Here is a 72,089-nt window from a genome sequence, read left to right as displayed (position 1 = left end):
GCCTTCCAAACTCTGGTGTTCTGCATGATGGGCATAGACACAATCCTGGTCTTGATCTGCTATGTGATCATCCATTGCCAACTCCCCTCTTCCTTTCCTGCCTGCCTAATGCATGCCTTCAATCAGAATGATGGAGTGCTAGATGGGAAGGCTTGAAAGTGTTGACCACTGAAAACCCATTTGACTGTTACAGCTCCAGGCCTGCATTTTAGCCTCTTGCTGGACTTGCTAGGGTTGTTTCCTTCTTCCTTCTTCATTCCTGCTTCCCTCATTAGCATTCCTTCATCTTGTTGACATAATTTAGAAAATACTTTCATTTGACTGATCCTATAGATGGGAAAACCAATCTATATGGGCAACCTCCCATTGGTAATATCCTGGCTCTTTGTCTCAAATATATAAAAAGGGTCCTAAGCATCCATGGGCCCTTGACTAGAATGTGGATACCCAACCTACACTATCTCTGTGTGGGGAATGACACTTTTCATCTAGATTCCTCTATATTACAATATATAGGTCTGATCATGTCTCCTCCCTATTCAATAAACTCCACTGGTTTCCTATTGCCTCTAGGAACAAATACAAAATGTTGTTTGGCATTCAAAGCCCTTAATAACATAGCCCCTCCTTTCCATTCTTCTCATACCTTATTTCCCAATGTCCTCTTCAATCCAGTGACACTGGCCTCCTCGCTGTTCCACAAGCAAGACACTCCATCACTTGGCTCCCAGGCATTTTCTCTGGCTGAGCAGCATGCCTGGAATACTTTCCTTCCTCTCTTCCTAGCTTCTTTTAGTCCCACTTAAAATCTCGTCTTATACAGAAAGCCTTCCCCAGTCCCTATTCATTCCAGTATGTTCCTTCTGTAATCATCCCCTGTTTATCCTGTGGGGCGTGTGAGTGTTCAAGGAAGACCAGTACCAGTGGTATGGAGGGCTTGCCGAGCCCTTTTCAGGGTTGCTCATCCACCTTCGGTGCCCACCTGACACTCAGCACTCACCTGTGGCTCCAAGAAGTTGCTGCATGCTCAGCAGTCACGCCCTGGTAAACCATCTGGCAGATGGGCTAAACCAGGCTGAGGGTAGCCAATGGACCAGAGTTGTCGGGGGGGGGGGGGGGGGTGTCTACCATAAGCATGTGAAGACTGTCCCTGATAACAAGGGCAGATGAGAACAATGTGTTACAACTGCCATGACGTCAGCCGATTGGTCAGCCAGCAGAGATGCCAAAGTCATCCAGATCATCACCAGTTGTCTTAACTTTGGCTTGCCAATAGACTTGAATGACTGACTCTGGAAGAGAGACTCAGACTGACAACCTTGTGCCCCTCTGCCCCACTGAAACTGAGCTCGTGAACAAGTCAAGACCTCATCCCATGATGCCACTGGCCCTCTACTAAAGAAAAGGACTTATCTATCGTGAGCCTGCTTTGCGTATATCTGCCTGTTTGTGTAAACTCCTTAAGGGCAGAGACTGGCTTTATGACAGTCTCTTTTTGTATCCACAGGTTAGCACAATAGCAGGAGCTTAATAGATGTCTGTTGATTGACAGGTTAAAAGGTTTCAAGTTTTTGTTTATTAATTAATTTGTTTGGGAGGGTAGGACAGGAGGAAAAGGTTGATTAAAAATAAGAAAGTCAAATGTTAAGCAAACATTTCAATTTATTCTCGAGCCATATGAGTTATAGAAGCATCATAACACCTCAAAGAGGGCACTTCTCTATCCAAATTTTAGCTTTTATACATAACCGTGTTTGCATACACAGGAAACATGAGCATCAACCCTTTCTAAAATGGTCTGGTAGAACTCTGGGCTGAGACAGAAGAGTTGCCTATGCAGAAACACTCCTTTACCAGTTCCACATGATAAATAGCATCTTGACCAATTGTGGTGCTTGATCACATAGGATATGTTCACTCCATAGTCGCACAACTAGGTGTTCACATACTTTATATCACCCCAAAGGCAAAGCAACGGAGAAAACTGGTCAAGTTCGAACTCGGGATTCCTCGGTGTAAAAATTCTCTTGCTCTCTTTTCAGGACCAAAACTAGCTTGACAGTTTAGGTGTCCCTAAATGCAGACCCTCCCTTTCACTTGTTTGTCACGATAACGGATCAAAGCCAAGTTCTTCTATAAGTGAGATGATGTGGCTTGCTTCCATTTCCCGTCTTCCTCATCACCTGTCAGAGTGCTTTAAATTGTTGAAGGCAGATCTTCTACTTTGCAGCGATGTATCCATCACTCAGACTTTGTTCTCATTTATTAATCCCGAATAGCTGTATAATTCTCCTATTAAGGATTATAAACACGGGGTTCCCATTTCTCAGAAGTTTACAAAGGTCTTGCTCTTTTCAAGCTTGGGACAGTGGAAAGGAGCCCAAAATGGTACCCCCAAACCCTCAAAGAGGACGTAGCCAACTGGCAGAAATGCTGAACGGGATTCAATGCATTTGAAAGGCCTAGAATGAAAGGACATCAACAGCAGTCGTTGCTAGGGGGGCCCATAATGGCAACTATGAGAATGGAAACCTATAAGCTAAATAGACAGCAAACTGCAGTGGAGTCTGAGGAGTGATAAACGATTCTTTTGAGTAAAAAAAATTCGCCACATTATCATGTATTAATGGCGGCCCACTAACACTAGCGTTTAATTCATTTTCTTTTTTTCTTTTTCTTTTTTTTTTTAGCTGCATCAATTCCAAGGCAGAAGAGCAGCAAGGGCTAGGTAATTGGGGTTAAGTGACTTGCCCAGATTTTGGATTTGAACCCAGGTACTCCTGACTTCCAGCCTGGCACTTTCTCCACTGTGCTCCCCAGCTTCCCCTCAGTTCATTTTCAATGTTGAAACAAGCCATTCCATGGTTAACAAAGGGGATTTTCTTTGCCCTGACCCAGTAAAGAGATGCTACAAGAATCCAGCGGCACCTAGCTGGATGCACTCCCCTGTGACTGGCAGCAACCAATCAAGTCTCAAAGATGGTTTTGGTGCCATTAAAGGAAAACTAATCTCTGCAAAAGAAGAAAGGAGGAAGGATGGAACTGACCCATAGTATTAAGGAAAACACTCGTAGATATTCATCTAGGATACATAAAATTCCACCATAAAGGAATTCTCCTCATTATTTAGTTTAAGGCATCCCCTTTTTAAAAATACTCATTGGGAACATTGTGTGTGTGTGTGTGTGTGTGTGTGTGTACACTAATAGCAATACTTTATGATGATGCTGTGAATGACAGCTATTTTCCACAATATAATGGTCCAAAGCCATTTGCAAAGAACTTAGGATGAAAACTACGGTCTACTCCCAGAGGGAAGTAACTGAGTCAGAATACAAACTGAAGGGTACTTCTTAAACTTGATTTTTCTTGGTTGGGGTGGAGGCTTTCCCGTTTTCTTTTGTAAGCACTAAAAGAAATACGTCTTCCATGACTGCACATATATAGCATGTACCGAGTTGCTTGACTTCTCGGAGAGGCAGGGAAGGCGAGAATATGGAGAACTGTTTTTTAAATTAGTATTTTAAATTGTTTTGACTTGGGATTGAGGAGAAATTGTTTAAAAAGACTAAATTTGTGATGGAAATGTAATTTTGAGCTGGGAATTTCCTAACTGTGGTTTGATTGCTTAGGTACATCCTGAGATATCTTCGTTTGGCAACTACCACTCTCACATGTTTTTAAGGAAAGGTAAGAATAAAATTGGGTTAAAATGGGGGAAAAATACCCAATGGAAGATGGTAGGGAAGTTCTCAACCAGAGTTCCTCAGAAGCCCAGGCAGAATTTTACCCGCCAGCAAGTCTGCATGACTAGAAGTCCAAAAAGGGTGAGCAGTCAAACTGAAGGGGCAGCGAGGTGGTACAGTGGATAGAATGCCAGGCTTGGAGTCAGGAAGAATCATCTTCTGGAGTTCAAATCCAAGCCTCAGATACTTACTAGTTGTGTGACCCTGAGCAAGTAACTGAACCCTTTCTGCCTCGATTTCCTCGTCTTTAAAATAAGCTGGAGAGGAAAAAGGCCAACCAGTCTGGCATCTTTAGCAAGAAAACCCCAACTAGGGCCAGGAGGAGTCTGGCATGTTTAAACTACAACAAAGCCAAAATGAAAGGAAAAGAGATTAAGTAGCGTGCTAATGAAGCTTCAGGGTTCTCAACCCCCAGCAGCCTAGGCATGTGAGTAGACCAAAGGCATACAGTCTGTCCCTACAGGAAAGCTGGTCTGGCAAGTCCCCAAGCGCTGTCCCTAGGTGCTTTCTAGGTACAAATCAAGGGGTCATGGGCAGCACTACGTGTCACATTTGAGGCTCTTCTGCCGCTAGAGTGGAGTCAGAGCAGGCAGTCAACCTAACTGGGGTGAAGCTTTATTAGTCAGTCTACTGCAGAATGGAAACAATCCCATGAAGTTTAATGTATTTAATCAAGACCAGAATTGGGGAAGAGAGGAGCAAGGGAAGGGACATTTTAGTACAATGGCAAGGACAGCAGAAGAAATATTTTTGATTAGATGGATTATCCATAAGCATAAAACACTGAGGTCTAATGCCATTTGGAGAAAAATAACCCTATGTTAACAGGAGAAATAAGGCCATAGTCCTCTGATTGCCTTATTTTCAGAGAAAATAATTCTAATATTAGATGTAATTTCTAACTAACTTTTAGACTAAATGTTAAAATAATTCTAATATTAGATGTAATTTCTAACTAACTTTTAGACTAAACGTTAAAATAATTCTAATATTAGTCATAATTTCTAACTAACTTTTAGACTAAACGTTAAAATAATTCTAATATTAGACGTAATTTCTAACTAACTTTTAGACTAAACGTTAAAATAATCCTAATATTAGACGTAATTTCTAACTAACTTTTAGACTAAACGTTAAAATAATTCTAATATTAGACGTGATTTCTAACTAACTTTTAGACTAAACGTTAAAATAATTCTAATATTAGACGTGATTTCTAAATAACTTTTAGACTAAACGTTAAAATAATTCTAATATTAGACGTGATTTCTAAATAACTTTTAGACTAAACGTTAAAATAATTCTAATATTAGACGTAATTTCTAAATAACTTTTAGACTAAACGTTAAAATAATTCTAATATTAGACGTAATTTCTAAATAACTTTTAGACTAAACGTTAAAATAATTCTAATATTAGACGTAATTTCTAAATAACTTTTAGACTAAACGTTAAAATAATCCTAATATTAGACGTAATGTCTAAATAACTTTTAGACTAAACGTTAAAATAATCCTAATATTAGACGTAATGTCTAAATAACTTTTAGACTAAACGTTAAAATAATCCTAATATTAGACGTAATTTCTAAATAACTTTTAGACTAAACGTTAAAATAATCCTAATATTAGACGTAATTTCTAAATAACTTTTAGACTAAACGTTAAAATAATTCTAATATTAGACGTAATTTCTAAATAACTTTTAGACTAAACGTTAAAATAATTCTAATATTAGACGTAATTTCTAAATAACTTTTAGACTAAACGTTAAAATAATTCTAATATTAGACGTAATTTCTAAATAACTTTTAGACTAAACGTTAAAATAATTCTAATATTAGACGTAATTTCTAAATAACTTTTAGACTAAACGTTAAAATAATTCTAATATTAGACGTAATTTCTAAATAACTTTTAGACTAAACGTTAAAATAATTCTAATATTAGACGTAATTTCTAAATAACTTTTAGACTAAACGTTAAAATAATTCTAATATTAGATGTAATTTCTAAATAACTTTTAGACTAAACGTTAAAATAATTCTAATATTAGATGTAATTTCTAAATAACTTTTAGACTAAACGTTAAAATAATTCTTATCAATTATTATAAATATGAAAACAAATTTGTTTTCTAAGAGACAGATGTATATCAGTTTAAACTTGTGCCAAATGACAATGTTTTCTACATATTTCATTAGTCAATAAATGTAATGCTGAAATTTCACAAGAGAATATCTGCTCATAAAATTGATAACACCAGGATGTTCTCTTTCTGGTTCTAAATACAGAAACATTTCAAAGTTAAGAAATGACTGGGAGGGGGCAGCTGGATAGCTCAGTGGATGGAGAGCCAGGCCTAGAGATGGAAGGTCCTGGGTTCAAATCTGGCTTCAGATACTTCCCAGCTGGGTGACCCTGGGCAAGTCACTTGACCCCCGTTGCCTAGCCCTTACCACTCTTTTGCCTTGGAGCCAATACACAGTATTGACTCCAAGACGGAAAGTGAGGGTTTAAAAAAAAGAAAAGAAAAGAAATGACTGTGAAAGATTTTAAATCTAAAATCAGGTAGAGAATTTCCACATACAGTAGTACCTTCGGCAATGGAAACTTGGTTTGTTCACAAAAATCAATTTTAGAATTTTAAAAAAAATTAGTTCTTTGTATATTTTGAATAAAAAAAATTTTTTAAACCCAAAACCATAAACTAGTCAAAAAGCAGAACTCTAGAACTAGCAGTTCGGTCCCAAGGTAGGTAAGTTCAATAATCTGGGGGTTTTATAAGGAGTTTTTACAATTTCCTTGGAGACCCTTTTAAAACATGACATCAAAGTTCAGTTCTTCTGTGCTATGTAAATAGTTGGTCTTGGAGACAGTTTCATTTTCACTTTCTCAAAATGACAGTCTAAAAGAGAAGTGAAAGTCTGAATAATAATATAAATGAGAAACATGAGGCGCTGTTCATTGGTACCTCAGAAAGCCACAGGGTATTTCCGAGCTGATGTCATTCATAGAAAGAATGTCATCTATTAATATGAAGCCAAGAAAATTTACCAGAGTCAAATGGGAAAGTTCGAATGTAGATGGGTTATTCCCAGCTAATGTACGGACCGAGCCATGTTGAAAAGATGAGTCTGAATGGCAGGTAGTTCTCTTGATGCTATCGTTAGCAGCCACTGAAACTTGGCTCATGTTTCTGAATTCTTTTCACCAATTCTTTTCACGTTATACATAGCATGGTGTCAAACTTCAGGCTAATTTTATATGAAGAAACATTAGAGATTTGTGCAGAGCTAAGCTTTGCTTGAAATAGTCACATACAGCAGAAATATATTTATTTATAACTTCTCACCTTTAGAAAATGCCATTTTATTTAAAAAATTGAAATGTACGGTCAAAATTAAAACCAAGCTATCTAAAGGGTCCCCAAAATCTATTCTATTTTGGCCTTTAATTTGAGTTATCTCATATTCAGAGGGAAAAAATCTTGTTAATATTTCCTTCTAAAAATATAATAGGGTTTTTGCTCTAGATTTGGGGGGGGGATTGTTGTTTAATTTTATTTATTTTTTTTAAACCCTTACCTTCTGGCTTAGAGTCAATACTGTGTATTGGCTCCAATGGGGGTCAAGTGACTTGCCCAGGGTCACCCAGCTGGGAAGTGTCTGAGGCCAGATTTGAACCCAGGACCTCCCATCTCTAGGTCTGACTCTCAATCCACTGAGCCACCCAGCTGCCCCCTTCTAGATTTGTTATTTTTGATCCCTGCCTACTTTAAGAACTAAGGGAGGCTCCTCGATTCATTAAATCAAATGTTAATACAGGAAACAAATGGTTTTTTAAAGAAACTTTCAAAGGTTCATGGAGCCAGGATTTACCTTTTAAGATCCTGTGGCCCGCACCATTCCTTTGGTCAGAGAAACCAAGTGATTTGGGCAAATATGCAGGTTGGTCTCTTGACTCCTAAATGCTCTTTTCCACATTCCTTTTTTATTTTATTCCGTTTTCCTCACCTCTACCCTCTTGCCAATAGGTTAAATAAACCCTACCCTTGATACATAACTAGTGAATGGTTTGGCCAGTGGCAATGCATTGTCTATGTTAGGTTTGCCTCACCTTCTTCACCTAGATTCTCATCCTCATTTTTCTTTCTAGGCCAACTATTAACCCATCAAGTTCAAAAGTTATTTTTTCTCTTAATCTATCCATGAATCCTGATAGTTAGTGTTTATTATAAGATGGAAGAAAGGGCAACACAAACCAGTACTCTGAGTCCTGCTCCTTAACTCCAACATTTCCTGATCACTGACTCCAGTTGCAAGTTAGGAAGCTGATCGTGAGCTTGATTTATTGGCAGGAGATTAATTGAAAAATCATCTTGTCTGTCCATCAGAAGAGCCAGATAGCTCTCAAGATCTAAGCAGAGCAGGCGCGTATTTTAAAAGAAATGTAAAGATGCCACATAACACCTCATTGTGCTATTTGGAATGGTAGAAATTCCCCAATTCAACTTTTCTCTCCCCTCTTTCTTCTCCCCACTAAATCCTCATTATTTCTAAGGCTGATCCCTCTATCTATGTTCTTCACTTGATCGCTTCCTACCTCCTTTGAATATTGCTCCATCAAAGAATCTTTCTTTCAGTCAACAAGCCACAAGCATTTATTAAACACTTACTATGTGCTAAATGCTGGAAACACAAATACAAGCCCTCTCTTCCCCCCCCCCCAATAAAGTCACTCCCCTAAAGGAACTTATGCTATAATGAAAAACAATACATATAAGGAGCTAAAAGGTAGGAGGAGCATGGTGGCAAAGTCTGGAGAGTGAAGTTCTGGGCTCTTCCTCAAAATGGAAGTTCTACGAAGAATCACCCTGCCGTCTCCTGATTTTCCTTCTATCTGTCTGGCCTCTTCTTCTCAGTCTCCTTTGCTAGATCTCCATCCAGGTTATTACTATTAATCACAAGTGTCCCCCAAAGTTCTATTCTGGACCCTCTTCTCTTCTCCTTCTATATTGTTTCACTTGGTAATTCCATAGGTTCCCATGGACTCCACTATGCTCTCTATGCAGATAACTCTCAGATTTATTTGTCCCATTCTTACCTCCATTTTCTGTAGGCTCATAACTCCAAATATCTACTGAACAGCTCAAATTGTATATCTCAGGGACGTCTTAAATTGAATATATCCAAAACTAAAATGATTATCTTTCACCAAAGATGCTCCTCCCTTCCTTACTTCTCTGTAACTGTGGAAGGTACCGCCATCTTGTTGGTTCCCCAGGCTCACAGCCTAATTTTCATCCTAGATTCCTTACTTTCTCGAATTTTCTGTATCTAATCAGTCTTGTTGTTCTGACTTTTATAGCATATTTCCTATATCTCCTCTGCTCTCCTCTGCCATTACCAATACCTTAGTTCAGAGCCTCTTCTTCTCACACCTACTGCCAACCAGTAATACTCCTAACCAGCAATACCCTGCTGCTTAATCTGCCTGTCCCAAGTCTCTTTCCTATGAACAGTCCATTCTCCTCCATTCAGATAACAAATTGATCCTCCTAAAAGACAAATTTGACCAGGAACCAATACTCCCTTCCCCAATTCAATCAACGCCAACACCTCTATGGACTCCAGGATCAAATCTATTCATTTGTATGAACCAACAACCGAGATTTATGAAAAAACAGGCATCCAGAGATATTTGGTGATTAGTTGGAAAATGGCCTTAGCCAGCATAACCTGCAGAGATAAACATTTGAGAAATATAATAGATGATCACCATTACTTGGAGTAAATGCTCTCACTGAGACAACTCAGACTTGTATCAAGAAGAGTTGAAGGAAGGGCTAAGTCTAAAGAGCTTAAAGTTTTCTTTAAAACTTTGGGGATGTGGCATGAGTCAAAGCCAAAGGACCATAGGAACAGAATATAGGACATTTCTTCCAGTATTAGAGTAGGGATTCCTGGTTTTCTTTCTTCTTTTTTTTTTAAAGAGCACAGCAGTATCCCAGCAAACACTGCAACTAATTTTGAAACTGGAGGTGGTGGAGATAACAATTGTCCAATGAGCTCAGGTGAGATCAGGCTCGTGGAGGAACACTCTCTCCAACAAAAATATAGAGAAACCACAAATTTAGAAACATAGTCAGAGGCAACCCTCAGGAGGATAAGTACCGGGATTCTTAGAAATTATGTGAGTATATTAGGAACAAGAAGAGGAAGAATATTGGAACAGAGGTTGACTCCAAAGCAATAATTCTTTATCTTTTCCACTTAAGGAAAAAACAAAGATAAAATAGGTAAAGATAGGCTTTCCCCTTTTCCCTTTTGGAAAACTAGTCTTTTTCTTTGGGCAAGGGGAAAAGTTCTTTACCTTTATTTTATATTTATTTTATGAAGTGTTCATCTGCGTGTTCAGTGTTCAGTCTGCGTGAATTTACTGGAAATGAAGTTACTTTCTAAGTCATTAATGAAAATTTTGAACACAAGCCTCAGACATAAATTAGATAGAAGAATGAATTAGAAAACCAGAATCCAACAATTTGTTGTTTATAAGACCCACTTTAAATGAAAAGATATGCACAAAATTAAAATAAAGTGCTGGAGCAGAATCTATTATACTTCAGATAAAGTTAAAAAAAAGGCAGGAGTAACAATTCTGATCTCATACAAAGCAAAATCAAAAATAGACCTAATTATAAGAGATTCTGCACCAGCACTTTATTTTAACTCTGTGTATATCTTTTGTGTCATAAATTTGGTAATACTGCTTTTTTTTCTCTGTTCTTTTCCCCCCAAGTAGTTTAGATAGTATTGGAATCAATCGTATTCTTTATATGTTTGGTAGAATTCACCTTGTAAATCCATTTGCTTCTGAGGTTGGTTGTTTTTCTTTTTTTTCTTATGGAGATCATTTATGGTTTGTCCAATTTCTTTTTCTAAGGCAGGGTTATCTAAGAATTCTATTTCCTGTTCTATTAATCTGGGAAAATTATAATCAAAAAAATTCCAAGTATTCATACATGATACTTGGATTGATTTTTAAAATTTTTTATCTTTATTTGAATAACAAATTTCCACATAAGTTTTCCAAAGTTATATGATTCTTGTTGTCTTCATCCCTTTTTCCCTCCCCACTCCCAGAGTTGACAAGCGATTCAATCTGGGTTATACAGGTATTCTCACTTAAAACATGTTTCTATATTCATTTTTATAAATCTAGTAAAACCCAAATCATATGGACAAACAAACAAATGATAAATCACATGGTTTCATCTGCATTTCTACTCCAAAAATTCTTTCTCTAGAGGTGGACAGCATTCTTTTTCATAATTCCCTCAAAATTCCTGTTAGTAGCAAAGTCTATGACATTTGATCATCCCACAATATTTCAGTTACTGTGTATAATGTTCTCCTAGTTCTGCTTATTTCACTCTGTATCAGTGCATGTTTTTCCAGTTCTTTCTGAAATCATCCTGTTCATCATTCTTTATAGGACAATAATATTCCATCACCATCATATAACACATTTTGTTCAGCCGTTCCTCATTCGAGGGACATCCTTTTAGTTTCCAATTCTTTCCCATCACAAAAAGTACAGCCACAAATAATTTTGTACAAACAAGTCCTTTCCCCTTTTTTTTAATTTCTTTTGGATACAGATCTAGTAGTGGTATTGCTGGATCAAAAGGTATGCATTCTTTTATAGCCCTTGGGCACAATTTGGATTTATGGTTTTATTGACACATAGTTAGACAAAATAGTTTCTAATAATATTTTACCTTCATTGGTTGTGAATTCACTCTTTTTTGTTTCTGATACCAATAATTCTTTGAGGTTGCAAGGATGGTGATATCTTAAACACAGGAAATATAATCTGATATAAGCATAACAGGTTGCATGCACAAAGGCATATAAATAGATGATGTTGGGATTAAATCAAAGAACAGTGTTTTTTTTTTAATTTTACTAAAGCATATAATCCACAATTGGAAGTATCATGTAACAAAGAATGATAAAATGGGTGCAATGCAGAAATTATTGTCATTATTAAATAAGGGAAGAGGGGGAAACTAATTAATCAGTTAGCAAAAAATTTTAAGCACTTTCTGTATATAGGGCATAGACATAATCTCAGAATTACAGTACTCCATCAATTACAGTACTCTGAGTAATGTTGCTCTCCTTACTAAAGCTGTGACCCATCATTTACTGGAAAATGGTGATCTTCTAGCTGATAGAAATTCAAGGTCAAACCATGCTGATGTCTAAATGGAGTTGACCAGTTCATATCAAGAAAATTGATGTTGTAGTACAATGGAAAGAATGTTGGATGTAAAAGAATCTGAGTTTCAATCCTAGATCTGCTCCTTGCAACTTTTGTGATACTAAATTTCACTTCACCACTCTGGGCTTTATTTCATTGCCTGCAAAATGAAGAAATTGGATTAGGTGATTGCTAAAATCCCCTGAAGCTCTTAATCTAGTACCTGTACAGATGGAAATTTAACTTTAACTAAAAGATACTAAGCTCTGTCAAGTCAGTTTATATTAGGAACAGCATGGATGGGCATCAGTTAACTCATTGGAGTCCATGATATCATGGAGGGAATTTTTGTTCTGTTTCATGATATCTCATGAAAATTGAGTTGTGTAAATCCACGGGATATTTGTCTCACCAACATATGCTATGATCTGGAAAGTAGTGATAGCTTTTATATAATACTGAGTATTTAGTTCTTGATCTTCAAGTATATACTTTCATTTGATAAAATATAGTGATCAAGTATCCCCTCTCCTAACCGAGGAGAGTAAGGGAGAATAAATGGAATTAAATTGCAAACCAGATTTTCTCTCTTGGCTAGAAACACATTAAGACTGCAAAAGTTACCAAAAGAAGCTGGGAGCAGAAAATATATAGGTAAGTGGGCTATGGGGTTGATATCCCTCAGTAGGTTATGAAAAGAAATTTCAGGGGTAAAAGGATATGAGCAGTAAAAAGAAATTGAGTTAATCAGGATCTGAAAAACAGTAACTGCATTAATAACTTGATAACATCAGCAGTAAGTAATCTAGCTCATTTTCTGGGATAGAGATATAGAATTAAGGATAAGGTTGAAAGAGCAATCCTGTTCAAATTATTTATAATATTAGCATAAGTGAATGATATTAAGAAAGGCCGTGTATTGGGAAAGGATAAAGAAAAGGTAAATTGTCGTCATTTTTTCATCCATCACAATCATATGCCATACTTATTTAACCATTCCTCACAACTTGTTTAACCATTCCCCAATTGATGGGCATCCCTTCAATTTCTAGTTCTTTGCCACCCCAAAGAGAACTGCTATAAATATTTCAGTAGCTACCTCAATAAAGTACAGAGGAAACATTTTCAATCCTCTTCTTCCCATAAGATAATGAAAATATTGGTATTCCAAAAGTTGTTGGAAGTGCTATGCCATATTTCAGGAAAGGCTCGTTGAAAATCCACTCATCAATCAACATATGGAAGACATCCAGCCTAGTGAAGGTTCTTTACATCATAACAAATGAGGAGCAAATGAAGAAATTGAGAGTGTTCTTCCTGGAGAATGAAAGATTCAGATGTGACATAATAGTCCACTTAAAGGTTATGTTGAAGAGGGATTAAACATTCTACAGGTATCTTTTGCACATCATGACTTTCCCTATCACAAGTCAGTATAAAAAATTAAATGGGAATTTGGGGGGAGTTCTGCCGAAGCTGCAGATGACATGCAAAGACCAGAAGATGATACAGAAACAGTTTAGAAATTCAGAAATGCATAAAATATGTTTAGTATTGTCTAATATCAATATATTTTATCTTTTAATACCATAAATATATGCAATTTTTACTATAAACACCCCATGAAAGAAAAAGAAAAATTCAGACTTCTTCCCTAGTACAAAGACAAAAAAAAAATCTATGAGGATTTTCAAAATCATGGGAGGCAAGGGAGAGGAGGGAAATGCCTAGGACAGGAGGCGCCATGCCCCTAACCCTCGTGATGTGGAAAGGATACATATATGTGGTAGCTAAGATGGCAGAGTAAAGAACACTCAAAGCTCACCAGCCATCCTCCAGACAACCACAAAAAACAATGGCTCAAAATGAATCCTGAAGTTACAGAACCAGTAGAAGACAGGTTGAAGCAGTTCTAGCCCAAAACAACATGGAAGGACAGCAAGGAGGGCCATCCATACTTATTTTAGGAGAGGAGGATGTGGGCTGAGGTGGAACTCAGACAGGACACAGATCAAGGAGAAGAGGAAGGAACAAATCCAGGTTTGCTACAGCATCAGCAGGGAGAGAGCAGAAACCAACATTTTATATGGCCCAAAAGGAAAGGACACAGATCAATGAGTAGACATTTCAAAAAGACAATGCAGACTTGAGATTAGGGGGGAAAAAAACTTGCCAACAAATAGAGCTATCTAAAAACAGAATGGGCTACCAAATACTTCCTTTGTCTTCAAGCAACTTTTTGGAATGGTGCAGAAGGGATTATTGTTCAGTAATGGTTTGAACTGGATGGCCTCTGAGCTCTCCGTTCCTTGGTGATTCTATGTGTAACTAACTAATTAACTAACTAACATACAGTAGATTTACCACTATCTTATTTGAGCGACAGAAAGGGGTTAGAGGGCCAGCATTGAAGCCAGAAAGGCTTTCGTGCAAACCCTGCCTCAAATACATACTGGCTATGTGACAAACTCTCAGTATTCTAAGCAATTCAATACTAACTTGCATGAGGGAGTTTCCTCATCTAGAAATTCTCTGTGTCAGTCAAATTGCAGGTCTAGTTCATATATTAGTTAAACCAGCCAATTCTGAGTGAACTTGTGAAAACTGTTTTGACTGGTGGTGTCATCTTAACCTCGGAGTTTGCATATATGTCAAGGTTAATAACCCAGAGACTAGGCATTGCCCATTCCTCAGCCTCTTGCTGGACTGACACAAAAGTAGACAGTTCTCTACATCCCTGGCCCTCATTACTCACTTCTTATTAGACAATTTTTTAAAAACTACCTCCATTTCACTGGTATCAATTATTATTATCTTCCCCTATGGGGAACAAGACATCCTCCAATTGGCGTCAACCATTCTTTGTTGAAAATTCTATTTGAGTACTCCTGGGTTCTATGTCCAGAAGCCACTCAGTGGAAACTGTCCTTGATCAGAGGCAATGGGGGCTTGACTCTGAGACATCCCTATTGGCATCTGTCCTCCTCCTTCCTTGGGGATAGTAATGAAGTTTCATTAATTACTATTTTTGGATGGCTCTGCCAATCTTCATCTAAATACTCCGACACCACATCTCACCCCCAGAAGTTGGTTAAAGTATGCAGATATCCAGATAGCTTTTTGAAGGGAGGTACCCTTGAGAAAGGAAATGAAGCAGAAGATGGGAATCTTCATGGGGGAGTGGAGTAGAAAGGTGCTGAGGGGTTGAGGGTGTATACTGGACCCCGATGAGTATTTTGAGTAATGAATAAGAATTGAACCCAAAAGCAATGGGAATTTTTCCATGTTCAGTTGTGTCACTCTGTTATCCCATCTGGAATTTTCTTGTCAAAGATATTGGAATGGTTTGCCATTTCCTTGTCCTGATCATTTTACAGATGAGGAAACAAAGGCAAACAGGGGTAAGTCACACAGTTATTAAGTGTCTGAGGTTTGATTTGATTTCAAGTCCTTCTGCCTCTAGGACCAGCACTCTAGCTGTCCACCTCATTGCCCATGGCTAGGCAACCACTAAACTTAAATTACAAAGGTTTCAGTGGCCAAAAGGGGTCTCAGGACCACCTAAGATTCCTGGTAATGGATTGGGAGTTGAGGTTTCTATCTCTGAGCTATTCCTTAAGGTGACAGAAATGTCTGCAGAAAGCCTGGTTGCAAAAGAGAAATGTGAGAACAAAGAAAGAGAACTCTGTACCTGACTCAAGTAATAGCTTTTCTGCTGGTATTAGTGAGATTCAAGAGTTTCTTGATTACAGACTAGCAGGTCTCAGAAATCTTGGAAGTTTCCTTCTTGCTTGCCTTGACAAGAGGCAAGAGCCTAAAGGGTAGGGCTCTTCTTAAGAACTAACACTGGTTAGTAGGAAATTAGGAAGAAGGAAAGGTCCCACCTCCTTTCTCCAATACTCCTTTGGTTTGACAGTCTAGAATAGACAGTAATGAAACAAACCAGGAGATGCTGATGAAGAGGATCCCAGGAATGGAACAGGTTGAAGTAGCACCCCCAAATATCTCTGAGGAGAGAAGAAAGGGACTGGCTGACACCAGTGCTAGCATGAAAATTTCCAACCCCCAACCTTTTCACCCCTTTCCTCTTCCAAGATAGAGGAAGAAGACACACTTCATACATACACCATCTATCTATCCTGATCTCTTTCCCTTAAAATCAAGCTAAAAAGAAAAAGAGTAGGGCATAGCCCAACACTGGCTCCTCTCCCAGTTAACTACAGGTTATATGCTGAGTAATTATCTAATAACTAAATAGGAGAACTAGACTTTTCTTATTCTCCTTGATACTAGAGCCCACCACATGGGACCCACAAGTGACTGTCAGAACTGTAGGGGTACTATTCCAGATCGCCACAAGTACTGTAGTAGCAATTTCCACTAACAAGTGCAAACGAATTAAAAAACAAATCCAATCCAGAATGGGGATATCCCTGTAGGCTCAAGTAGCTGCCAACCTGAGAAATGTATGGCAATGCAGAACAGTGTTGTGGCTAGAGCCAGCTTATATCAGCTTGGGAAAGCCCATTGTTAAGTTTTTTGATTTTTGTTTGTGACTGTTTACACTTTGGAAATAGGTAAATTCTACAAATCAGGCTTGACTTGGTGTTTCATTGATTGTCTAGACTTAAGAAAGTAATGGAGAAAATGTTAATAATGCAGAATAAATTTAAAAGTTGTGTCATATGTACTTTCAGGGGAAGGGGAGAGCCAGTTAGACATATGCCAGCATACCCTTGCTAAACATGACTTTTATATCCGCTCATAGAAAGTTTCCCTTCCCTGAAGAATCCAAATGGAATGATATGGAGGATAAAGCCTGCACCTGGCAAATCCCTTCTGTAGCACAAGGGATCTATACCTGAACCAGTCATGAAAATGAAAACACTTTGCAAGACTGAAGCTCTAAGAGATGACTCCATCCTACCCAAAAAGAAAAAAGGAATTGAGGATAAAGGGACCACAATTCACATCCAATGAAATTCTCCCATGTTGAATCCTACCTCAAATGATCTACAACAACTGGTACAACTGGGCCTTTGATTAGGAAAGTACTATTTAAAGTGTCCTAAGGTCAGAGAAGTTTTATAGATTCTGGGAAACCACTGAATAATATTTAGCCTCAGTGAGGGGCTATTCTGCAAAGCTTTCCTCAGACCTCTGAAAATTCAGAAGAATAAACGAAGTATATATTCCCAACATGTGATATTTTCTAGGTCAAGATAAGAAATATGAAATACTTAACATGTACTATCTCATTTGCTGCTCACAACCAATCTTGGAGGTAGTTACTGCAAGCATTATTATTCTTCAGACATGGAAACTGAGGTTTAGAGAGGTTATGACTGATTGAATCATTACACAGCTAGCAAAAGCCAAAGGCAGGATTTGAACCTCTACGATTCCTGTCTCTAAGGCCAGTGAACTTTCCATTATTCTATACTTTAGAAAGCAACTAAAAGAGAATTACAATATTTCAGGTGTTATTTGTGAGAGCTGGGCTGAAGATGAAGACCAGCAAAGTCACAGAAGGATAGTAGGATTAAACATGGGAGACGTTCATTGGATATTAATGGTGGCACCTTTATTTTAGTGAATACAAAGCTATGAGAGGAGTCTAGACAATCTTCAAATACAGTCTTCAGACCTTATCTTCTTTAATTTCTCTACAATCCTTGCCACTGTGGATTCTTCTTGATACTTTCTCTTCCGTGTCTTAAACTCTTCACTGTCTTATTTAGCTGCTTTTCTCCCTTCTCAAAGAAATAAATATTTCCCCAAAGTTTTACTCAGCTGACTTTCAAGAGATGGTGGCATAGAGCTCTTGACTTCAAGTTAGGAAACCTTGGTTCAAATCTTGCCTCTAATTCCATGACAATGGTCACACACATCACTTAATTTCTTAGAATCTCAATTTCCTCACATGTAAAATGAATAAAATAATATTCTACTTACCTTAAGGGCTGCTATAAGGAAAGCATTTTGGAAACTTATTAGACTAGATGAATGTGAGCTAGTCTCATTCTCTCTTGGCAATCTCATTTACTTCCAAAGCTTCAGCTATTACTTACATGGATGAGCCTTGAAACCTTTTCAAATCTCCACACCCGAATTTTCTTTTTTTTTCTTTGTTAATGTTTTTCCCAGCCTACATGAAGATGCAGTTATAATGTGTTTTCTTTTTTTACATGAATATATCAGTGGCACCTCAAATCCAAATTTCAGGAACAATGATTATCTCCAGCACCCTTCCCCTGAAAGCCCACCATTTCTCATTTTTGCCTCACTATTTTTGTTACTTGCACCAATTATATAGTTCCCCACGGCCTTAAGTCAGTGTGTTATCTTCAACTCTGTTTCCTCTTCCCTCAATTCATGCTATACAAGCTTTAGAGCTGGAAAAAAATTTCCAAGTTAGCTATTTTCTGACTGTAAATTCCCTGCCTCAGTGAAATCACTGGTCTGGTAAAATGAAACTATCAATCAATAAGGAAATCCTAATGAATCCAGAATCAGCTATAAATTCAAGGATACGTCACACTGGCGTATCTGGAGACACTTGGATTCCGGACTAGATGTCCCCTCTTCCTCTCCCAGCTACATTTTTATAGGCCCCAATACCTATTTCTGACACAAATTCTTCTAGAAGGCCTCGGTCATAAGATCCTTCCGTTCTAATGGCCCATTTTCCTCTCCCTGGTCTTGCCATTCTAGTCTAGTGAAAAAGGAAAGCCTTTTTGCTGCCTAAAATAATGCAACTTCCAGGTAAAAAGGAGCTACGAAATCACCTAGTCCAAGTGTCTCGTTTTACAGAAGAAGAAACAAAGCCCAGGGAGGCATTTGTCCAATCCTGCCTTGCAAGGCAGTTCCTTGATTACCTGTCCTGATCTTTGCACACTCTAGCTAGGAGGTGATTCTGAGGACAAATTGCCCTCTCAGGCATTACCATTCAGCGATGGTGAATTGATCTCTTCTCTCTGTTCCTACATCTGTCTATCGTCTCCATCCAGCTTGTTCTAATATCCATCCCTCGCCTGGGAAGACGGGCTCCTACAGCCCAGGTAGTGTTACAAGGGAGTCTCTCCGGAAGAGCGCTGCGCCTCGCTCTTCTCAAAGCCCACTTCCCTTCTAGCCGAGCTAAGCCTCACTGCCTCGTCGGAGTCCGAAACACACTCGCCCGTATTTCCTTCGCATTCAAGACACAAGTGAGAGAGGAGGCCTCTTGCCCACATGGAGTAGGAAAGTACATAATGCTCATTAAAGAAAAGTGACAAAATGCGCTGGGAAAGAGGGGAAACACCAGTCCCCGGGCCGCTGGGCTTTTTCTACATTTCTTTTCAAAACATTTCCCCTCCTCCCCCCCAAACTTTAAGTTACGAGAAAACAGACAGGAAGGGGGAAAGCAGTGGGGTTCACAGAAAAGGCGAACCGTTGGTTATGAGTCACCTTCTGCTGGCTTATAAAAGGGTCTTAAATTAGTAGGAACTGGCTTCCTGAGCACCGCGTAGGCTGCCGCGCTGCTGGCCAGAGGCTGCCCTGCTTGCTTGCTTGCTTGCAGCAGGGACGGCTGGAAATTGCTGTCCCTTACATTTACTTTTAGGTCTCTTCTTTTCTTTAGAAAACACACGCGCACGCGCGCGCGCCCACATACAAACACACGCACACAACGCATGCCATGCCTGCGCGCCAACAGAGGAAGTCTATGGTCTCTGTAAGAACTAGGTCTCGTCCGACTCTGGGAAGGAAGAAACGTTACTTGGGAAGCAGGTAGGTTTTTCATCTTTCTTTCTCTCTTTCTTCTTTCTTTTTTCTCTTCTTTCCTCCTTCTTCTTGGTGAAAATGGGCAATTCAGAAAAGGCGGGGTTCTATTGAGGGAAAGGGGGGTTTCTTAGAGCTGCAGCAAGAGATTTAGCGGCCCTGAAAGCTATGAAGATGCGGAGAGGTATCTCTCCAGCCCAGTGGTGGAGGGCTTTGATGCATGCAGCCAGGTAACCCCAAACAGAAATCATTCTTGCACTTCCGAGCCTAGGCTCAGGCTACCTTTCTCCCCTTTAAAAGCAGTACCGCCGCCCCCCCCCCCAAGCCCCGCACCCCACCACGTGCACTGTCAGCCAAACTCACAGTGGAACTGGCAGCCCCAAACTTCTAGTCCTTGTGCTAAAACTAGGAAGCATCCCTCCGCTCGCTCCAGGAGGACGAGAGGGAGAGGAATCGGTTTCAACCCAGTTGTGCTGCCTTTCTGTGAGTGTGGAGCACTGCCCTTATTAGCAGACTTTTCTATGTGGTCTTCAGTTTTCCCGAACTAATTTTGTCTTTTTCCAACGACTTACATAAGCCCGCTCTCTAGAAATGAGAGGAATAGACTGGAAATACAAGGGGAAATATGGAAATTTACTTTAAAAGGCTTACAGCAGTAAGTCAAGAAGAGCAAAGTTGGATAGAAATGTTTGGGAAGGTTGGATGGGGTTTTTTAGATGTAGTTGATGAGGAAGAGGGGAGGGAAGATAGGGGAGGTCGAAGATCCTGGGTATTAAAGGGCTCTGGCTTGGCTGAGGTTTATTAACTTACTAAGGATAGGATTTATGCACAAGCAGAAACAACACTGAACAGATTGGTTTTGAACTTCATGGACAGTAAAGCTGCACAGCTTAGTGAATAGAGGGATTGTTCTCCCAATCAGAAAGTTGGGACTCACCAATAAAATCACAGCTATAGCAGTCAGATTAGAATGGGCAAGTAAAAGAACCTTACAAATAGTTTGGAGACAAGCAGACCCTGTAAATAAAGCAGTGTCGTGCCCTAGAAAAAAATACTGAATTTGGTTCCAGATGACTGGGGTTCAAATGTGAGTCTTCACTCACCAAGTGTGAATTTGGGCTAGCCAAGACTTCTCTGGGTGTCAGTTTCATCTGTAAACAAGTTTCATTTCTTTAATAAATTATCAACTGGGTGATTCTAGAGAATTTAAAACGTTTTAGCATAGGTGAGCCAGAAAAGATCTTAAGGATCATCTAGTGTGACTCCCCTCGCTTAACCAATGAAGCACCAGAAACATAGAAAGTATAAAGTATAAAAACCAATAACATGGAAATGAGTTTGGACGAAGGGCACAGGTGATACCCAGAGGAACAAGAACTGCACCTTAAAATTAATTTCAAACAGTGTCCTTTGTATCACACTACATTGCCTCTTCTCAAACTGTTTCCTGTATCCCTTTAAACATTACTTATCATTTGTATCAATCAAATCAGCAAGTATTTATTGAATTCCTACTATGTGCCAGGTATTCTGCTAGAAACTAAAAATCAAAGACAAATGAAAGTCCATACTCTTGAGAAGCAACTTGAAGTTGGTAAAAGATAGAATGTTACATAAATAGTTACAGGATATGTGAGTAGATACAAGATAATTTAATATAAGGGCAGCTAAGCAGGAAAGAGGATCAAAAAAGGCTTTGGGTAGAAGAGGTGAATCTTTTTTTTTTTTAAACCCTTACCTTCCTTCTTGGAGTCAATACTGCGTATTGGCTCCAAGGCACAAGAGTGGTAAGGGCTAGCCAAAGGGGGGTCAAGTGACTTGCCCAGGGTCACACAGCTGGGAAGTGTCTGAGGCCAGGATTGAACCTAGGACCTCCTGTCTCTAGGTCTGGCTCTCAATCCACTGAGCTACCCAGCTGCCCCCCAGAAGAGGTGAATCTTGATGCAAGCTAGGTATATTTTGAGAGGAAGAACCGAAATGGGAACATATTTCATGCCTGAAGGATAGCCAGTATAAAAGCTGGGAAAAGAACAAACTGTAGGAAGAAGAGTTTGGCTAGAGTAGAACAATATGTAATAAGTGTAGAAAGATGGGATAAAGGCAAGATAGAAAGGACTTTCAAAGCCAAACTGATATTATATAGGTGCTTCTTTCACTAAAACCTTAGAACTTGTAATAAGCATAAGCCTGATTCAAAGAACAACTTCTCTGTGTAAAACACCACAAGGGGGATACTATCTGGTGTTGTAGAGAAGGGGTAACTGTCAAAAATGGCAGGAAAATAAAAGAGGACTCAGAAAAAGCCTTTGGATTTAGTAGACCAGAAGAGGTTAGCAGGTTAAAAAGCACTGGTCACTTTGGAGGCATGTTTCGATCAAGGGGGGCTCCTTTCGTGACAAGGGATGGAAAGGTGAATAGTAGGGGAGAAGTTACTATAGACCATCATGTTTAAGAACGTGGCTATGAAAAGGAGGGGAGCTATTGGATGGTAGCTTAAAAAGAATGGTAGGGCCATCTGAAAGGCTTTTGTTTGTTTTGTTCACATAGATAGATAGATGTGTCTATAGGGCGACATACATCTATCTATCTATATATATATATATATATATATATATATATATATATATATATATATATATAGCACTTGTGTATTTGTTGTATTCACTCTAGTAAAACTGATGGACTGCCATTTTGTCTTTATACTTCTGCTGTCTAATTTGTTCAGTTGAATTAGCAAGCTCTAGAAAGTTGTGCAATTTTTACTGTTTTGATGATAACAACTAGAATATATTCTAATTTCCACTATTTTAATTTTCCATGCAGACACAAGAAGTTTTAAAGTGTTGCACTTTCATGTCTGTTTTCTCTGCCTCCTAACAAACCAGTATCCTTTAAAGAAAATGATAGAATAAAACTATCTATAAACCTAAACAATTCTTTTCTAGAAAGGCACAAAGAGTCCTGAAAATGAAGTGACATGCTCCAGACTGCACATGTTAAATTAATGGAAAGGCCAGGACTAGAACCTCAAGCCTTCTGATTCCTAATTGAGGGCTTTTCCAATTATAACTCAATCACTGGCCCACACAGATTATAATATTTTAATTTTTAAAAAAGTTTACAAGGTTGAGTTCTTTTTGTAAATTTTCAGTTCCAAATTCTCAAACTTTCCTTTCTTTCTTCTCCAAATCACTGAGAAAAAAGAAAAACAAAACCCATTACAAATATGTATAATCATGTAAACCAAATTCCAACCTTAGCCATTTCAAAAAAAAAGAAAAAGAAAAGCAGAAAGAAAGAGAAGAAAAGGAAGTATGCTTCAGTCTGTGACCTAAGCTCATCAACTCTCTAGTGGGAGAATAGCTTGGATCCAGATACCTTTAGAATTGTGGTTGATCATTGTGTTAATTGTAGTTACTTTCATAGTGTCTTTCAAACTTAATTATCTTTACACTACTGTTTTATTGTAGAAATTATTCTCCTGTGTCTCACCTCACTTTGCATTCATTCATGAGTCTCCTCAGGTTTTCCTGAATAGTAATAGCTATAACAGCTAACATTTACGGAGTGTTTAGTATGTACCAGGCATTGTGCTTAAGTGCTTTTCAATTACTACCTCAATTGATCCTGGCAAAAACCTTTGGAGGTAGGTGCTATTTTTATTCCCATTTTATGGATGAGAAAACTGAGGCAAAGAGAAGTTGACTTACCTGAAGTCACACAAGCTAGTAAGCATCTAAGGCTGTATTTGAACTCACATCTTTCTAACTGTAGGCCTTTTCATTGAGCAAAAATCTCCAGCATTTCTTACAGCACAAGAGTATTCTTGCTTGTTCAAGCATTCCCCAGTTCATAGGTCCCCTTTCAGTTTCCAATTCTTTGTCACCATAAAAAGGCTGCTTTAGTGTTTTTGTACACATTTTTTTGTGTGTGTTTTTGTCCATCTTTTCCTCTTTCTTTGACCTCTTTGGTGGTATAACTGGGTCAGAGGGTCCTAGGAGCCAGGTCACAGTTTAATCGCTCTTTGGCCTCTGTTGCTTTCTAGAATGGTTGGACCTTTTCAAAGTTCCACCATCAATCAGCACGTTAAAGCAGCATGTCACTAAATATATACTAACCAAGTTAAATACAAGATAAATAGGAAACAACAAAGAGAAAGCACTGGGTTTGAGAGGGATTGATTAAGAGGGACAAGAAGGCTTCCCAGAGAAGAAGAGATTTTGGCTGGACTCTAAAGGCAGCCAGAGAAAGGAGAGCTTTCTAGGCTTGGGGAACAGCCCAGGAATGCCTGAAGCTGAGAAATGTAGTATCTTTATTTGTGAAACAGGCCAGAGGCCACTGTCACTGGACTGGAGAATATGTATTGGGGGACAAGGTGTCATACGACTGGAAAGGCAGGAGAGAGCTAGATATGAAGGGCTTGGAATGCCCAACAGAGCATTTTCGATTTGCTCCTGGAGGCAATAGGAAATCACTGTAGCTTATTGAGTAGGGAAAAGAGTGAGGTGATGGATCCGATCTGTGTTTTAGAAAATCATTCCATGGCTGAATGGAGGAAGGCTTGGGGTGAGGTGAGAGGAGGCTAGCTGACTCCCCAGTAGCTTATAATCTAGCTGTGAAGTGATGAAGGGCTCCACTAGGGTGACTGCAGTATCAGAGGAGAGAATAGGGATGTACACAAGAAATGTTGCAAAGGCCTTGGCAGTGGATACAGAGAGTAAAGAATCCAGAATGACTTCTAGGTTGGGAAACTAATTAACTGCGAGGATTGTGTTACTCTCTACAGTAAAAGGGAAGATGGGAGTTGGGAAGGCTTAGAGGGAAAGATAATCAGTTCACTTTGGGGCATATTGAGTTTCAGATGTCTTTTGGACATAGACTTTGAGGTATCTGAGAGGCAGCTGGATAAATACTAGCAAAATCTTTGGTTCTAAAATAGCTTTGGAGTTTGAACTAAAAAGTAATGACACTGTCAGAATTTTCAGTAGAGTTTACAAATGTCAAATATATGTAAACAGTCTATCTATGGACATAATAGTTTATAAAAATTTCAGAAAAGATGAGTTAATCACATACTTTATTTCTTATCTTTTTTATTCTAAACACTTGAACAAAATTCATCTCAGATAACCAAGAGACTAAAAAGTACTATCACTGAGAATAAAATCTTTTCCTTGGTTTGGAAATTTCCAAACCAAGATAGTTTCTGCCCTGTCAAAATAGTCAAAGTATAGAAATTTCCCCAATCAATTCATTTCTGTAGTACTGAATCACATTTCCATGTCGCTAGTTTCAGTATGAAGTGAAAGAAAGAAAATTTCCCTCTTTTTGCTAAATGAGTCACACACTAAGATGGCATTCTAACTTCTAGGTTCTGCCACAACATCACTGAGACATGAAGGTGATGAGAGCAAAGTCACTTGGCATGAAAGGGGATCATCCGCCTTCTTGACAGGAAACAGCTAACTTTATGGTTTTTAAATATTTCCTTCAGGAAGACAATACACAAATGTAATTACATTGGAGGCGAATTTAACAAACAGTTGTTATTGAGTAGCAATACTATCTGCTAGGTGTTGGTATTTATGTAGATAAGCACCCAGAAGAAGAATGCTTGCCCTCAGAAAGGTTAAATCGTATATCCAGGGAATTGGGAGAGGGAAATGAATTAAATTTACTATAGAAATTAAAATTTTACCAGAATTTTACTTTTGCAGAACATATTAATTCAAAGTCTTTCACTTTTTTGAACTTCAATTTACCAGCTTCTAAATATGATTAAAGAAAGAAAAATATATCCAAATATATATCAAACCCCATTGAAAATGTTCTTACAGTTTTGTGGGAATGGTTCTCGACAACACAGATCTATATCAATTACTAAGTGCCATAAATGATCAAATAAATTAAAGATTATCATATTGGTCAACAAGCTTAACTGCAGATTATTAAAGTATCAAAACTATTTTAATCATAATTTAGATAGATTTTAAGCAACTTATTGACCAAAAATAGGATCCTTTCTTTTAAATTTTGAATTAAGATATTTACTAAATTAAACTCCTCCATCTTTTTAAACTTCATCTACATATAACCTATTTTTTTCTTTTTTTTGCAGGAGGTACCGTCTCAAGGAAAAAAACAACAACCTGTGGTTTAAATTTCTTATTCCGTAGCTCTAAATACTGAAATTGAACAGTTGGTGTATATGTTGTTAATGCTAATCGTGATAGGGGTTTTTCTTTTTGACTTCTAACTGACTCCTACATGTTAGCATTAACAGTATATGGCCTATTACAACATTCACATGGAACAAGTGCCGCTGTGAAAGGAGGATAGAAGAATATGAGTCAACTTACCAGAGAAACACGATGTAGTCTGTATTTTTAATCCAAGTTTGTTCATGGAGCTACACTAGTCTGAAGTTACTTTACAGAATTGTCATTTGTAAAGCACTTAATCACAGTTATCAGGGCAATATTATATTTTTATCAACAAGAAAAATAGAAAACTGTAACATAAATCAAGATTTCTGAATCATTTGTAATAATATAACAATCTGTAACAGTTTATTAGTGTATATTATAATGTAGCCAGAAGATAGATGATTTTAAATGCTGTAAAAACTTTTTAGTCACTTACCTTTCCCTTAAAGAATTAGAATATTATGACTTTGTTGCCAGCATTTTTAAAAGTTCAAAAAAGTTTCTCCCTTTATTTTCTAGCTTTGTATTCTGTTTTTTAAAATTCAAAGTGATAATCTTTCCATTTACTAGATTTAAAGAGTGAAGAATGTTAAAGTTAAGTATTTAGCATAATTACTTCAGGTTAAATTAGAAGTACATTTAAAGGCACAAAGGTAAAGCCATAAGTAATGTGTAAATGAGATACTAATGAGTGAAAGAAATAAGTAAAGAAAAGCTTCCCAAGTTGGTTAATCAGCTAGTTTTATGCTATTAGATCTGGTCTCACTATAATCCATTTGCCTCTTATTCCAGTCCTACCTGACCTTTTTTTTAAAATAGCTTTTAAAAGTACACATTGAAAATGTCTTGTTTTTCTTTTTCATATTTAATTTTCATTTACTCAAGATAATCACCGAGGGGAGTGGTTGACAACTGCCTCCAATTCACTAAGAAATAATGAATGAGTAGTCCCTACACACTCTCAAACATTAAAAAAGAGGCTATTTTCATTAGGAAATCTGAAATTATTCGTCTTTGATTTTATATAAATATAAGCTATGTTAATTTTTAGGAATAAATAAGAACATGCTCACATGTTATACACCAAATAGGTAATGCTTTTTTTCTTTTCCCAATAATAAAGAAAATGACAAAAATAATAGGCAATATATAATATAAATATATAATCATGTATATATTTATGTGTATATATACACATATACATATTAGGTGCTATTGTTATTATTTACTCGATTTAATCATATGCCATAAATGTGTAAAATAGATCCAAATATGTGTAAAAGATAATTTAATGAAGCCACTTCAGTTTATATTCATTGTTTTATGCCTCTGTATAGTATATAAAAATATAAAAATAATATTTACATGTTATTTATATATTTTATAATATACATTGACCCTTGGTTATATTATATATATATATATATATATATATATATATATATATATATATATATATATATATATAATATAAATACGTACAGGCACATATGGGTCCACACACTTGTATGTGTAAATTTACCCTGTTAAGGAAATGTCCATTTATTCCTATTTATTTATTCCTATTATTTGATTATTTGTTTTTTACAGAAATGGTAGTTGTATTTCATTAAAAAGCTTTGTTCGCATCTACTAATAAACATAATTTTTGTCCTTTTTTTTGTCAGTCATGTTTATAATTTTGCTAATAAAAAACCAGCTCTGCATTCATGGCATATATACAATCTGGTCATAATATAGAATATTTTTGATGTTGCTATAGCCTTTTTGCTAATATTTTATTTAAAAAATGTTATGTGTTCATTCAGGAATATTGATTTACAGATGCTTTACTCTGTTTTAAGTATTGATATTATATTTGTATCATAAAAGGAACTTTAGAGAGTCCTTTATTTTTCTATTTTTACAAATATTTTGTGTAACATTGGAATTAATTGTTCTTTTAGGAAATTCAGTTGTAAATCCACTTAGTCTGGGTGGTTTTGTTTTGTTTTTTTCCTTTGGGAGTTCATTTATGGCTTGAGCAATTTTTTTCTGAGATTAGGTTGTTTAAATTCTCTTTCTTGTTCTATTTTCTTGAGCATTTTTTAAAAATTCATTTGTCATCTTTATTGCCATAAGTAGCTTCTATTAAAAGCCTTAATTCATAATTTGTTGTGAAATTTTTTATATTGATAATTTTCATTAGAATAACTTTTAAAAAACAGATTATGGTCTAGCTACTTTATTGCATTTTTAATAGCCACTAGTTTTATTTGTTAATTCAATTATTTTTTTAAAACCTCCAATGTTATTCATCTTTTTCTTGATTTCCAAGATTTCTATTTCGGTGTTTAACTGGGTTTTTAAAACATTTACTAGTTTTACAGATCTTTTTAGTTGTATAACCATTTCATTGATCTACTTTTTTCTTTGCTGATGATATTTTTTGAGATATACCCTCAAGACTGCTTTGACTGGAGCCAAAAAGTCTTGGTATATGGTCTCACTTTTGTCATAGTCTTTACCTATAAGTTAGTTTGGATTCTTAGTCTCCAGTTGATTTTTAATCTTTTCTTTGCTGACTCTATGAAAGAAACTAGGCTGAAGCATTGGACCTTGAGGTCAGCATGACCAGAAATCAATTCTGGCTGCAGACTCACTAGCTTGGCCATCAAAAGTCACTTCATCATCAGTCAGCTGCCTCACTTTTCTCATCTATAAAAATGAGAATAACAATACCACCTACCTCCCAGAGTTCCTGTTAAGGATAAAATGTGATGTTTGTAAGTTTCACAGACCTTAAAATGCTATATTATTAGCTATTGTAATTATATAATTATCAGGGGAGCCAGGTAAAAGCAGATGGGATTGGAATCAGGAAGACAGATTCATTTTCATGAGTTCATATCTGGTCTCAGATAATTACTGGCTGTGTGGCCCTGGACTAGTCACTTATTCCTGTTTGCCTTAGTTCTTCATCTGTAAAATTAACTGAAGAAGAAAATAACAATCAACTCTAGTGTCTTTGGCAAGAAAACCCAAATGAGGTTACAGAGTGAGACACAACTGAACAATTATCATTATTATTGCTTCTAGGAATTTTAAATGAATTTGTGGCCCCCTTGTATTTTCCTTTGAGACTCTGCTTGTGTTTTTGAAGTTCTCATCTTCTGAATGTCTTGGGTATCTCTTGCATTTTAATACCTCTTAACTTTTTTCATTTCTAGCTGTATTTTCCATATTGAGACTTTGCATTTAGGGTCAGGGTCTGCACCTTTCTGGTAGAGTTAGTAGAGCTTTTCATCATCCTGATTTGTCCTGCTACTATGTTCTTCCAAAACCCAGCAGCTGCTGGCGTAGCCATTCTTGGCCTGGGACTAAGCCCTCAATGTGCTATGGATGATTCTGCCCCTCTACCTATTAAAAACCTGAGATTTTGAGTCCAGGATCTCACCCTTCCTTGAAGACCAAATGCAGTTCCTTATGGAAACAAGCTTGGCAGGATCTAGAGAAACTCTCATTATGCTTATTGTATACCTTTCTTGAGTTGGGGCAAAGTGAACTTCCTTGTTAAATGCTCGATGGCTTGTATTAGAGCTATGACTCTTGACTGCCTTGTGGCATTTGGACACAATGGAAAAATATCAGTCATTAATAACAAAATGGATAGTTTCAGAGGAAACTGGAAACACTTCTACGAAGTGATGCAATGAAGTAAGTTGAAAGAGTAAAATTTACACGACAAACACATCATAAAGAAAAATAACTCTGAAAGACTTGAAATTTGTTTAAAATTGCAGAAAACCCTAAGATGAAGCTACTTACCTCCTTACAGAATAGTTGGTGATGTGAATGATCTATACATTTTTAGACATGGTAAATGAGAGAATTTGCATCACTTGCCTAGGTTTTAATGAGGCTTTTGTTTTTCTACTCCCCCCCCCCATTGCTTAGTTAGATAAAAACAGAAGCAAAAGAAAATAAATGCATGTTGATTGGGAAAACACTAAAATTAAATTGGAAAAAATATTGCTGGACCAATCAATGTGGACAGGCAGATACATAATAGATAGATTTAACCATTTATTAATGTGTTGCCTTCTTTGTCCTGGTTAACGACGTCTGCTTTTGGAGATAATATGACTAAAAAAGATCATGCAGATACATCTATCCATCCTTATGCATGTTACACTATTGGAAAGGATGTTCAAGCCATAAAAGCTATTGTTGGAAAAACCCTGACCTCAAATGATCTCCTTTATCTGGAATTTTTGTAGGCTTGAAAGGAACTTTATTGCTCAAGGTCCTTATGAAAACTTCACTATCTATAAAAGTTTGTACATTAGTTGGCAGCTCCTTCAAATCTTCCCCAGAGAAATGTTGAAGAGAATTCCTCAAACTACCCTGAGCCAGTTTTACCCTTGAGACTCATTAAAGCACTAGCTCCAACTTCAGAAAAAAAAAATTTCCACTGCCACAAATATAGGAGAGGAAGAGCTCTTCTCTAGCTTCTATCTAACTCTAATCTATATAAGCAGCTGACAAGATTAATTTCAAAAAGACCTGTTAGAAGTTTTAGAGAGATAGCCAGAGCTGAATTTATTATTTGGGTGTCTTTTTTTTTTCAGGAAAATAGTATTGAGGGGAGAAAAAGAAACTAACTCACCTGAAAAACAGATCCAAGAGAGATGATTTGAGATTAGACCATCTGAAAAGCCATGATGAAAAAAAAAAAAGGCTTGGGCATCAAAATGCAAGAAATTGTCAAAGGAAACTGCCTTGATATTCTTGAACAAGAGAGTAAAATAGAAATTGAAAGAATCCACAGATCACATCTGGAAAGAAATCCCAAATGACAATTCTCAGAAACATTATAGCTAAATTCAAGAGCCCCCAAGACAAGGATAAAATATTGTAAGCAGCCAGAAAGAGACAATTCAAATACCATGGCGTTACAGTTAGGATTACATAGGACTCAAAAGCCTCCACATTAAAGGATCAGACAGCATGGAATATGATATTCCAGAAGGCAAAAAAACTGGGTTTAAAACCCAGAATTCCCAATCCAGCAAAACTGAGTTTATCATTTTAAGAGGGAAAAAAATGGTCATTTAATAAAATAGAAGATTTCTAAACATTCCTGAAGAACAGATCAGACCCAAACAGAAAATCTGATGTCCAAACCCAAGACCCAAGAAAAGTCTAAAACAATAAATAAGGAGAAAATTTAAGGTATTCAATAAGGTCAAAGTGTACATACTCCTACATATAAAAAGGATATTAGTAATTCTTAAAAAATTTCATCAGTATTAGAGAAGTTAGGAGTATATACATAGACAGAAGGTGTGGAAGTAAGCTAATTAAGATGACATGATATATGAAAAAATCAAGGAGTGAAAATAAGGATTGCACTAAGAGATGGAATTGGATAAATTATCTAAAAAGGCATGAAAAACTATTCGAGTGGAGGGGAGGATGAGGGTGGAAACAGACAATGCTTAAATCTTACTCTGAAGGGGGTGTCCCTTGATTGGGGAATGGCTGAACAAATTGTGATATCTTATGGTGATGGAATACTATTGTGCTATAAGGAATGACGAATTGCTTGATTTCTGTGTGAATTGGAAAAATTTCCATGAACTGATGCAGAGTGAAATAAGCAGAACCAGGAGAACATTGTACACAGAAATTGAAACATTAGGGGAGGATCAAATATAATAGAATTTGCTACTAATAGCAATGGATGCAGGGCAATCCTGAGGGACTTATGAGAAAGAATGCTATCTACATTGAAAGAAAGAACTGCGGCACTAGAAATGCAGAAGAAAAACATGATTTATCATTTATTTATAGAGATATATGATTTGCAGTTTTGGTTTTTAAAGATTACTCTATTACAAAAATGAATAATATGGAAATAGGTATCAAGTGATAATACATGTATAACCCAGTGGAATTACTTATCAATTCCGGGAGGGCAGGGGGGAAGGAAGAGGGAAGGGAGAGAACATGAATCATGTAGCCATGAAAAAATATTTAAAAATAAAATAAAATAATATATCTTGTGCCCTCCCCCAAAAAGGGTATTTTTAGGTTCAAAAATAAATCCAACTTGGCAGAAAAATAAACAACAAAATTCAAGATTAAATCTTACTCTCATCATAACTGGCTCAAAGAGGGAATAACAACCAAAATCATCCAGGTATAGAATCCTATCTTACCCTCTAGAGAAGTAGGAGGGAAATAAGACAAGGGAAAAAATAATAGAAGAGAAGAGAATATGGTGAGGGAGGGAGGTTGGAGCTAACAAAAAGCAAAACACCTGTGAGGAGGGACAAAGTGAAAAGAAAGAGGATCAAAAGGGATAAATAAGATGAAGGGGAATACACAGTTGGTAATTATAACTATCAATGTGAGTGGGATGAACTCATCCATAAAATGGAATTAGATAGCAGAGTGGATTAAAAACCAGAATCCTACTATATGCTATTTACAAGAAACACGTTTGCTATACTAGTGGGAGACCTCAACCTTCTCAGATCTAGATAAATCAAACCAAAAAATAAAAAAAAGAAGGAAGAGATATGAATGGAATCTTAGAAAAATTAGAGTTAATAGACATATGGAGAAAAGTAAAAAAGGAATATACCTTCTTTTCAGCAGCACATGGTATATTCACAAAGATTGACTATGTACTAGAGCATAAAAACATGGCAAACAAATGCAGAAAAGCAGAAATAATAAATGCAACTTTTTCAGATCATAATGCAATAAAATTATAATTAGTAAGGTTATATGGAGAGGCAAATCAAAAATTAATTGGAAATTAAATAATCTGATTCTCCAAAACTAGCTGATTAAGGAATAAATCACAGAAACAATGATTTCATTGAAGAGAATGACAATGAGGAAACAATATATGAAAACTTTGGGGATACAGCAAAAGCAGTACGCAGGGGGAAATGTATATCCCTGAGTATCCATATTAACAAAAAAAAGAGAAAAAGATTTAACAAATTGGCCATGCAACTAAAAAAAAAACCTAGAAAAAGAACAAATTAAAAACCCTCAGAAAAAGACTCTACTGGCCGGGCTATTTTTAGCCGGGGGAATCTTGGCAAAGAAGAGATAAGCTGCTTCTCTCACCCTTCTGCTTGATTCCATGTTCCTTGGTTCCTTGCTGCTGACTCTGGCGTTGCTGATACTGCTTCCTCCAGCCCCCAACCCAGATCAGAAACCCAGCCAGCCATAGCCTCAGCCCCAGGCCCCCAGCAACTCTGCTCCTGATCTCAGACCTCTGATCCAGATTGCTCATCCAGCCCCAGCCCCAGGTCCCAGGCTGCTGGTAGATGCCACTGTGTCTTTGGAATCACAAACCAACTGGTAAAAACTGGGATGTTCTTTCCTTAGGCAACAATTAGCCTCCACGTGGTGGGGGACCTCAGGAAGAGGAAGGGAAGAAGGAAGTTGAATACAAGCATGGCGTACTCTATGAAAGAACAGTACCTTGCCTATTTCAAACAGCTTTTTTATTTTGTATCCTCTTTATTCCTTTATTTCTAATGATCATTTAATAAACCTCCCAAAATATATTTATTATTAAGATATAATTTTAATTTTTACAAAACTTGGCTGCTCTCAGCAATGAAACGATCTAGAACAATCCTGAAAGACTTATGACAAGGATTGCAGTTATTGCCCTTAAGAAGCTCACAATCTAAAAGAATAGACAAGCAAAGAAATATGTACCGTAAAGCTACATACTGAATATAATTAATGGAAGGAAGGCACTAAAATTAAGAGGGAATGGAAAAGGCTTCTTGTAGATGAGATAATTAAATATATGGAAGCTGATGAGATCACCAAAGGTATAGTATAAAGAGAGGCCCTGTGAAAAATATAGAGTTTGAAGACTGTATCCTTATAATGGTCCAGCAAGACAGTTTGATACATAAAACTAGGAAGGAATGGTGTTAAGAACACTTAAAGAGGAGGAAGCTGGGTGACTCAGTAGATTGAGAGCCAGGCCTAGAGATGGGAGGTCCAGATCCAAATCTGGCCTTAGATACTTCCTAGCTGTGTGAGCCTGGACAAGTCACTTAACTCCCATTGCCTAGCCCTTACTGCTCTTCTGCCTTAGAACCAAAACACAGTATTGATTCTAAAAGAGAAGGTAAAGGTTTAAAAAAAGAACACTTAAAGAAAATATCAAGGATAAAAGGGTGATTAACAATGTCAAAGGCTATAGAAAGGTCAAGGATGAGGCCTGAGAAAAGGACCTAGACTTGGTAATTAAAATCATTAGTAACTTTGGAGAGAGTAGTTTTAGTGGAATAATAGAAGCCAGATTGTAAAAGGTTAAGAAAGTAAAAGAAGGGAAGGCATCTATATAAGACAAACTTCCCAAGAATTTTGTCACAAAAGGCAGAAGAGAAGATACTAGGCCTCAGTGTAGGCTAGAGTATAGAAAGGCAGCATGCCCTAGCCATGTTGGTGAACCTATGGCACATGTGCCGGAAGGGGCTGCTCCCCTCCCCCTCTCCACATAGGCCTGAGGACATTTCTCATGTGACTCGCCCCTCTGTGCAACAGTTCAATGGGAGTGTATCCTCTCCCCCCTATCTGGGGTAATGGGGCAGCTCATATGCAGTGTGAGGGTTACAGTTTGGGCACTCAGTTTCTAAAAGGTTTGCCATCATCAATGTAAGGTGTAATAGTCTGGCCAAGCCTACTTATAAGGCAATAACATCTAATAAAGGTTTTTAAGGATATGATTGGTATTATAGTTGTCCCTTGCTATATAGTGGTTCACTTATAGTGGCTTCACTGTATCGCGGGTTTTTAAAAAACATATATCGAATTCTGTATCATGGAGTTACACTTCTCACAGCACACTATTGGCCAATGGAATGCAAGGTGACCAACCACAGTGCAGTGTTCTGTATCCTGGGTGCTGATTGGCTCAGTGACTGTAGATTGATGTGTGGAATGGAAGAGGTTTATAGGAGTAGGGTTTATAAAGCCTTAAAATATATATAATAAATAAACATAATAAAATAACATAATGCTGCTCCTTCGTGGATTTTCACCTATCATGGGGGTCTCTGGAATGTAACTTCCAGGATAGGTGAGGGATCACTATACTAACATCCTAAGTAGGGGATGTTTTTTTAAGGTTTCTAAGAATTTCACTTCCTTGTCCAACCCCTTAACAAGCTCAATTTGCAAAAAAAAAAAAAAAAACTTTGAAAGATAGCTAATGAATAGTTAGAAACTGAAACTGGATCTAACCAAGATAATCAGTCACCCAACTGACTTCTCTTCTTCTAAATCCTATTCGGAACTACTTTTTGGCGTGCTCTTTTGACAGCCTGGTGAAAACTATGGCCTCCTCCTCAGAATGTTTTGTTGTCCATGTTCGTAGGAGATACACTAAATTTCAGCTGGAATTGACTACAAATATTTCCCCAAACAGTATAAATCTAAAGTTAATCACTTCTATTCTAAAAAGACAGTAAGCTATGAACTGAGCACCTTCCCTTCAGGAAATGAGAAAAAAGATTGTAGAAAGCAGCGGCAAAATGAAACAAGGTTTTTAGACTTCACTACAGAACTATTTTGCAGGGAGGAGGTATAAATGTCTGCCTCTGACTACTGAATAAAACAAGATGGTTTCAGAGCAATAATAATAAGGAAAAACAAAGTGTGTCAACAAATCAGCACATCTTTTCTTGCCTTCTGTTGGCTAACTAAATCAAGGTTTATTCCCTAAACGCGGTGAGAGAGCCTAACACTCAGGAAAGTCAAGCAAACTGCCTGGAATTCTGCAAGAACACAGTGAGACAGGTGGCTCTCATATTTATACCTTGAGTCTCTTTTCACTGTTTTTAGTGATATCTGCAAACTATTGCTGGAAAACTTTTAGAATGAATCAAGAGAATATTTTGCGAGCCTAGAAGGGATTACTAAAAGCTAGCACAACTTGTTCAAGAACAGGCTGGGCAGTGGAAATATGTTTCCTTTTCCCCCTTAAGTATGGTAACAAAATTGTAGATCAGGGAAATGTCAACACAGCATGAGTTCAATACAACTTTTGAAAATGTGATCTACTTGACTAGGCTCAGTACCCACATGATGGAAGGTGAAAATGGAATTGATTCAATGATTAGAAACAAAGAATATTTTTTTTGATGCTCGCTTGAGAGATAGGTATCTACAGATGAGCTCTAAGGTCTTGTCCTTGTCCCTTTGCTAGTATTCACCATTTTAAGAACAAATTGGATGAATCCAGATGTTTTTGTCAAGTGTGAAAACAACCTAAAGCTTGGATAACAGAATTCAGATCCAAAAAGATTTCAACAGTCTGTAAATGACAAATCAATTTACTATATCTAAGTAGGGCAAAATAGAATAGGGAAAATGTAAAATTCTTTAAGTGGGCTAAAAAAATAAGCATGAGAGGTTCAAAACTGCAGACTAACATAGCAGTTTTGTTTTGTTTTTCCTGGAAAAGACCTGGGAGCAGTTAGTGAAACCACAAACTCAACACGAGTCAAAAATGTCCATGGTGGTCCAGAAAGTTAAAGAGGCACAGCACACAGAAATAGATCCTCTGATCAGATTACATCTGGAATACTGCATACCTCATTCTTAAAAAGACATAGACAAGGAAAAAACTGAGGAAGATAGTGAGAGAACTAAAGAACAAAGATAGATATCGGGAATTGGAGATGTTTAGCCTGAAGACAACCTAGAGAAGCCATGATGGACTTCTTCAATTACTTTAAGGGAAGTATTGAGGAACAGGGTTAAACTTGTTCTCCTTGGCCTCAGAGATCAACATCTGGATCAATGAGTTGAAGTTTCAAGGGGTAGATTTATATTTGATATAAGAAAAAACTTCTAATAATAAACTCCTCAAAAGTGGAATGGACAGACCCCCAAAGGTAGTGGGTCCTCCCCTCAATGGAAGTCTCTAATAGAGAACAGAGAATGATAACCTCTAGTTGGGCTCTCTCCCCTGCCCATTTTTAGATTTAATCACCAGAAGCGTATACACCCCACTTATCCTTAAATGGGGGAGGTCTGTGACCCACACATGTGGAAGTGGGTGATGAATCAGAACCCACTGACTCCCCCCTGGGCAAAGCTTTAGCTGTAATTGGCCCACAAAAAAGTAGAGGAAGGCACAGGAAGTGACACAAAGAAGCATCTTTTTTTTTTTTTGCTCCCAAGTCCTTGGCATTGTCAAATGTTTCCAAATCAGAAATGGGTATCAGTGGAAATGGAATTGAAGATGCATTAACATTTGCCACTTTGCCCTTGCACTCTGAAGGACTGACCCCTGGGCCTTTCCATTGGATGTGCAGCTAAGGCTGCCTTTAGGCATTATGTGCCCTTATTAGGGTGTGAACTCCTTAAGATTAGGGACTACCTGGTGTAATACAGCAGTGGTAGTGTGAGCACTACTAAAAGAAAGAATGCCCAGATATGGCCTACTGGGCTCATTCCCAAAGTTTCCAGATTTCTCCCTCTTACAATGGCTTTATTTTCTTGGCCTAGCCTTTAGACACTGTACTTTATACATATTGGCTTTTTCTTCATTTATTCCTCAGCTCCTGTGATCTGCACCTTCACTCCACCTCAGCTAAATAAGGAGCTACTAGAGTATACTGTAACAAGCATTTGTTAATAAGTAAGTCATACTTGTTACAATACCCAAAAAATCTTATAATCACCCATAAGTATTATTACACTGTCATAGTTGGTAACTCAGAAGTTCTTCTATTTGACCATAACTTCCTATCCTCTTAGTTCTCTCTGTCTCTGTCTCTCTCCATGCAATAAGGGCTTGGCTGGGCCTTCCTTCCTTCCTCTTTCTTTTTCCTCTTATGTCTTAGAAATGATACCATTTACTGGTTCCTAGACAGAAGAGCTTAACGGGGGTTAAGCAACTTACCAGGGTCACACAGCTAGGAAGTCTCTAAGGTCAGTTTTGAACCCAGGACCTCTCATCTCTAGGCCAGGCTCTCAATCCACTGAGCCATTTACCTGTCCCCTTAAATTTATTTTCTATCCTTACTAGAACCTCTAGGTCTAGGTGGGCAAATCTATGGCATGTGTGCCTGAGTGTGCCAGAAGGGGCACACTCCCTTCCTCCTCTCCACACACACCTGAGAATATTTCTCACATCACCCACCCCTCTGCCCAGCAGCCCAGTGGGAGTGCTTCCTCCCTCCTCTATCTGGGGTAAGATGGGGGAGCTCACATGAGAGCTGCAGTTTGGGCACTCAATCTTTAAATGGTTCACCATCACTGCTCTAGTTTCTTCACCCCTTCCTACTTTCCTAGGCTATCACCTTTACTCCCTTCTCACTTGTCTTCCCTTTAAAATTTGTCTTTTAGTTAACCAATTCGACTTTATCCTGTGTTCATCTTTAAACTCTTACCCCTTTGTCCTTTTACTGCTCATTCCATTCCAAATCCCCTTCCTGAATGACTCCCTGAATTTTCTAGGAGTTTGGTTGTTTAAAGGAGGGTCTAGATATATCAGATTATAGTTTGAGGAACACTCAGGGAAGGTTTCAGGAAGAAATCTGGGCTTGTTTGTAAACAGCAGAAAAGGAGCTAGAAGATAAGGAAAGGCTGAAAATTAATGACAGAAAAAAGTAAAAGTTGATTAAAGGGAAGAGCTAAAGGAGGAAAGAGCAGAGAACAGCATCAAGAAACTAAGCTAAGGGGTTGGCAATGGTACAAAGAGACACATTCTCCTCTAAGACTGGAGCAGAGGAGGAGAGGATAGAGGATCATGGCTAAATGATTCAAAATGTGGAATTGGGAAGGAGATGGAGCTCACAAGTTTTCCAGTGAATGATGAGGTGAAACCCTTTCATAAGAAAGAAAGGGAGAGATGATGACTTGGGTGATTTGGGAAGAGATGTTTTGAAACAGCCACTTCTAGTAATGCAATAGAATCTAATGTAGGAAGAATGAAAGGATGTTGTACAGAGAAGGCCCAGTTGAAAAAGAGACACTGTAAATTTGTAGTGAACTCAAGTTAGCATACATAGTTGTTCAACTTTCTCCAGCTGTGTTGAACAACATGGGAACCAGAGCAGAGAAGGTGAATAATGGGAGCAATTCAGGAAGAAGCATCTTTAAAAAGAGTTACAACTTCCAGTGAGACACTTGTTTGTTGGAGTTCTGAGTTCGAGTTGGGTCTTTCGCCTTGGAGGAGCTCTGGCTGAGGACTGCTTTCTATTGGAATTGCCACGTTGGGTGAGTGAAAAAGCCTAACTCCCTTCCTTGGTTTGTTCTGAGAGGTACTAGCCTCCAGAGGGACCTCTCATCTTGGAGGAGGCCCCGTGGCTAAAACCCTTGTTTAATTGACCCCTAGGCTCTCCAGCTGGGGCTTCTGGAGCCCTGCTGGAGTAAAGCCAATGCTTGAGCAAATAGTCTAGCTTGTGAAACTAGATTTCTTCCTCTGACCTCTCTTTCATTTCTCTACTTTCACTCTTTCTAAATTTTATAAATAAATTGCTAAAAAATCATTTGGAAGTAATTAATTCCTAGCAACCACACTCTGATCAACTTAGTCCAACCCTTTTATTTTTAGCCCTTACATTCTGGCCCTTACAGCATGTTGTAGAAAGAATTACTTTTCAAATCTGCGTTGTAATAAATAGATGAACCCTCAGGTCTCATATTTATATATACACCAACCTCCAGGAAGTGATACAGAGTGAAAGGAGCAGAACCAGGAAAACATTGTACACAGATACACTGTGGTACAACCTAATGTAATGGACTTCTCCATTAGTGTCAATGCAGTGATCCTGAACAACCCGGGGGGATATATGAGAAAGAACACTATCCACATTCAGAGGAAACACTGTGGGAGTAAAAATACCGAAGAAAAACAACTGTTTGAATACATGGGTCGAAGGGATGTGGTTGGGGATGGAGACTCTAAATGAACATCCTAGTGCAAATAACATCATTGAAATAGGCCCTGATCAAGGACACAAGCAATACCCAATGAAATTGCATGTTGCTGCGGGAAGAGTGAGTGGAGGGGACGGAGGGAAATAATGTGATTATTGTAACCAAGGAATAATGTTCTAAATTGACTAAATAAACTTATTCAAATGGAAAAAAAAATCAACTATTTTGTTCAATAATATATGTGACTAACTCATTACTAATGGTAAGAAAATAAACAATACTAATTCAGATGCTTGTAGCCAAAAGGCAAACATTTTTAAAAGTTAATTAGTAGACATTTCCCTTCAAAATCTAAGTCAAATTTAGTGTTTTACTTAAGACTAAACTTGGGCCCAGGAACAGACTGCACGTTTGCCTCCTTAAAGAACCTGCTTAGTTAAGTTCAGAAGGGCTCATCACCAGCTTGATTAATTCTTTCTGGCCACAGCATCTTTTAAGGATTGTCATTCGTATTTGTGAAGGGGTTGCCCACCCTGATGAAACCACGCATCCATAAAGTGACAAAGAATTTTAAGATGAACTTCCAAATGAATAAAAATATTACTAATATGGGATTTTCATCTTTCCATTAAGCCATTCACTATCTATCATCACTACTCCATTTTTTCTCAAAAAGTTCTACTTTGATTTTTAAAATGCACATTTGATAAGCAACCAAACAAAGGTATTTTTCAAGATGACTGACACTAAGAAACAAAAAAATACATTAAAAAGTTAATGAAAATGACAGTGTCTTTAAGAGAAAATTGTACTCTGGAAAGGAACATAAAAAATAATGGAAAAAATTAACCCACAATTAAATAGTGATTTAAATATATCACCTGAAACCTACTTAACTCAGCTGAGGGTAGAAACTCTTCAAGTCACTTAACTAATAAAGTATTTTCTCAGTTAATAATGTATATTATAAATTATATTCATAGACTCATATATTTATATTTTATTTATATATTTAATAAATCAATAAGGTCTATTTCTCAATTAGGAGAGGCAGAATATTCATTTATTTTATTCCAACAGAATCAAATACTTAGACCCTGACGGGATCCCAGAGGTCTTGTAATACAGGGGTTCTTGACCTTTTTTGGGTCACAAACACCTTTAACAGTCTGTGGAGGCTTTGGATCCCAGCTCATAATAATGTCTATGCTTAGGATTGCAAAGGAAATCCATTTTCAAAAATAAAATTTTTTTTAGGTTTTTGGGCCCCAGTTTAATAATACCGAATCAAGTGCCACTTACTGACTGTACAAATGAGAAAACGGAGATGCAGATAAAGTCACGTAGCCAAGGCTATAGAAATGTTAAGCAGAAGGGTCTGACACCATCTCTCTAGCACTCTTTCCATTAGACTACACAACAGAATTCTGTTTGAGGATTCATTCTTACAAACACATAGAAATATAAAAATATGTTTTCATTTTAAGGTAATGACGTCAAAATTGATCAAACGGTTGCATTTTCCATTATTGCTTTGTTTTCATCTTCTGTTACCTGTAAAATAATAAGGCAATTACTCTAGAGAAGTGTACATGTTTACAAGCTGTATCAGTCTGAAAACTTCATGAAATATATTTCACTGTACTCACTCGAAATAAACGAGTCACCTAAGGAGACCTGAGGAAAGGGGTTATTACCGACTTGGCAAAAATTAGTTGTTTCCCAAGTATACTTAAGATAGCAATAACTCAGTTCAAGAGATTATAAAAGGTTACTCAAATAACCATTGGTTGATTTCTATTCTTTATTCTCCACATATACAGGACTCTCTATCTCTCTCTCTTTTTCTTATTTTTAACCTCAAGCTGTCACTGCAAAGTGAGTGCTCAGAATTTTCTCTAGGGTTTTCTTACTCGAGCTTCTTCATCTAAAAATATTACTGATAACCTGCTTTAAAAGGGCATAATGAACTTGAGCTAATTTTCATCAATTAGGAATATCCATTCCAATATCATTAAATATCTTATGTCTATGTTTATGTGACAAGAACTCATACCACAAATCAGACAAGAGAACTCTAAGGCATAGTCCCTAAGCAGATATTGGACTGAATTGAAGGTATAAGTTGGGATGACATAATTCTATGATTGGCAATGTGGATAATCATCACCAGAGAAGAGGGAAGCTGACAGGAGGCGGAACAGTCTGAAAAGGTTCGGTGAAGGAGACAGTACCTGCTGGATTTTAATGAATATGCAAAGAGGAAAGGAGAGGGCATTCCAGAAAGGGAATAGCATGAATAAAAAACAGGAAGATAAAAACCAAAATGGTATTGCTAGGCAAGTTAAAGTAAAATGGTCTTACAGAAGTATGAGGAAGGTCAAAGTGGGAAGACCTAAGCCGAGTCTTCTCATGTAAGAACCTTCCATGATGGAAAAACAGAAAACATTGGGCAGATCGGTGTCTTAGAGCTAGAAATGTACAATAAATACCGATTTGTGAAATGCAAAATTTGTGATAAACTGAGAAGACTCCAATTTAGACAATAAATGCAGTTGATAGTAGAATTTGCTCTTAGTAATGAATAATGATTATGAGCAACTTATGGATAGTAATCCAAATTAGATCTCTAAGAATATATTTTCAAGAGACAAGGAGCACTTCCATTGTCTTGCTTTAAAATGTGAACTAATGTCCATCATGGAAGACATCTAGTTAACTGCGACATGTACTACTACTTACTATTTTCCGAGACCTTTCCAACAGCTTATGCCATATAGTATGATGTGCCTAAAAACGAAAAATATTCAATCAATTATAATCACAAAACAAACATGACGGCAACAGTGATGATAGCATTAGTAATGCCCGTTAGGATTTCCAAAATGCTTTACCCGTCATTTCACTCGATATCGCAGTAACACGGTGAGGCAGACGTTATTATCTGTCTTACAGATGAGGACACTGAGGCAAAGAAAAGCGAAGTGACTTGCCAAACGCCTGGCTCAGCCCTGTGAGCCTGATTCAGGGATGGGGCGGGGAACGTGGATATCACTGGCTCTGGGGGGCAGCGGCAGGGAGAATGAATCTAGCAGTGCCCAGCCAGGAGAGGCGGAGAGGAGCACTCAGGCCTTATCAGTATAGGCTGGTGATGTGCTACAAAAGCTCCAGAGACAGAGATAATCCACGTGGCCAACTGGACTCCCAGAGACATCTCTTTCCTTTTGCAAATGTCCCCCTTTCTAGAGCTCACAGGCTCGGGGTGCCCTCCGCGCTCCAGCCTCCTTTATCCCACACATCCGATCAAATGCCGCGTCTTCCAGCTTTCACCTCCATGGCAGCTCCTTCAAAGGACGCTTTCTGCCTCTGCGGAACCCAGCATCGTGCCTAAGCGATTCCAAGGGCCTCTCGATGGGTCGGCTCGCCCCAAGTTTCTCGCCACTCCAGGCCACAGAACACGCTTCTGCCAGAGTGATTTTCCCTGAGCACAGACAGATCTGACCGTGCCACTGATCGGGTTCCTTATTGCCTCCAGCATAAAAGAGGAAGTTCCCGGCACAACCTCGCTCAAGCCTCTCTCTCCAGCGCTGCTGATTCATTCACTCCAGCTTCCCTGGAGTTCTTTCTCCTCTCCCATCACTCCATCCTCACTTGCATTTCATCTAAGGCCCTTCTAGCTTCTAATGAAGCCTTTTCCTGATTCCCATAATCATTATCTTCTCTCTCAAAGTACCTTGATTGAACTACTTTTAATATATTTATATTCACTTTAAATTAAAATTGTCTGTATTTATAAACATCCTTGTTGTCTTGTCCATTAGAAAGTAAGCTCTTTATAAAACAATTGTTTCATTCATTTTGTGGGTATCCCCTGAGCCTAGCAGAGTTGCACACAAGGAGGTGCCTAATGTTTGTTGACTGACTAATCAAATAAATGCCTAAGATAAAAAAATAAGAGTATAAAAAGATTAAATTTTTCAATATATTTCTTGATACAAAGTGGAAAAGGTAAAGCCAAAAGTTGAAAATTGTGAAAGGTATGGATTAGTAGAACAAATATTAATTCACTAAATCTCAGAATACTACAGCCAGTAAAAATAAAATTATTTTACAAAGAAGGTAATAAATTAATAGAACTCACATCAAAAGGCAACACAAAGAAGCAGTTGGGTTGCTCAATGGTTAGAGTCAGGTCTGGAGATGGGAGGTCCTGGGTTTAAATCTGGCCTCAGATACTTCATAGCTGTGTGACCTTGAACAAGTCACTTAATAACCACTGCCTAGCCCCTACTGCTCTTTTACCCTAGAACCAATACATAGTATTTATTCTAAGATGGAAAGTAAGGACTTTATTTAAAAAAAGACAATACGGGGAGCAGCTAAGTGGCTCAGTGGTTTGAGAGCCAGGCCTAGAGACAGGAGGTGTTAGGTTCAAATCTGGCCTTAGACACTTCATAGCAGTGTAACCCTGGGCAGGTCACTTAACCCCTGCCTGGCTATTACTGCTCTTCTCCCTTGATACCAATACAAAGTATTGATTCTAAAACAGAAGGTAAGGGGTATAAAAAAGAAAAAAAGACAATACAGACTAAATGTATTAAAACTAAATAAGTTTTAAATTAATTAATAAGTATGGGCCCATAATGGGTTACTAAGGAAAATCAAAATGATTTAAAACATTTTCTTGGATTATGAAACTAGCATTCAGCATTGATGTGGGTTCTGAAGCACTGTGTTCAAATATTTACTAGTTGTGTGACAATGGGCAATTTAATTAAAGCCCTGTTTTCTTCAATTTCCTCAATGATAAATACTAGCACCTATACTAAATCTATCAAAGGGTGTTGGTCTGTGGATTCTTTCAATCTCCACTTTTCCCTCTTGTTCAAGAATGCCGAAGCAGTTTTCTTGGATGATTTCATGTAGAATGATGTTCAAGCTTTTTGTCATAATCTTCCAGTAGTCCAATAATTCTTTATTTGTCTCTCCTGGATCTGTTTTCAAGGTCTGTGGTTTTGTCAATGAGGTATTTCATATTTTCTTCACATTTTTCATTTTTTTAATTTTGTTTCATAGATTCTTGTTGCCTTGTGAAGTCATTTGCTTCTAGTAGTTGGATTCTAATTTTTAAAGAATGAATTTCATCCCTGGCTTTTTGGTCATCCTCCTTCGGGTCTGAGTTTCTTTGTAGGTCATCTTTCACCTTCTTTGTCTCATTTTTAAGCTGGTCGGTTCTGGCTTTCAGGACACTACTTTTCTTGTTTTAATTCATGTGTCTCTGTTTCCAGATGACTTATTTTGTTTCTTAAGTTCTTTTCCCAATTGTCATCAGCCTCTCTTAATTGTGTTTTGAATTGGATTTAAAGTTCTTCCATAGCCTGTGTCCAATTCACTGGAGTTTCTGTGTTTTTGCTTGGTGTTCCTTGGTCCTCCTCTGTTGCATTTGTTCTTTGTTCATTATCTGGATAGAAGCTATTGATTGTAATTTCTTTTTTCTTTTTTGTGTTATTTACTCATATTTTTAACTTCTTTCTCCCCTATAATTGACTATAATCTTGCTCCTCTGATTATTTGCTGGATCTGTGGGTTTGGGCTTTTCTGTTCTGAAGGGGCTTCTTCTCTGCTCTGCTGTTTCACTAGGTTAAGCTGATGGTAATAATGAGCCCTGAGGTCAGATCTTCCCCAGCTGGCAGCAGAAGCTGAAGGTGTAAGTGAAGGTGTGGAGGCTGGAGGAAGCTGAGCTTCCCACCCTGTTAGTAAGGTATTCTCTTAGCCTTTGCCCTGAGATCCCAGTCAGATGGATTCTTAAGAGCTATTCTCAGAGCAGTCAGTAGGGGAGGGATGTTGGAGATTGAGTTTCCCTGCCCTCTGAAAGTTTCTAATCTGCCCTACTGGTAAGATTAAGCCAGAGAAGGGCTGATCTGCAGAGCTAGATGTGCCCTGAGGCCAAAGCCTCGAGAAAGGGGGAGGAGGAGGCTAGATGGAGTGTTTTGGCTGGGACTAGGCTACCCTCTCTGCACTTCTCCAGCTGCCTCCCTGCTGCCTGTATTCAGTGCCCCGAGTCTGGCACAGCTGTGCCAGCAAGGCACTCCCTCTGGACTAGAACCCTTGCCTGCCAGAAATTCCAGCCACCACAGAAGCACAGTAGGTGGGGGAGGAGTCCTGGGACCTTCCTTCTTCCTTTCCCTTGAACCTGAAAGTTCAAGAATTCAGGCTTCTTTTGGCAAAGCTTTTAAGTTGAATCCAGCAGGAGGATCCCCAAACTCTGCTCCTGTTGTTAGATTTGGTTTTCTGTCCCCTCGAAGCACTTTGTTTTTGATTAGTGTTTAAGGGTTTTCAGAGGTCTGTATTTTTGCTGTGTCTAAGCCTCTATCTTTACTCCGCTCCCTCAAAGGGTTGTTGTGAGGATCAAATGAGATATTTTGTAAAGTGCCTAGCACTGTGCTTGGCAAAAGGTAGGGGCTATAAAAATGCTATTATTGTTGTTGTTCTTATTACCTATGTCTAAACCTTGGCTTTGTGACCTTAGGGAAGTTAAGTTTTTGTCTTGTAAGAACTATTTTAGCTCTAAATCTAGGCTTATATGATCTCTCAGGAAGACAACATTGGTCTTACTCTCAGATAGTAATACTGAGCTAGATGAATCTAATATAGATAGCAATTCTATTCTTACATTTGGCTTATGACATTAGATTTCCATTAAGAACCACACAAACAAAATAATGTTAAAAAAATAATAATAATAATGTTAAAAATAAATTAAAAAAAAAAGAACCACCCAAACATACAAATACACATTGCTCAGTCTAGAGGGCATATCTGGTGAAAAGAGTCCACATACATATAATAAAATGTAATCCAAGACACATACTACAGATAGAAAACCTTCAAGTGAGTATGAAAATATAAGCAAGAGTTGCACTTGAGAAACTGCACAACACTTTTAATAACTTAAAACAAAAGCCTATACTTTTAACAGCAACATTTTGTTGGTCATGCTTCATAGTTGTGAATCATGAAGCACTAGATCTTCAGAAGATGCAAACTTTCAGGTAAGGCAATGGGCAAGGAAACGACAAAAAGTTATTATAAAAGATGGCAGTCCATTGCCAACAATGACTTGTGCATAAGGAATAATGAACAAGGTGGTATGTTTGGCTTCTTATGCATATTTACAAAAGATAGTCATATATTGTTATCTTTAAAATACTAAAAAAAAAGGAAAGATCTTAAATAAGTAATTACAAAAAAGCAGAAATCACAGTAAAAACACATGGAAAAGTTGTCTTCCAAATCAGTGGATACTTAAGTTTTGATCTTTGTATTACTCATTGTTATAAAGGATGATCTGTGTGACAATAGGAACTCAATACCTTCAAAGTCCGGATCAAAGATCCTGAAAGCCCATTTAAGCTCCTTCTGAGATTTGAAGGGATTCTCTACAAATTTAGGGGAAAAGCGCTTTATGGATTCAGGTTCCTGTGGACTGGATTGTCTATGGGCTTTGGAGTGTATCACACCAACATTACTGGACAGTTTGATGATCTCTTTTAAAGGACAGATTTTCTCAGGTTCACCAACAGCCATGTTCTCATTGTCACCTTCATTTTCCTGAGGTACATTCTCTGTTTGCCCATTGTCCTTGCCCATAACCAGATCTAGCCCTTTTTCCTTGATTAGTTGTTCAAACACAGCCTTAATCATGCCTTCCAAGTTGGTATCAACAGATTCTCTGCCTTAAGGGGAACCACAAATCTAAAGATCTTCTTAAGTTGGGTTAAAGTCTGAAGGACAGCCATAAAGAGTACATATACTTGGGCCAGGACTTGCCAGAGTACCAGTTCATTTTGGAATGGCAACTGCAAAACAGATATTGTCACGTTGCCAATATAATCTATATTGTCCACTACCATATGGGTTATCCTGCTATACAATATGTGGTAAACCCAAAAGCCCACGATGGCTGCAATGACCACCACTCCAAAAACAACTTGTTTGAACATCGTTTCCTTCTTATTCTACTCTGCTTGTAAAAGGATCGTGGGATTCAGTCAAACTTGAGGTGCCAATTGTAATAAAAGGATGATCTGTGTGGAACTATTTCTGGTTGTAATAACTGGGATATACTCTGGCTTGTGACTAGAGCAGCTAAGGGAACACACTTGAGGCTGCCTAGTTATAATGGAGATAGATGAGAGATGCTGAGAGGTCCTGTTAAAGAGGTTACTCTGGAGCTGCCTATTGATCACTAATGGCTAATAAGTCAAGCTATTTCCTACCCTTCCTCCCTCAATGTCACCCTTCACCTCCCAGGTTTCACCCAGCCCTTTTGCCTCCTTTTCCCCTCCCCCAGTCTTAGTCAGCCACCTTCTATGTAACTCAGGGGAACTATGAGATTCCAGAGAAATATTCCTTACTCTTCTTTTCTCCAGTAAAGGTGTTTATTGGTAACAAACAGAATGGGGATTGAGGTGAGAGGGATGAGGTTTGTCCCTAATCTACAAGGAGAATTAGGAGGGTATGGGAAATGTCAGTCCAGCCACAGCTGTGACTCAGAGATAGCCAGAGAGATGGAGGCAAGTATTTTTCTTCTTTTCTTCTTTCTTTAGCCAGATAATCTCTGCTTGAATAATTCAACTCCAGACTCTGTCAAAAGCCACAAAGGTCTCTCTCTCTCTCTCTGCCTAAGTCAGGAAAAGCCAGTCTCTCTTGATCAGGAACCCAGAGAAGAGATTTCCCTCTTGGTCAGTCACCCCCAGAGAGCCAAAGTCCCAGTTTCTCTCCTCTGACCAGGCTCCCAATTCCTCCTCCTGGGAACATTCCATTTGGAATCTTCATCTTGATTTTGCAGATCAGGTGGGGAGCTTTGTTTCTTGTTTCTTGCATGCTTGGCTTGTCCTACAAAACCTCTCTTTCTTCATGTCTCTTCCACAAAACTTAATAAATGTTATTAGGCTTCCATTCTATTTGTCTTTAAAAAAAGCAATTATTCATAATTTGATAAAAAGGGGAGCTGTGTATCAATTCTTAAGAAATAGCTTCTCTTAGCCATTAATATTTACTGTCATATAACCAACCTAAACAGAGGATATGGAAAAATGGAAAATCTGTGCAGACTTTTGGGTTACATAAACAAGAGGAAAAATAACTATTTTCTTTGATCCCTACAATACAACTCAAACCTCTGCAAAACAAAAATTATGCACCTAAAACAACTTCAGCTATCTCTATGCTCCAAGGCAGGCAGAATCCAAAATAAGGTTAAAAACAAAAACCCATGAAACTGATGTTCATTGATGCTGAACTCATTCAGGACCTCTCCCCTAACTCCCATACTACTGGTAATCAAATTGCACTAGCAGACTCAAGAACTATAAAAAATTAAAAGAAAACCAGATCATATACTTCCCACAGCTATGGATAGGAAATGCATTCTAAACCAAAGAGGCAAATGTAAAAGATAGATAATTTTGATTATGTGAAATTGAAAAGCTTCTGCCCAGAAAGCATTAATGCATCTAGGATAAGAAAGGAAGTGATCAAATGGGGGGAAAAAAATTTTTTTGTATCAAATTTCCCCAATAAGGTTCTAAGATCTAAAATACATAAACAATGAAAAATATATGTAATGCTAATAATTATTCCCTAAAAAATGTTCAAAAGATATGAACAAATAATCCTCAGGAACTGCAAAGTATTGAAAAATCACATTAAAAAATATTCCAAATCACTAATAAGAAAAATACAAATTAAAACAACCCTGAGGTTATACCTCAGACCCTGCAACAGGTAAAGAAGATAAAAAATGGCAACTGTCAATGATGGAGGAGTTGTGGACAGATAAGCACACTAATACACCTCAGAGAGATAGATAATTCACAGACATTACACATTGTACGTGTTTTTAGATTATTTCAAGGTTATCTATTAGTACTACTGATTTTTTTTCTCACTTAAAAAATATTATTTCTTTTATGAGATAGTTCTCTGGAAAGGAGAAAGGAAGGATTATAAACTAGGGTGATATCTGAAAATGTAAATATAAAAAAATTAATTTTTTAAAGTCAATAGACAAGGTAAATTGTATTAGCATTAGTATTTAGACTTAGCAAATTTTTTGTTTTATAACTACCTTCTGGGAGCCATCAGGCCACAACGCCGTGACAAAGTCACTCTTGGTAGCTAAGGAGGCCATAGAGTGGCCCTTGGCAAGATGTGATTGCCCATTCAGTCCCCCTTGCATAACCTCTCTCATTAACATCCCTTACCTATGGAATTGACATGTTTACAATTCCCCCTAATGTCAGAAGGAATAATGCAAGAGCAAAATACCTGTACTCCATTTCCCCAAAACATCACCAAAAGATCGACCCTCAAACACAATCCCAAAAGACTACCATGGGTTAACTTTTACTTAGGCACATAATTCCCAGTAAAATCATAGCTACAATCCATGTCCAGAACTCTCCCACTCACAGAAACTTATTCTCATGAAGCCAGCATACAAATCAATCATAAAGACCCATACAAAACGTACAGGTACACCAAGCTTCATCATGCCTCAGTGACTTGATTCTTCCCCTTGAGAAACTCCCTAGTGAACCCTGAAAAATGATCAGTCTACTATCTGAATTGTGTTCTCAGTACCTCTCAACCTCAATATGATTGTTGAATTGTCTTTAAGAATTTCTGATTATTTCTTTTTATTAAAAGTAATAAGTAAATTTCCTTGATTGTAAGTTCAAAACTCCTCAGAGGGTAATGAGAAAATTAAGCCACCTGTGACAAAATCATTTATCTTGTGTGAAACCTTTATTCCGTCAAGAATCTATAATCACAATACAAGAATATAGAATGTTAATCAAGTGATTTGTTAAAAGTTAATATATCACTGTTCCAATTACCTCTATTTAGACATATGTATTAGGTAATGTATCTGTGTGTCAAAAAAAATGGGTATAAAAATAAATACCAGGCCTGGGGATGGGGGAGCAGATATCAGATGCAAAGCATGCCCACGGCCATAAAGATACAGCTGTCTTCCATTTCTTATTTTCTTAACTGATCGTTCACCACCTGTCGGGAACCCCTGGAGTCACGAGTGAGGCTGGGCCTTGCTCATGGCCATTAAGGTTATATAACAAAATTGGATTTATATTTCCATTCAATGAAGGGAGAATTAATTTCATAAAGTAATCTTAACTAACAATGAAGGAAGCAGTATTTTAAATACTTACTCTTAAGTGAACTGGTAAAGAAAGACCTTGGAATCTTCTTAGATGATCTAACTGGGCACCTGGAAGATGATGAACTGCTGAAACTTCATACTGGAAGCAAATACTTGTCCTTGAAATGAGGGGGCCCTCACTCACATCCACGAAGTCACCAAATCTTATTTGATTAAAAACAAAAAACAAAATCAGGTATATAATAAATGAAATCTTAATATTACTTATAAAAATTTTATTGCCTCTTTTCCCACAATAATATATTCAGATTCAGCTGGGGCCAGACTATAAACTCAATGGAAAATCCAGGTCTCTCAAAGAATACAGAATAAGAGAAAGATGAAACAGAGAAGAGAAGCAATATAAAGATCCCAATACCTATATATGTCAATCTGTATTTCTGATGGTTTATAAATTAAAACAAATGACCCACATTTTCCTTAAAAGTTTTAAAGAAAGGGAAAAATGGTGGATTTTTAGGAAGGCATTTAGGATCAAATAAACAAGCATTTATTAAGTAACTACAGATGCTAGGTGCTATGTTAATCACTGGGATACAAAGAAGGGCAAAAGTCATTCCATGATCTCAAGGAAAACAACTACATACAAAAAAAAAAGACATATACAGTATCAATTAAGAGATACTATCAGAGGGAAGATACTAACATTAAGGAGGATTGGGAAACACTGTTAGCAGAAAGTGGGATCTTGGCTGAGACTTGAAGAAAGTCAGCCAGAGAGAGTAGGGAGAAAATTCCAGGAATGATGGTAAGGCACTGAAAATGCACAAAGTTGAAAATGAAGTGCTTTATGTGCGGTCAAAGTGAAAGAATGTCCACTCTCCAATGTATGATATATAACTGAATAGATGACCCATAAAGCTGGTCCATTAATTCAAATATTTTGAATGTCTACTGAAGCAAGAATAGTGCATTTAACCTAGAATTAAACAGGATGAGAAATGCATGGAAGGCAAAGCCAAAGCTGGCAGAGTAGAGGAAGCAATCCAGCTGAATTCTTCCAACATGCCCCTCCAATAATGTTAAAATAATTCTTCAAATCAAATTTTAGAGCAAAAGAGTCAACGAAAAGTCAGGGTGAGGCATTTTTCCAGCCTAAGATAAATTAGAAGGTTGGCAAGAAAAGTCTATGACACCAAGATTGGGACTAACCCAGAGCAAGTAAAGCAGAAAACAGCAAAGTGGAAAATAGCTACAAGCTAAGCCTACAAGGAATTATCAAGGAAATTTGACCTATCTTAGATTCAGAGAGTAAAACAGAAATTAAAGAATCTACCAATCACATCCTAAATGAGATCCCCAAATGAAAACTTACAGGAATGTTACAGCCAAATTCTAGAGCTACCACATTAAGAAGAGAATATTGCAAACGGCCAGAAAGAAACAGTTCAAATATTGTGAAATCAAAGTCAGGATCACACAAGATTTGGCTGTTTCCACATTAAAGAACTAAACATCTTGGAATATGATATAATAGAAGGCAAAGGAGCAATCAAGAAGACCTAACCAAAAAAATTAAATATAATCTTTCAGGGGGAAAAAATTAGTATTTTATGAAATAGTGGCCTTTCAAGAATTCCTGACGAAAAGACCAGAATTATTCTGAATAGAAAATCTGACTTTCAAATAGAAGCCTTAAGAGAAACATTAAAAGGTAAACATGAAAAAGAAACCATATGTTATTCAATAAAATTAAATTCTTTGCATTCTTATATGGGGAAATGATTCATTTAACTCCTAAGAATTTTATCATAATTAAGGTAATTAGAAGTCAAGAGAATAAGTTGATTATGTTGAGATAATCTCAAGAAAAAAACTAAAGGATGCACTAGAAGAAGGGGGAAGAAAGAGGAAGAATGGGGACAACTGTCTTAAAAGAGATATGTAAAGAAGAACATTACCTAAGAAAGGAAAATAGCCAGGAGAGTGGGACCCAGGTAAAACTTGAATCTCATTCTCACTGGAACTGAATCAAAGAGGGGGGTTGGGGAATGATAAAAAGGAGAGCAGATAGATTAAGGCAGGCAGAAGTCAGAAGCAAACTTTTGAGGAGGAACAGGAAGAAGGAAGGAAGGAAGGAAGGAAGGAAGGAAGGAAGGAAGGAAGGAAGGAAGGAAGGAAGGAAGGAAGGAAGGAAGGAAGGAAGGAAGGAAGGAAGGAAGGAACGAAGGAAGGAAGGAACGAAGGAAGGAAGGAAGGAAGGAAGGAAGGAAGGAAGGAAGGAAGGAAGGAAGGAAGGAAGGAAGGAAGGAAGGAAGGAAGGAAGGAAGGAAGGAAGGAAGGAAGGAAGGAAGGAAGGAAGGAAGGAAGGAATAGAGGGAAATAAAGTTAGTAATCATAACTGATTACTATAATCAGTTGATTATATATTGAAGGGAACTTGTCACTAACCATAGCCAATATATAGTATATAGTATATACTAAGTATATAATAAAATAGTATATAATAAGATGACCTCACCCATAAAATAATGGCAGATAGAATGGATTGGAAACTAGAATCCAACAATATAGTGTTCAAAAGAAACATAATTGAAACAGAAACACACACTGTTAAAATAAGGGAATGAAGCAGAATCTATTATGCTTCAGCAGAATTAAAAAAGGATGGCGTAGCAATCATGATCTCAAAGCAAAAGAAAAAATAGACCTAAATTAAAAGAGATTATTAGGGAAACTCCATTTTGCTAAAAGGTACCATAGACAGTGAAGTAATTTCAAAAGTTTTTACAAGTTTCTTTAATAAAGAGAAATCTCTCAAATACAAAGGGAAATAAATCATTCTTAAAAAATAAGTCATCCCCTAATTGTTTTCACGAGATATGATCAGACAGTTTTCAGAAGAAGAAATCAAAGCTTTTCTATCATCAAATGAAAATTGTTCTAAGTCACTAATGAAACTGAGATACAGAAATGATCAACTGCCAATTGCATGAAAAAAATAAAAAAATATAAAAAAGTACATCATTTCTTATTTCAGCTGTATCTTCATTAAACCTTAGTTTTTCTAAGGGCTATTTTAAAAATTTGGCTATAGTTACCTGTGTAGTTGTATTAGTCTCTCTGGATTTTCTGACGCTTTCTCTTCTATAAACTGTGCTTTGTACCTTCACAGAATCAAAGAGGAGAAAAAATATATGTAGGTATTAGATCTTCACTCACTTTAGTGAAAATGCTTAAGAAAATTAATGAACTTTCCCCATAATTAGATATGAATGATTCCTGCTCCAAAGTTTCTCTGTCACTTTGTACTTCTCTGATGGCACTTTGTGTATGTATGCTTTGTTTTGCAAATAGCTCAAAACTAGCAAATATATAACATGGAAAAGTAAAATTTCCAATTTAGAAGCATCTTGACCAAAACTAAGATTAATTTATATAGTGGGAAAACCATCAACTATGTTCTTAGTAACCTGGCTTCACAGCGATTAGTAAATCATGAACAGTTTAAGGATTCTGTTCACTACTCATCAAAAAGATCAACTCAAAGGAAAAGAAAAATTAACAGTGAAAATATAACAATTAATAACTAGGTCTAAAACTGATTTAGCAAAATGTTCGATTCATACAACAGTAATATGAAGAGGAACCAAAATGCATTCAAGTATTTACATTAGTAAGGGATGCCTGTTTAGGTTGTGTAACTACTCTAACCTAGGAATTCCTTTGATCAAGAGATACCTCACATATATCCCATTTCACTTCTGGACCCTATATGAATAAAGTAATGGCATTAAGGAAAAATGTACCTGGATATTCACATTAGTATACTATATTATGGTGTTTTGACCTCAATCAAACAGTAAGATTTAACAAGTTATAACTACCTTTAAAAATTCAAAATCACAAGCATCAAATATCTTGTTAACTTTTAATTTTAATTAAGTATAAGTTTTCAGGTTCATTTTTAAATATTATCAATAACTGACATTTCATGCACTATTTAGCTGACAAGTTAGAAATATTACATCACATTATTTATAGAATCATAACTAAATTTTAAACATTTGCTAAGCTTTTGGGTATCAGGAAAATTAAATATTTTAGGTGAAGAAAATTTAAAACCTGCTAAGAAAAAGTTAAACTGGCTGCTCTAATCATCCCTGTTTTTCTTAAAGCAAATTCAATTCTCAATCATCCAGGCCATGAAACAGTCCTGTTGATTTTAATATAGGAGGAAAAAAACCAGTATGATCACAGAATTACAGATTTGGAGTGGAGAAAGAAATCAAATAATCTAATCAAACATGCTCATATTGTGGATAGTGAAACTGAGGCAGAGAGAGAGTGTCAATCAACAATTTTCTCACTTATCCATGACTCGCTTCCAAAATATCTTCACTCTCCAAAAGCAGAAAATTCCATCACAGTTTGCCCATAGAAGCTAAAGCTTACAAAGGAGCCCATCCCTGTAAAGTTTTCATCCATTGATTCAACTTTGCTACATTCCCCCCTCAAAATTAAAGGCTTCAGAGAATTAACATTTTTCCTTCCCCTCCAGGTAAATGCTGTCAAAGGAGTTGCCGCATCACTCGCTGCCCTCTCTGATTTCCTTTGCACACCAAACTAAAACTCCTGGACGCCACCAAACTCCCATCCCCTAAAGCCCCATTCCTGGCCTTCCAAGGTCTCAGCCCCTATCTGAGAGGCGGCCCTTCTATGAATGAAGAATGGCCTATTTCTCCCTGTTTTGTTACTGCTTACCTCATACAACTCGACGAGGCAGCATGAGCACTATTCTTCCCATTTTACACACGAGGAAAAGCGAGCCTTGAAGAACTAAGAACTTTACCCAGAGCCGGAGAGTTATGACGCGGAAGAGAACGGCAGAATCTAAAGATTACGGGCGTCACATGACCCCCGACGGACAAGATGGCTCCCCACACCCAAATGAGCTTCTCATGCCGGTTGGCTCCCCACGAGGCCTTTCATCTGTCCCCAGCTGGCACACTGGCTCACGCTTGCTACGACTTTATCAGCAGCCGGAGCTGGCTGAGGCTCCCTCCTTCCTGGGACGGGCCATTGACCTCCGAGATGAAGGGGAAGCCAAGCCGCTGTCCAGCTCCGGAACTTGAAGCCTCTAACGAGGCACAAACGTGACTGGTTTTCTCCAAGAGCGCCTCGGGAGGAGCCCTTCCCAGTGGGAGGCCAGGGGCCGACGGGGGAGAGTGGCTGAGGCAAGAGGCCACAAAGGAAGACTAGCTCGCTAGGAAGGGCGCTCTCCACATCCAGACCAGGAACGCGGAAGCAGAAGGGCACAGAAAACCACGGCGTGCAACAGGGATCGGACTGGGGGTCTGATGTTAGAAGATCGCAGATCGCCCTGCTGCAAATACGAATAGCATGGGAATGGGTGTTGAACCATGACACGTGGAACCCAGCGGAACTGCTTGTTGGATTGGGAGCGGGGGAGTGGGGGAGGGGGGGGTATGAATCATGGAACCATGGAAAAACATGCTAAATAAAATGTTTAAAAGGATTGTTCATGTGCCAGAAGTGCCAGATAGCTTTGACGTTCCGGTGTTCATCCTGCACGTCATCGTGACTTCACTACAGAGGTTGGAACCATTTACCATATAGACCAGATCACGGAGATGACGCCAAGGATTTCCTGTCCTTGGACACTTGGATGACGGGAGTTCTTTCTCCAAAAGTCACGAAGCGGTCCCCAAGACTTGGACGGCCCAGGGGCTGAGAGAAACTACCCAACTCTTGCTGCAGTTTCCTAGTGGCCTCACACTTATGTGGCTTCCTGTTCCACCACGAATATAAATGCCTACGCTCGGACTTGGGAGACATCCAAGGCAACACAGGTCACAGCTGCATTGACCACATATAACTGAGCTAAAATCGATATCTTTGTTAAATGTCCTTTTTATGCTATGACTAATGACCCCTGAGCCCAACAGGGGGCCTGAACTACCAGGGAAATGTCTGAGTGAGCTCCAGGAGGGAGGCAGACTGCTCTTATGGAGCTTAAATTCTAACAGGAGAACAGCATGTAAACATGTAGTTAAATTTTTAAAAATACATAAAGTAAATAGGAGGCATCGTTGATTGAGAAAAAGGGGGGGGGGGTGACGATACTAATAACTGGAAGGATCAGAAAAGAACTCATGTAAGAAATGGCTTTTGAGCTGAATTTTGAAAGAGGCCAAACATTTTAAGAGGCAGAAGGAAGGAGGGTTTGAATTCCAGACACAACTTTTCAAGAGCCTTGTCAAAGTCACAGAGGTAGGATGTGGAAAGCAATGCAAATTACAATTTATAACACTTGTTTTTGGTCACAGGATGAGAGATGAATCTGGGGAAAAAACTAAAAGAACCGTATCTGTGAGAGGTATGCCCCAAAAAATCAAAAAGTGGAATAAAAAAAAATCCATCTTACTTCACTGAAGTAAGCAAAGAGCAAAGAAAAGTTTAAGAATATTTAGGTTGGGATTAAAAAAAAAGTCTTATAGGGGCAGCTAGGTGGCTCAGTGGATTGTGAGCCAGGCCTAGGGACAGGGGGTCCTAGGTTCAACGGTGGCCTCAGATACCTCCTACCTGTGTGACCATGAGCAAGTCACTTAACCCCCATTGCCTATCTCATACTGCTCTTCTGCCTTGGAACCAATACATAGTTTTGATTCTAAGATGGAAAGTAAGGGATTTTATGCAATTTTTTTTTAATAAGAGCCTTACAACAAAGGTTGAAAAGCTTCTTTCTTATATAGATCTCATAAAAAGTTTTAAATGAGATTTTATTCTATAACTCTGGCTCATTTAAGATTATTTTGAAATTTCCAAAAATTAGCACTTACTTGTTATGTTGGAAGATTTCTAATGCCAATTTTGCTTCAATATCCAAAGTTTCAAATGGAAGATCTCTATTAATTAAAACGTGAGCATCCTTTGTGAAAGAACGCAGGTCTTCCTTTAAAATTAAAGTATTAACAGTCAGTAATATTTCATGACACAAAATTTCAAAATCATTAGAATTTAATCTCTGTACACTCTTCTAACATGTATGTCCTGTATCTAGGCAATTCCTGAGGTTACTATATTTCTATTCTATACAAATCCTGTATAGCAGAAACTGAAACTTACTTGGACTTGTTGATAAGAAAGCTATTCTAAAATACTGAAAAGCTGGAATTGTAGATCATTTAAAAAGTAAATAAATAGAAGCAAGGATGTCCATTATCACCACTACAATTGTACTAGTAGCAATGAGAAAAAGAAACTGAAGGAATTAGAATAAGTAATGAGGAAACTAAACCATCACTCTTTACAGATAGTATGATGATACACTGAGAGAATCCTAGAGAATCAACTAAAAACCTAGTTAAAATAATTAAGAACTCTAGCAGAGTTCCAGGATATAAAATAAATCTACATATATCTTCAATGTTTCTGTCTTTCCAACCAAGTCCAGCAACAAGAGATTGAAAGAGAAATTATATTTAAAATAATGGGAGACAATATAAAATATTTGGGAGTCTACCTGACAAGAAAAACCCAGGAACACAATTACAAAACACTTTTCACACAAATAAAGTCAGATATAAAACAACTGGAAAAATATTAATTGCTCACAAGTAGGTCGAGCCAATATAATAAAAATGACAATTCTACATAAGTTTACTTATTCAATGCCATGCCAAACTACCAAAAAATTGTAAAAGACTAGAAAAAATTATAATGAAATTCATCTGGAAGAACAAGATCAGAAGAATTTTTGAAGAATGACTTGTTTATGTCCACCTCCAACGAAAGAACTGATAAATAGAAATAAGCAAGAGAATGTTATATATACATACATCTTTTTTTGTCGATGATGCCTTATCTAATGGGGGAAGGGATGAGGAGTGAGTTACCTGGGAATATTAATGTAACCAACAAAAGAATACGCTTTTTTAAAAAGACCTTGACCGTCAGCAGATAAAACAACAAAAAGAAGATCAGAAGGGAGGATGGACCCCAGACGAAGTGCATCTGCCTTGGCTTGGGAATCCTCGCTCCTGCCTCTTTCTCACCTCTTCTCTTGAGGCTGACCCTTCAACCACTTTAGGGCCTGCCTGCTTTCCCCTACAAAGCTGCACGTTGTGCATGTGAACTCTAGACGACATGGCCAATGGTATCTGCCAGTCTGCTCTCGGACCAACTAAAAGAGATGACAACACACGTGTGTTCCAGCTCCCTCTGAAGCTCTGGGCTCTTCCTCCCAACATATACCTGCTCTCTTTCAGGCTTGCTCCTTTCTGCATGGCCACAACTAATTGCTGGCCAAATCTTGTTGAAAACGTTAGCGACAAATCGTGAAGACTGGCGAATGGCTTGGGGAAGAAGGCAACAGTGCCCACAGCCCAGGTTCTGCCATTCCAACCTCATTAAAGTTGGTACTGAAGATCGCTTAAGGAACAGAAAGAGGCAGGCTCCGGAGCTGTGCACCTTTCATTAAAAGGTCACTAACAAAGTGAGATTACAGAATCACAAGACAAAATGAGGAGATTCTTTAGTTCAATCAGGCCATTTTGTGATACAGAAATTGATCCAGAAATGGAAAATGACTTGTCTAAGGCCACATAGTTTGCTACTTAAGAGTGACAAATCCCTCTTACACATTTACTACCACAAATTTTCTATATTTGCACATATTTAAAATACTGATTTTAAATTTTAAACTTTTCAGAACACATGATTAAAAATACTCTCAAATGTCCCAATATTAACTTATAGAAAGTCATTCCAGGAGTCAGAATAGTCACACAAAAGAATTCTTTCCAAAGCAAAAGGTACTTACAGGTGTTGGAATCCACTCATCAAGTCTTTTGTCCAAAATGACATCATAGCAGAAGGCTCCAGCAATCACTGCATATCCAACCAAAATTCAAATAAATGTTCATTTTGTTTAAAAAAAACCATCGGTCTAAAACGAAGGCCCATTAAGTCTACAAAAGATAATTAGCAATCTCTCCCAAATCTAAAAATCAAAAGAACTGCCCCGATCATCATAGTGATTTGTAGGATTTCAATGGTACCCTTGACTCAGAGGGAAGCACTCTCTACCAAGTCACCCCTCACAGAGCTTAATTCACCCTGTGTGACTCCAAAGCCTAACGTATTGAGGAGGTGATCTTGAATTCTGTCTCAGTATCCATTCTAAGACAAAGAAAAGCAGTACCCGCTAGACAATTAGTGATGTGACTTGCCCAGGGTCACACTGTTGGGAAGTGGAGGAGGCACGTTGGAACCCGGGTCCTCCGGGCCGGAAGCCGAGCACTCTATGCCCCCACGCCGTCCCTGGCCTGGAGTTTTCACACGCCTGCCAGCTCTGGACCATCTCCCCGTGTGGAAAGGTTTGGGGAGGGCCTGTGAGACCCCGCGCCCAGCCTAGAGGCTCCTCCCCAGCAGGCCCGGGCCAGAACCTCCAGCCACACGTCCCGTGTCTCCTGGATCCACACAGGGGAAGGAACAGACGGAAGCTTTGGGCACAGTCAGAAGTTACAAGCGGAACAAGGGCTCTGCAGGAACCGATCTAAGGCAGGAGCCCTTCTCAAGTCAAGCGTGGGCTGAGAGGGAGGAGAGGCGGGCAGGGCCCGAGTCGGGCAGCACCACCACAGGAGCTCGCCCACGGCCAGGAGGCTGAGCCATGCCTGAAGGAAAGGCGGCAGTCAAACGGAGCAGCGACATGTTGGCTCCTCCCAGAGTGCTCTGGTTAATGAGGGCCACGAGCCTGGGTACAGGAAAGTCTCCTGTGTCGCATGGAGGACAAAGGACGACGAACGGTGTTCGTAGAGTTATTATACTAACGTGGCTTTGCCTCCACGCAACAGCCAAAGCAGCAGGCACCTGCTCTCCCCCTGAGCCTCCACAGAAAAACTGCTGGCACCGCCTTTCAGACACCCTTAAACGTCAGACAGAACTTCAGAAGAGCCAGCACCCTCTCTGTACTTCCCTACACACCTTCTTAGGATCTCATTTCCTCCTAATGCTCCCCGCTTCTAGTTCCAATACAAAATGCTAAAAACACTATTTTACTCCATTTCTAGGCCCACCTAAAATATCATAAGTCTATTGGTTTGGGCCATGTTTGTAACAGCAATTGTGTTTTTCTTGTTTTCTCAGGGGGAACTGACACAGGAGGGGGGAAGGAGGACCTGAAAATAAAATGGAATTTTAAAAGTCTGTTGTGTTGGCTTTGGCAGCACATTTACTAAAAGTCTGCTGTTTTCGGCTTAAAGGCATTTTAAATCATATGAATTTTGGTCTCTTGAACTATTATCTTCCATCTACTTTTTAAAATTTAATTATTGACCTCTGAAGATTTTTTAATACTCTACATAGAAAAATTAACTCGTAGATTTATTAATTGCAGAAACCTATGCAGCATGTTAAGATTTGCCAATCCTTTTCCCTACTTTATTTCATTTGTTTCTCTAAACCACCCTGTGAGGCCAACTTAGAGCATTCCATTTCAAAGAAAAGGAAGCCGAGTCTCAGAGAAGTAAAATGGCCATGGTAACAAGCTATTATCAAAGGTGGAAGCCATCTAGGGTCCTCTGATGGCCCATCTAGCACTCTTTCCATTATTACATCATCTGTCATTTATGAAGCCTCAACATTGCGCATCCCTGGAAGCAGGCATTCAAATACTACATAATTATTCTCAACTCTAATTTAATTAATAGAATATTTATCTTACCTGGAATTTCTGGGACTCTGACTAAAGTGACTGTGTATTCATCTTTAAATGCCTTCTCTATCACACAGCCCATCATCATGGCACAAGAACGCCAATAAGCCTAGAACACATACATGGGAATAGATGACAACATCATCGTTCAATGTCAAGGGAAGTCAACAACTCTGTGAACCACCTACTACGTGCCAGGTACCAGGCCAAGCAGCAGCAGGGATATAAAGGGCGGCCAAAAAATCCCCTCTGCTCCCAAGGGGTTCATCGTATAGCGAGATTTACAATCTGCAACGACTCTCTGTACTTGAGACATCGATGAGCAGAGAAATGGTACTAGCCCTGAAGGAGACTTGGAAAGACTTCCTGAAGAAAACTAGAGAAGCTAAGAGGCAGAAACGAAAAGGGACAGAAACCCAGGGACGGGGACAACCAGTGCAAATTGACAGTAGAAAAAGAGAGAATCTTGTGCAAGGAATGGCAAGGAGGCCAAGTGTGGCTGGAACACAGAAAACAGAGAGTAATGTGTAAAAAGACTAGAAAGGTTGGTAAAAAGGCTATCTATCTTCAGAAAGAGAACTGAGGGACTCAGAGTACAGGCTGAAGCCCATTTTATTTTATTTTTGGACCAGGCTAATGAGAGAATTTGTCTTACTTGGCTGTATTTACTTGGAATGGGTTTTGTTTGAAGGGGAAAGATGGGAGGGAAAGAATTTGGAACTGAAAAGAAAATGGACTTAAAAACAAAAACAAAGATGGCTTCTCGGTTTTCCCTTTTTGCACAGGAAAGATTTCATCTCTAATTTGTGTTCTCTCTTTTTCAGGGATTCTCAATGGCGATCGGTGGGAAGCAAAGTGTCCTCTACTATTACCAGTTCTTGGTCCTTGCCTTGAAATCTTTGAGAATAAGTGTATGGAAAGGCAAAATTCCTTGATTTCCCCAAGACTGGCTAACAAAAGGGATACAGAGTGTCTTATCTGTGATGTCCAGTGTTGTGGGCCAGTATAGGCTCAGAAGGAAATTTGTCTATGAATTCATTATTAGCAGAAAGGGAGATAGTCTTGGCTGGTTGTATTTAATGTTGAAAGCAAATCAAGGGGAAATGAACACTTTACACACCAAGTGAGGTTATTCCTTCTAATTAGGACACAAAGGCCACATAGAAATGCTTATGGCTTTTCTTCCCTTGAATAAAATGCTGACAGTAGGAAAGGGAGAAATAACTTGTAACAGGTAGAGATCTTAATAAAGCCTTATTTATTTCTCTGGCTCTTTATAAAAGCAGAGGTGTACTGAAGTCAACTTGGGACCAAATCTCAAGAGCTGACTGTTAAATTTTCAGGGTGGACATTTATACCTTAGAAATCAGCATATACCACCAACCAGGGCTCGATTTATTATTTTGTTGATTGTTTAAACTTGAGAAATTGTCACGAGTATATTTTCTTTTCAGAGTCATATAAAACAGCAAAGAACCAACATTAAAAAATCACCATTATAGCAATTAAAATTTTGTTGGCCCTGACAAAAAACAGACTGTCGACTGTCTGGTTATCAGTCACTAATTCTGATTCTCAGAGAAGATTATCTTATTAATAAGTTGTTCTAAGCTGATAAGTGGGGGGGGGGGGGGGGGAGGTTCCCCAACAGACTGTAAATCTTTTAAGGGTAAGAACTGCTTTCTTTTTTTTACCCCTACTACAACACCTGTAATATAGAAGGTGCTTACTGAATTAAAGTAAATTTTATAGATATGTAGCCAGGCTTATTGAAAGAGAAAATAAATATAATGAATGATTGTAAATTAAACATAGATATAAGCAAATATAAATGTATAACATCATAATAATTTATAAGGGACAGGACACTTTTCTGCTTATATTCCTTCAAATCTGAATGTAAACAACAATCAAGCTATTTTCCTTTTGGACGCCAGCGTTCCTTCTGAAAGCAGGTTTCATCTTGGTCCGGATGTCCCGCCCTTAACTTCCCTCTTCTGTCTGTGGCACAACTCTGAACAAGGAGCTGGAGCCCAAGGAACACACATCAAGGATCCACAGGAGATCAATACAAACAAGACTAATTGGGAGGCCGCTGTACTACTCTGTATCCCTAGAACGCCCTTCCCTGCCAGCTAAATCCTCACCCAAATGAAACACTCCCTCTAGAGGTAACTATTCTTCAGTCCTGTACTTGGCACTTTGTTTTACAATTTCCATCCAATATATTCTTATCTGTACGGTCTCGTCCCTCACTTGGACAAACACTCTTTGGCCATCAAGGCTTATCTCAACTTCATCTTGCCCCGGAGCCCAGCAGTAGTGTTGTTCACTCTCCTTACCTAGAATGTCTTCCTTCTTCATCTTTGTCTTTCCAAATAATTGTTTAAAGGTTAAACTCAGGTGCCACCTCCATAAACTCTCACCTGAATGTCATCTTTTCTTTAAATCCTTGAATTTTCCCACTCTTGCTCCCCTGGCCTTGTCATACATCATATCCCACTGTCCAGATAACCTCAGAGATGCCCTATCCCCACAGTCAAGAGTATAAACACTTGAGAGTACAGACTTCAACATTCTTGATCCTTGAACTCAAAATGCCTTGCATAGGGTAGACACTAAATAAATGTTTGCTGAATGGCTATGATTGGTCAACTTCATAAATAAATTAGGCTTGATGAAAAAGGAAACAATGAATTCAAAAATATGATTACCTTGTTCACTTCCTCAGGATCTTCATCTTTAAAAGTAAGAAACTTAATTTCACAAGACTTGGTCAGAGGCTTATTCATGTCCCAGGGCTGCCCATCCACAAGAGCCAAAATGGATTTCGTGCAATACCATTCACTTAAATCTAAAGAGTTAATTACCAATGGAAGTAATCCCAAACAAAAAGAACAAAAAAAAGTGTTTAAAATGTTACATCATTAGATATATTCTTTTATATGATTCTATATGATCTTTTAAATAGTCCATTACTAAAATCAAAACACCTAAAACATTCCTCTTCAGACATAAAATTTTAAATTGTTCATTGACAATAATAACACACCTACCTTGTGTAGAGTACATGACCCAAATACAGCAAAATAAGAATGGCACTGGGCCATGACAGAAAATATCTGTTCCCCTCCCAAATGATTAAAATATTAATCATCTGACTGGTTAAATTAAGTAAGAAATCAATTTTTATCTTCTAGAAACTTTCCAAGGGCCCTATCTAAATTAGAAGAATACAAATCTTTGAAGATATTTATGAGCATGTAATTTGGAATTACATTTCTTACATGAAGATTGTTACAAAAGAAATCTGGCCACAAAACTTGGATGGATTAAATTCAACACCACTATTAGAAAAACAATTAAAGACAAAAGCATGCTGATACTAGTTGGTAATATCATCATCATATATGAAGGACGGTGCTATTGTAGAACTGATGCTGCTTCAAATATGAAGGCAATTACAGAATATGAGAATATGTACCAGCATAAACTGATGCCTGGATTATTAAATACTAATCTTATAAGTTGTGCTCTGGGTTTTCTACACTGGAAAAGAATGCAAACAAGCAATAAGGTTGGTTAATCAGTATACATAGCCTTATTTAAATTAAACTCTATTTTTGCTATTTTCAGGATAAAGAGATTTCATTACCACTATAGTACATATACTGATAAATAGTTGGTATAGTTCCACTTCTTGCTGCCATCAAGATTATGAACTGTTGTCTCAAGAAATAATGAAAGGATCGATTTCAGTGAAACATAGGAAGACTTATAAGAACTGATGGACAGTGAAGAGTACAGAATAGGAATAATTTATACTATAATAACAACGTGTAAACAATTTCAAAAGCCTTAAGAATTCTGAAAAACACAGTGATCCTGATTGTAGGGGGATGAGGCATGCTTGCCTTTTTTGGCCATGGCAAATTTAAGAATGTTTTCTGTACTATAAACAAATGTAATAAGAGTTTTGTTTTTCTTTTTTTTTTAAATGGGCAAGTGAGAGGAAAAGAAAACTGTTTATTTTATATTTATATTTATTTTTTATTTATATAATATATATAATATTTATTTATTATTTATAATGAATTATACACTGAAAAAAATTTTTTTAATTAAAATATTTTATGTGGGCTACCAGGACAGGATGTCATATACATGTTCACCATAACAGGTGCTTTTGCTTAACTTTTTCTTTTCTGGTGAGTGTTCACTTTCAGAGAGAAAAATGAAAAGCTCAATTAAATTTTTCCTTAAAGACCAATGAAGGAACCGATTTTGTTTTTAAAACATAAATATAATCAGAAAAAGAGTAGAGTTTCTTCCCTTAGTGGAACAGAAGTAATGAGGGCAAATAACCACCTTGTATGAGCTACCTGACTCTATGCACTCCAACGAAAATATTCCTATTCTTATAAAAAGTTTGAATAACAGCTCACCATCACTATGCTGACTAAAGACATTGCTTCATGAGAGTTAAGAAGGCAACTTAAAAGATTATATAAGGTTGAGAAGAAGATGTAGAGTATAATTCCCATAAAACAGCAACTGGACTGAAAGGGAGTTACTTACGCATGGCACAATTATAGGGAGTGGAATGATTTTTATTCATCACAAATGTAACCCCAGGGTCGGTTTTTCCAACATGTTTCACTTCAATCTTCTCAGTTCGAGGATTGAGTGACAGCTGCCTCTTTTTCTCTCTATTAAAGAGCTCATTTCGCATCTTAGTGATCTCAGTAGCTGACAGCTGAAAAGAGGGAGCGGTGGCTATAAACTCTGGCAAAAAAAAAAAATCAAAATGCAAAGTTAGGAGAGTTCGTGGAAATCCCTGTTCCCTGAAGCTGCAGAATAAGATGGGCACCAAAGGCACTTTAAGATCCATTTAAGATCCACCACGTATTTCAACTAGATGCTGTAAATAGCCAAGAGGAGGGGCCGAATTTAGAAAGCACCTTCTCCATAAGCCTGTCAGGTAGTCAGGGGATTCCTTCTATTTTCCGGAAGAGGAAACAAACTCCAGAGTTTAGGTGGCTAGTGCAAGGTCACATGCCGGTTTCTGAAGCAAATCCTTTCACAAGTCAAATTTAAAGCATTCGGCAAACGTTTGCCCGAGCTCTAAATCTGACTGCTCCTTGCATGCAAGCCCCCTGACCTCCTGCCCTGGACAGTGCACAAAGGAAGGACCGCCTCGTAACCCGGCTATGGACGGCGCTACTGAGACGGGGGACCCTAAAGGCTCTTCCACAAAACCAGTGACTGAGGCCTCCCCTGGCCCAGAGATCCCTCCCCCTTCTTCCATCTCTTCCAATTTCTCCCGGCAAAAGGAGCTCAAGACACTCACTCGCACCACTCCATGGTAAACGTAAACGACCCACAGAACGGCCTGCCATCGCCACTAAGAAATGCATGGGTTGTGCGCACTTCCGTTTTCCCTCCCCGGAAACATTCCCTTCTCACTTAGGTTCCGCCGGCTTTCTACTCTCAGACTTCGTATCTCTCGGCCCACAGAGGGCGAGCGCCGCCCTCTAACATCTCAGACCCGCCCAGAATTCTCCTGTCAATTTCCCCAGGAAAGTGATTGCCTCCACTACGCTCTACTAACGCTGCTCTAGGGTGCTCAGACCCAAGGGAGAGACGTTAATTTGCAGTGGTGGCATTTACGCCTTGGAAATGCTACAAATAGGGACTGATTTTTTGTTTTGATTGTCTCTAAAATGAAGGCGAAAATGCCAATGACGCAGACTAAACGTGAAGCATGTTGATAGCGGGTGGTTAAACATTTTTCAACACTCCACAGTGGCTGAATGTCTTTCCAGGCTCCTTTTGGGAGAAGATATTTTCCAGGAATCTCCCCAAAAAGCCCTACTGTAGTTATGAAGAAATATCTGGAGGCCTTTCTCAAGGAGGTTCATTCCACCATTTAATTCCGTTAAAGACGGATTTTATAATGCACTTAGGGGAAAGCTATGCATTTTGAATGGAGGAAACCTGAATTCCATCTCTGTGGTTTACTGTCTGGGACGGGTGCAATCATTAAATAAATACAGGCTTCAGTTTCTTCATCAACGAAATGAAGGGAGACCTTATAGTCGACCTATAAGGTCTCATATGGGAATTTTCTTTCACTTTTATTGGTGTTTAGTAGCTTAGGGCCATTTTTCCAAATTTGGGTTAACTAAAAGCTTGTCTTCTGTTAATATTAACACCAACTGGTCAAAAATCTGACACATGGAATTGTTTGACATTCCTCCATAAAAGCCAGTTTGAGCTCCTCAAAGTGATTTACTTATTTTGTTACCTCCCCTAGCTGTGAGGAAGGATTTCCATGACATCAGTTTTCTGGGTTATCTTGGTGACATGTAAATACTGCCCTCCATCAATCTATCCTGAACCCTCTAAATGAAGTTTAATCTGTAACCTGACTTAGTTTACCTAAAGAGTCTATTGAACTAGGTTCATTTCCTTAGTGAATGTATGAGATTATGGCTTTGCTTAAATACATTTGTTCAACTTTTATGCCATTGAAAGAAACATGGGATTATGAATGTCTTTTCTTTAGCTTTTATGATCTAAGACTTGCAATATGTAAAAGAATTTTTTCTCTATCACTGACATAATTTGTGTATAAAAGGAAAGAAAGAGTCCCACATGTAGGGAAGGTGACCAAATATAGTAGAACTCTGTCACATGTAGTTTGAAGGGAAACAGAATAGACCACTCCAGCCTCTTTCACCTCTACTCCTTCTCCAATGCCTTCTCTCTCAATTTTTCCAGAAGAAGCAAAAGGTTGCTCATCCAGAGGTCACTCTGCTCTGTTTAGGGAAAAGGGAATACCAGGCTAGAAGTAAATCTATCTCTTCCCTTAAATAGGGAACATTTAGAGGATATGATCAGGAGCCATTTACTTTTTTATCACTTTGTCATTTGAGGGAGAAAGGGGACCCCCAGGTTCTACACCCAAGACTTGATATCTTCCCTATCTAATACCAAGTCCACAATAAACACAACATAGCAAATAGCAAACAAATCCATTTATGCAAAACAGAAATCAGGGAAGGTATACATAGGAAAATACATACCAGACAATACAGAATAAAGGAGCTCTCCCCTTTGGGAGTGAGATAATTCAACTCAACCAAGTGAGACTGTCAATAATCTCAGCCAAAGAGAACCCTCTCCTCCCCCCCCCCCAAATTCTCTAGAGCAGCAAACTGTGGGTAGGGACATGATGAAGACTATTTGCTCTTCTCTTCTACCCATAGTCTTTTCCTTCAGCAACCTGAAATGGGACTGGCCTTTCCCATCTTCTCTCTTGAAGCTAGAAGCTGACCATGTTTTGCTTGAAAAAGACTAGCCTAAGGGAGACTCTCAATTGAAAAGTATGAAAAGTGTGGGACTAGCTGAGAAGTGAAGGGCTTACCTCTCATCCACTCCACCTGGCCCTTCAAGCAGAGCCAGGCTTTCAACTCTACCAGGAAGGAGAGTGTCTCACACCTTTGGGACTTTGGGACAGGGGTAACATCTATAAAAGGCCTTGTTAGAATCTAATCAGCACTCAGATCTTTTTGTTGTGTGTGTATGTGTGTGTGTTTTCTTTTCACTCAGAACTGAAACAATATTTAAGCACAATAAAACCTAGGTTTTTACCTCTATAATTTTCCCATTGTGGTAGATTCTAATTCAATAGTAATTACCTATCCCATAAACTAAAAAAAGAAATATTTCTCCCATAACAGGCTCACTCCAGCTCTAAATTTGTGGTCCTATGATCCTTGTACCAAAGATACAGAATAGATTTATATTTGTAGGTGACACAAATGCCCTCTAAAGAGCTTAAACTATATTGAGAATATAATACATACACAGATAAATACATTCTCTCCACAAAGTACAAAGGAAAGTTGAAACATTAGCAGCTTGATTTATTTTTAAGATACATTTGTTGGATTAATAAGCATTGCTTCTCTCTACTCTGACAGGAGGGGAAGATTATCAAACCTTGGTAACAAATAAGCACATTCAAGCAAAACAAATTCCCATTATTGAACATGTCCAAATGTATCTTATTCATTGATAGTATAAATTGTGTAAACTTTCTCCTGTTTCAACTGAATTCACTCTTGATCAGTTCATGCAAGTCCTCTTAGGTTTCTCAAAACCTGTATCTTTCTTCATTTTTACTATCATATTAGTAGCACTGTAGTATGTCTTTATACTTACATGACAAAATTTTTCATTTATTTCTCAATGGGTGGGCACCTCTCTTAATTTCCAACTCTGCTACTACAAAAATAACTGCTACAAAGAATTTTGTACATAAAGGATCTTTTTATTGATTTTTGAGAATATGTACTTTAAAAAGGTTCCAAGGATATGCACAGCTTGGTAATTTTTTGTCATAATTTCAAATTACCTTCCAAATTACATGTAATAATTCATAATACCACCTAAAGTGCATCAATGTGCCTGTTTTCCCACTCTTTCCAACATTTGTGATTTTCCTTTTTTTGTCACTTTGCCAATTTAATGGGTGAGAGGAAGAAACTTAATTAGTTGATTTGTATTTTTCTAATTAGTCTTTTATAGTATTTTTTTCACGAATATAGATAGCTTGACTTTCTTCCCTTAAGAATGTTCTGTTGACATTAATTGATAATTTAGCAATTGAAAAATGGTTCTTACTATTGTAAATTTGAATCATTTATATATGTATATGAAATGAAACCCATATGAGAACTTGATATGGTTTTTCCCATTTACCTACTTCCCTTCTTATTTTAGTTGCATTGGTTTTGTGCAAAAATACTTTAATTTTATATAATTTTTTGTATTTTTGTAATTACATAATTGTGTAATTAAAATTTTATCCTCTGTGATCCCTTTTATCCCTTGTTTGATTATGATCACCTAAATATGAAAACTAATTTCTCTTTCATTCCTCTAATTTGTTTATGATATTAACCTTTGTGCCAAAATCATGTGCATATTCGGAGTTTATCTTTGTATACAGAGTAGAGTGTCTTACTAAAATGACTTCTTGGCAGACTATTTTATGGTTTTTATTGAAGTGAGTTTGTGCCCCATTAACTGGATCTTTAAGTTTATCAAACTCTAGGCTACTGTATGCATTTCCTTCTGGATATTGTGTACCTATTCCATTCCAGATGAACTTTTCTATTTCTTAACCAGTACCAAATTATTTTGATGATTATTGCATGGTAGTATGATTTGAGATCTGGTACTACTAGGCCTCCTTCCTTCCCACTTTTTTCCATTCATTCACATGTTATTGTTGAGTTTGTTCCTTCAAGTGATTTTTCTTTAATTAATAGAATTTATTTCTAGGTATCTCAGCTCTACTCTACCTTCTCCACATTATAGAAGGCATCATCTGGCAAACAAATATGTATATATAGATTATGTTTTTCATGTTTCCACTTTTTCAGTTCATTCCCTGGAGGTGAATATTCTCAAATTATTTTTCAAATTACTAAATATGTAGCTATATATATAATGTTCTCTTGGTCCTACTTGTTTTTCTCTTCATTATTTCATGTAGTTCTTTTCAAGGTTTAAAAAATTAATTAAAAATTTAATAGCAGTATTCCTTCACAATTATATAGCATGGTTAATTTAATCACTCCCCAATTGATGGGCATCCCTTCAATTTCCAGTTCTTTTCCACCACAAAGAGAACTGCCATAAATATTTTGGAACTTATAGGTTCTCTTCCTTTTTACCCTGATCTCCTTGGGAAATAAGAGTTTGCAATGATGTTCCTAAGTATAAGGAAATATCCAGTTTTACACCTTTCTGGGCATAATTCCAAATTGTTTTCCAAAATGTTTGGATCAGTTCATAGTTCCACCAAGAGTAGAAATACAAACCAAAACAATTCTGATCTCACACCCATCAGACGACTAAAATGACAAATGTTGGAGGGGATGTGGAAAATCTTTTTTTTCCACACACTATTGTGGAACTGTGAACTAAGTCACGTAGCTACACCTCCTGTACTTATTTTAAATGTAATTCCTATTTCTAAAGCTTCCTGGTGGGTTTTATAAGTAATATATAGAAATGCTAATGGTTTGTACATATTTCATATCCTGAAAATTGGTTTAAGTTATAATTATTAATCTTTCAATTTTAGGGTCCTCCAAGTACACCAATTTATCATCTAAGAAAAGCCATGATGTTGTTGTTTTTGTCTATTCTTATTTAATCAATTTCTTTTCTTTTCATTATTCT

At 37.8% G+C, this 72,089-nt stretch overlaps 1 protein-coding gene across 1 annotated transcript; it reads right to left on the bottom strand.

Annotated features, from left to right (window-relative positions):
• Positions 1-40,944: 40,944 nt before the first annotated feature.
• On the bottom strand, positions 40,945-67,326 carry MRPL39 (mitochondrial ribosomal protein L39). The gene is made up of 10 exons (XM_001374458.4): positions 67,180-67,326; positions 66,408-66,614; positions 64,544-64,683; positions 61,839-61,938; positions 59,937-60,004; positions 57,955-58,067; positions 54,193-54,258; positions 51,141-51,294; positions 42,646-42,693; positions 40,945-41,457 (listed from the first exon to the last, which is right to left on the bottom strand). The coding sequence occupies exons 1-10, from the start codon at positions 67,244-67,246 to the stop codon at positions 41,410-41,412; spliced, it is 1,011 nt and encodes a 336-aa protein (XP_001374495.4). The 5' UTR covers positions 67,247-67,326; the 3' UTR covers positions 40,945-41,409.
• Between the last annotated feature and the right edge of the window lie 4,763 nt (positions 67,327-72,089).

This window comes from Monodelphis domestica, chromosome 4 (genome assembly GCF_027887165.1).
Source record: "Monodelphis domestica isolate mMonDom1 chromosome 4, mMonDom1.pri, whole genome shotgun sequence".
Classification (NCBI taxonomy): domain Eukaryota; kingdom Metazoa; phylum Chordata; class Mammalia; order Didelphimorphia; family Didelphidae; genus Monodelphis; species Monodelphis domestica.
Note: the sequence above shows the minus strand (reverse complement) of the source record. Positions and strands in the feature narration are given on the sequence as shown.

Coding starts and splice junctions, on each gene's coding strand:
- MRPL39 (XM_001374458.4), bottom strand. CDS start 67,246: ATGCATTTCTTAGTGGCGATGGCAGGCCGTTCTGTGGGTCGTTTACGT. Junction 64,684..66,407: donor TCCCTATAATTGTGCCATGC/GTAAGTAACTCC, acceptor TTAACTCTTTAG/ATTTAAGTGAATGGTATTGC. Junction 61,939..64,543: donor ATCCTGAGGAAGTGAACAAG/GTAATCATATTT, acceptor TATGTGTTCTAG/GCTTATTGGCGTTCTTGTGC.